Raw genomic sequence first — 72,089 nt, forward strand, 5'->3', positions numbered from 1 at the left:
ACTAAAGTTTATAAAACACTGAGTTTACGAATGAAAGTTCATATAATTATATACAGCTTCCTAAAAAAAATATGGAAATAGAGCTAAAAATAACAAAAATATAACACTCCAAATTTGACTTTTTGGCATCTTATTGTATATCAATCAAGAACATTTATTTGGGTTTCAGATAATAAAAAAATATTTCTTCTGATTTAATTTTAAAAATATATTACAAAATACAAAACAGAATAAATTACCTAATACTAGAAATAAATAGAAACAAACAACAATTACTAACATCTATATGCCACACACATTATTGCTAGTTTAAAACTTCCACAAACACAATAATTTAATATTTAATAAAAATAGTCACATTTCAATCTTAGAAAATCTTCAAGATTGTCTTTGGTATATTTACATAATACATAAAATTATTAATATCTAATCACACAAGTAAGTAACAAGTTTATATAGAAACTAAGTAAGTCTTACTTTACTACCCAACTTACTACTTAAGTCGTGTCTTACCATGTGTAATCACACAAGGTAAGACACAAGTTCATATAGAAAGATGTATCACAAAATACATATACTATAATTTAAGGGTATTGTATAGATAACTATTAGTTTTATAACAGTATGATATGTTAAAGGATGTATATTTACAATTAAAATGTTCATATATAAACTGTAACTGTAATAATTACAATCTTTAATTAATTCTGAATTCTACCAGTAATTTGTAAACTTGCAAAAATAGATTTTTCATTTATTTATTTGAATCATCATTAATCACTTTGTAATAACCAGATTCAAGCATATTTCAAGAGATTTCAGAAGGTATAAACAGTTCACAATACAACGCACAACATTTGTCATACACGTTAGAAATTATCTAATTGTAATTGGTTAGTTCTATTAACCAAAGAGATGGTTATTAGGTTATTATGATATTATATAGAATATTAAGTTCAAACTTTATCTAAATACCATGAATTTAGTTCGCAAACTAGTCAAAAACCATCGTTAATTTGCGTAATGTTCTTGAAGTTTTAACACAACAAATCTTTTTGAAAATTTTTGATATCTGAAAATATCGATACATTTTGAAAATAATTAATTTTATATGTTTATTATTAACTATAACTACGTATTATTTCATTAAATTATGGCAAAGCTGATAAAGAGTTCTAATAATGCACCTGGATATTTTTTTTTTATTTTTATAATATAAAACCTAAGATGACTTGGAGATCAGTAACTCAGTAATTAAAGTAACATTTTTATATAAATAAAAAATAAATAATATACTAAAATCTAGCAAATATAACGATAAAAAAACAAAAAATCATAATACTATTTTTCTATAAGTCAAGGTGATATACAGGGTGCAGCATAAAGTTCGCAACAAACGTAAAAAATATAACTGAGTAATTGAATCAAGTTTTATGCGGAATTACTTCACTCCAACAGTAAAAAATAGGAAACTTTCCCTATCCCAGCGAACTTTTTGTACCAACCAACACCATGTATAAAGAATATCCGTACGTCATAATATCAGTTGCTATTCTAGGAACCATTTGCACTTTAAACGGATGCTTTCGATAATAAATTACACAATCTATTTATTTAATGGGTCCAGCAGTGTCCAGACAAGCACAGGACGTGTGATTTTTTGCTCTTATTATTAATGGCTCATCCATCCATGTTTTGACTTCCAATTCTACGGTGACTGTTTTGTCTGGTCGACAACTCTGTTCTTCGCTAGGACAGCAGCCAGATTGACCACATCGATGTAGGACTACGTATGGGGGATCGTACTGAAAAGATAAGAACAATATTACAATTTTATAAGTTTACAAGTACAAGTACAATTTATTACAAGTACAAGCACAATTTTACAAGTACAATTTATTACAATCACTACGTATTATGGTCCTTTATTGAGCACCAGGGTCAGTTGTTAATAGAAAAAGAGAGAGGGAATCAGGTATCAAATGTACTGAGCCAAAAATTATATACCTTCCATTAAAAAACTCAATTTGAACTACCCTGTATATGAATAAAATGATTTTTATATAATTCATATTTATTATTAAAACTATTTTTTTTTAAATGGATTACTATACGTGCTATATTACAGTTAGCAATTAGTGATATCGCATGGGGATATACAAGGTAAGTCAAAATTAGATTTTTAATTTAATGTCTATACCTTTGTGGCAGGTTCATTTCTGCAAAAAGGCTGATTTCTACGAAGAATAAAAGAGGTTTTTTAATCCAATTAAGTATAAATGAATGTAGTGCTATTGGATTTGTAGATGTATACAGCGTGTTTCAAAAATTTTTTCGTGGTTCACGTAAAGATGGGATTTATTTTCCATATCAACGTCATTGGCGTAACTACAGTGGTGCCCGGGTGTGCCCCCCCCCCAGCTGCTGCTGGGCACCCCCCAGAGAAATATTGAATTATGACTCTTGGGTACGTATTAATTTTTAATTTTTTTAGAAAATTTTATTTGCTTGTGATGTAGTAAAAATGACGTCTTCTAGTTTTATTTAGTTAATATTATTTTGTGTTTAAAAATGTGTTAATTTTTATTTTTTTAGAAAATTTGTAGGTATATAAGTAATCTACGGGAACACGGTTTGATAACCAAGTATATAAAATTTATTGATAGAGAAATTCATGTAAACGTTTTATTCAAAAAATGTGTGTTTTTTTTAAATTATTCTTCATTTTAAAAAAACAGAAGCACTAGGCTCCCCCTGGGCGAACCCCCCCCCCCCCCAAGGATGAATTGCTAGTTACGGTAATGATCAACGTAGTTCCGATTTTGCGTCGGTTGGTGGCTACAGGGCGCTAAAGTCTTCATTTTCTTTTCGATTTATTTTTATAATTTTCTTCCAAATACTTTTAGCGATTCGATTGGGGGCGAAATTTTGATGGCAAAAGTTACTATAAGTGCAACATATTTTAATGCTGAAAAAGTGTCGCCATGTTCATCAGCGCCAGTGAATTTCTTTTCTCTTGTTAGCAAAATTGTGTATACCGTTTAATACCGATTAAATGTAAACGCAATTTTATTAATTTTATCTGTCTTAATCCAAGTCTAAGAGCAACTTTAAAAAAAAATTAATGTCATTAACTCACCTAGTTATTCCTCATCAAAAAATATGAAAAAAAGTTCCTATAAACAGGGACACGAAAATGCATATAGTTTTAAAAATTAAGATCTTTTGTAATTATCTTAAATATCATTATTTTTTTTATTAAATGAAGCATTGTGTTATAAATTGTGTAATAATAAATTAGAATAAATAAATAATTTATTATTTTTAGTTATTAATAATTGTGATTAATAAATTTGCGTTTATCTGCAAAATATCAAGACAAAATATCAAGATACAACTTTTAATCTGCATTAAACGACCTACACAATTTAACAAGAAAAAAGAAAGTCAATGGCGCATCCCTGGTGAATATGTCACTTTTCACACTTTTTTAGCATTAAAATATGTTGCACATATAGTAACTTTTGCCCTCAAAGTTTCAATCGCATCATTTGGAAGAAAATTATAATAATTCGAAAAAAAATAATAACGTAAATTATTTTTGTTTAGATACTTATGTTGCTTTTTGAATTAGTTTATTTAAGAGTGTGAAATAACAAATTGCGTGAATTATTATAAATAAATAAATAAATGCCTTTATTGTCAAAAAATTTTTCAATTTGTAGACAAAGGTAAACTAACAAACAAAGTAAAAAAAATATTGTACACAAACAAACAAACAAAAGATAATACAAAACATTATACAAATAATATTGTCAGTCTTATTGTTAAAATAAACATTTATAAATGTTTACAATGTCAAAGAACAAAAAAATAAAAATAATATTCAAAAATATTTAACTAGTTTATAGTAAAATATCAATGACCTCTAAATAAATTATATTATATATAATATATATAATATTGTTCAAAAATAAACATATAAGTACTTAATAATATATGGAATTTTGTTATAGAATTAAATTTGAAAGGATTATTTTAGAACAGGAATTTTTGCCAAACACAATGAGCAAAATAAGTATACATAGGCAGAGCTGCAACAAGTCAGTTTTAAAAAGACTTAAGTCTTGAGTCTTAAGTCAATTCTAAAATCAAAATGATTTAAGTCTTAAGTCAATTTCAATATAAAGTTCAAATAACTTAAGTTTTAAGTCTTTGACTTAAGTCATTTTCTTTCATGTCAAGTCATTTTTGTAAAAACTTAAATCTCATAAAAGATTTAATCTCTATCTTTTAAAAGATTTAAGTTTTTTTTGTAAAATGACTTAAGTCATTAAAAGAAGATTTCATTTTTATTGACTTAAATCTTTTCTAAAAATACTTAAATCTCATAAAAGAGTTAAATCTTCTAAAAGATTTAAGTCTTTTGTAAAAGACTTAAGTCATTGAAAAGAGATTTAAATTTTTTTAAAGACTTAAATCTTTTCCAAAAAACTTAAATATTTTTCTAATGACTTAAATCTTTTTTTATTTCGGAATAAAGACTTAAGTCAGAAGTCATTTTGAAAATGACTTAAACCTTAGGTCTAGAGTCAGCTTTCGAAATATGACTTAAAATGAAATGATTTAAGTCATTAAAATGATTTAAGTCAAAAAAAGACTTAAGAATTTCGTCATAAATATTTAAACGTGTTTATGTAACATTATTATCCATCCATATAATTTTTACAAATTTCTTGGTTAATTATACGTAGGTAGTACTCAGATTAAAATGTCTGAAGGTCGGACAATCAATAATTTTATTAAAAGTTCTAGGAATTTTGTGCCGCCATATTGCTTTTAACAGAAAACGGCCGAATTTCGTATGGTCGAAAACTAGGGGTATATTTTATGTAATGTCATTTAGTTATTAATCCGATATTTCCGTCCTTCATTTCACTTGTTTTCGTGTTTTACCTGTTGTTTGTGTTTTTTATTATTATATTATAAAGTTTATGTCGTTTGGGTCACTTTTCATATACCACTAAAAGTGCGAATCTTAACAATATGCACTACTGTTCCAAATCTACCCTTGATGCAAGTAGTTCAGCACCCAGACCGTTGGTCGGTAAATGTTTGGCAGGAATTCTAGCATGGCGAATGATTGGACTTCTTTAATTATCTGAGTGAAATGAACTATCCATAATTTCTAAGAAATGAATTGTTTGTTAGGGGATGAAATTGCGTTTGTTGCAATTTCATCAACATGAATGCGGTTGGTGTAGTTGATGCAGTTGGTGCAGTTGTGCCGCTTATTTTACTATGAATGTGTGGGGCTTCTTGTATACCACTTACTTGGTGGCCAGCTAGGTCATCAAATTCAATATGCCTGGGTTTTAATTTATGGGGTCGAATCAAGAACGAACATGGATAAATAACAATTAAATGGTATTAAATTGAAATTAAAATATATGTTTTGATATTTTGTCGTAACCAATTTACCTCTTTTTGTTTCCTAGCCTACTACTATAAATTTTAGACCATATAATCCTAAGCGGCAGTCTAACATGATTTTTTCACTTAATATCTCCGGTTAGAGAGAAGATATAAAGTTGCGGTTTGCGCTAAAATTTTGGAAATTTTGTGCTCTATTTAACTGTGAAAAGAGAAACATGGCCTCCTATTTAATTTTTTTATGCAAAAGCGCAATATCTGTTATGATGTTAAACAGCGCCCTCTAGCTACCACGAAAAAAAATATGGACACAAAATTTATACCCGAGATCATTAAGGACGAAAAGCTCTTTTAAACGAGCCCTAGCTTGTTTAAATCGGGTAATCCAAACCAGAGTTATTCCTATTTTAATAAAAGCATGTTTAACCTTCCCCCACCACTTTATTTTAAGAGATAGAGCAAAACACTCTATATTAAAAAAATTACAAATTTCTCGATACTTACAATAGTAATATTTAAAATACCTGTTTCACCTGCATATTTTTAAGAAAAACCATGTTTTCTGATTGGCTATCAGAGAAACGCCCCCTAGCGGACATTTTTCGAACTTGAAAATAATTTCCAGCGACTTCTCTTGGTCGATATACCTATTAGAATTTTTTTTTTCCAAAGTTATACGATAAGTAGTTTCTGATACAGCCGGCGTCCATTCTTAGTTAGCCAGTCGGTACATAGGTATGTATAAAAAATTCAACTTTTGTAATAAAATAGGTTTCAATCACCATGTATTAACAAAAAGGGTTTAAAAGATTTGTTCTAGAACGGCTGCAGATTTTGTAAAAGAAAATACTGAAGTTATAAAGTACATATAAAGTTTGAAAAACTATAGTTATAGCCTGTGTTTGAAAAACTATAGTTAAGCCTGTAGCATTGAATTTTGAAAGATAAGTCATTTTTTTATAAAGTGCCACTAAATAAAAAAGAAACATAAAAACATTTCTGCCTAACTGAATAAAAAGTTATAATAAAAAAATTCTGACAACGGGGAGCTATACCCCCTGAAACGTTAAGTGAATTCCATGCACCAAGGGTACTTCACATAAAATAACTTTTTTATTTTTTAGATTCCTATTTCAGTGATTGCGCCCAGTTTTTTTTGTTCAAAAATTGAACCCGCCATAAGTTATAGACATTATTAACTATTAAAGTGTTTTAGTGTTATACTAGTTTTATTTAATCACACTTCTAGATAAAGTGCTGAGTACTTACAATATCAGTGGTTTCTCCTGTTAAGCTGCTTACTGAGACGGCTCTTGGTTGTGGAACACTACAAACAAATAAATCGGCTTCTATCACTACCGAATCATAGTCTCTAAAGTGCATTCTCGGCAATGAAGCGCACACCGATATAGCGACCAACACGCAAAACACGTTGATCGAAGAAAACATTGTCACAGTTCTGTGATTTGATCAAAGCTTGATGAAGTATGAATGGGAAATGAACAACATGTACCGGCAAAAAGCGTGTTATATAGTGTCGCTAGTCATTTACGGCTGAGAGATATCTGGAAATCTGACTCATTTACAACGAATTGTAGATTCAAAGTCATTGCGAATTTATTTCGGATACGGGACGCCCGAGAAGATAAGTACCGCCGAGAGACATTTTTGTGAATTACAGAATAATATTATACCGGATATATCAGTACTTGTTTTGGTAGATTATCTCAAAATAGGTATTAAGTTATTAGAACTTAATTAGGTGATAGTATCGCCGTCATTTTTTAAATGTAAAATTATATGAGGATCGATCGTCATTTCCCAGCCAACTGGGCGCCGTTCATCATACGGTACTTCTCTGATACAACTCTCCACTTTTAAATGGCATTTGGATGGGTCACTCCAATATTTTTTTATGAATAATGGAGACTGTATACCGGGTGCGTCTCAAAAGTGTCACCCCTATAACTTTTTTATTTTTTCAAATAAAAAAACGAGATTTGGTATGTTAGGTGGTATGACATAAAGTAGGATTGATAGACGTATTCAATTCTTTTCGGCCACTTCCTGTTTCACCGGAAATGACTACAACTTTTGACTTAATGGCCCCTCGGTATTTTTTTACTTTATTCGATAGAAAATGATACTCTGATCATATGTCAACTTTTGACATTTTAGCTTAAAACAGAATTGTATTTTAAATTTAAATCTAGAATGCCATGGCTGTGTTAAAAACACTAATTTTTATCGAGGAGTCTTGATTTTCCAAGAGAGAAAATTATAATAAATCGAAAAATATTTAAATTTTAACACCCTGTAGCTACGAAACAAAGCAGTATCGGACCTATGTTGATATGAAAAATTAATCTTATTTTTACGTGAGAAATCTTCCAACGAGAGATGGCACATGTTTTTTGAAACACCCTCTATACTTGATATTTCGAGTCAGATTGTCGTTTTGAACACAGCCATAGCAAAGGCCATAGCACTCTAGACTGAAATTTAAAATACTATTTTTTAAGTAAAAATGTCAAAATGTATATAATATGATAAGTCTAGTTTCCGGTAAATAAGCCGTTCAAAATGTCATTTGCTATCAAATAAAGTAAAAAAATACGGATGGTACCTACCACTTAAAAATCAAAAGATGCATTTCCGCTGACACAGGAAGTCAACGAAAATAATTATTGAACTAACATAAAATCTCGTTTTTTTTATCAGAAATATAAAAAAGTTATAAGATATATCGTATACCTTGCATCCTTAATGTATGATTTTCTTGGCACGACAGATGACAGCCCTATACACTGTTCATTGTGTTTACACTTTATATGAAGTGTGTATATTATGTAAAATAATAAATTTTATAATATTTATGTAGATTTAAAAAGTACAATTTTTTAAAAAATATTTATACCACACTGTGGCGGATTCATCTCTCCAAAAAAGTCCTGTGGGTATTTCGCCACTGTAAGAAAATCTACAAAATAAATAGGTAGTTATTTTTTGTAAACACTGATGCTCCAACAATCTAGTATGATTTTTTCTAAATCCAAATATATATTTTGGATTTTTGAAAAACATTAAAAAATATTAACAAATATTATAGAATTTCTATGTGATATTTAATACCTACGTTAATACGTTCTGGCAATATTGTTCTTTACCACTTTTTAGAAGAAGTACATTTGGTGAATTACCGAATTAATTGTGATGAAAAAGTTATATTTTTTATAGAAACGGGGACTTGGCCCATTTACAGAAATTCAAAACGCACCAACTATTTATTAACCGATATACCGGGTGTGTCTCAAAAGTGGCTCACCCCTATAACTTTTTTATTTTTTCAAATGAAAAAACGAGATTTGGTATGTTAGGATCAGACATAAATTAGGATTAATTGACGTATTCAATTGTTTTCGGTCACTTCCTGTTTCACACGAAATGATTACAACTTTTGATTTTTAAATGGCATCCTCCGTATTTTTTACTTTATTTGATAGAAAGTGACACTCTGAATAGAATGACATATCATATGTCAACTTTTGACATTCTCGCTTAAAACAAAATTGTATTTTAAATTTCAATCTAGAGTACCTACCTACCACGGCTGTGTTGTTAAAAACACTAATTTGTAATCAAGGAGCCTTATATCTATAGTTTATCCAACTAGCCAGAAAACATTTCGACAGATGACATCCAAAAAATTACAGAAAATACAATTTATCTGTGAATTAAAATGACCAACACAACTGTCACTCTCAAGTATTCTCTCGTTCTGCAGACTTTAGTAAATAAAAAAAAATAATGTGTACCTACATCTTGTGTTTTACTATATACTGCATTTTAACTAAAATGAAAATACATATAATATACAGGGTGGCTCTCATACGCCGCGGAGGCTCCAAGGAGAACGACAGTTTGTATTGAAATGAAATTTTGTGAGCATATGTAGATCAATTCAGAGCACTTTATAGAAATATAAAGAGTTCTACAGGGTGACCCCAAAAAAAGTTACATATCAAAGATGTGTTTTTTCTAATGGAAAACCCTATATAATAATTGATTTTCGGATTCTAGGAGAAAAATAAAGGTGAGTTTTATAAGAGAAGTATATGACTTGTATGAAATGTAAGGTTTTTCACATATATATTTTTTCTAGAGATAAAGAACAATTTATAAATTACAATAAAAGCTACCTAAATTGGAATTACCCGGTATAGTCTAATATGTAGTTAAATTAACTATTGCAATTTAAATCAAATTAAAACTTAGTCCAAAAAGTTATACAGGGTGAGACAAAATTAATATTGAACATTGGTCACCTTTAAAAGCATGTTACTTTTTTATTTTAAATGGAACACCCAGTATATTATTCCTATATTCAATAGAGAATTCATGTCTCTTCAAAATACTATTAAGGTTGCCTACCCGCCAAACAAAGATTTTCCTAGATATTTCCATTTACATGATTTGATCTGAGTAGATCTTTATTATTAGATAAAATCTAGGTGGCTGGGTGATACGTCTGACGTTACTTTAACATAGCTGTCTAATTAGTCCAACTTTAACAACCAGTTATAATTTTGTGTCAGTTAAAACAAAAAAAATTCTCAGAAATTTGCCGAAAATGCAAACTTATTTTATATCAGAGAGAATTGATATGATTCGAGTAGTTCCAATTAATAGAATACTTAAATGCTCCTGATTTTATCTAGTCTGTTTTTTTTATGGGGATATGTTAAAGATAGTGTTTAAAAAACTCGACCAACTATCTATTGTCAACAACATGAGAGAAATTACCCATATAGCACGTCCAAATTAAATTACGTTTCTACAAGGGAGACACATGAGAAACAACATATATGTTAAAGTGAACCTAAGTGTTCATCTAGTTCTAACATATACATATGAGATACACGCAGGTTTATATTGATAGAAGTGTGTGATACAGTGTTTATAGTTGTATACCGTATGCACTCAAGATTCTAAAGAGTATTTTGTAACGTAACAAATAATTGTTAAAATGATGAAATCTGACGTCGGTATATGAGACATACAATGTATAAGTCATATGTATGTGTGATACTTCGTATCATAGTTGTGCCTATAGTACACACCTTGTAAAAATGTGAAGTATACACATAATATAAATATCTATATAGACACTTTGTAATAGTGTACTGTTGTGTCTACATTCTAGCATGAAATGAAGGTGTGCGCATGCGCGGATAGCCTCAGCGTAGATACACCGACCAAGTGTATCATAATGTGTCCCTCTCCTTTCTCCTTTCTAGGAGTGGTATGTGTTAACAGCCATTATTGTTTTATCATTCGGAAGCTCTATATAAATGTTCTGTTTGTGTGTAGTTTAAAAGAGATTTTAAGGTAAGTACTTGTTTTTAATTACCTTGTTACACCTTCCTAAGAGTATTATTAATATTATATCAGCTACTCATCCCTTACTCGATACCCAATTTACCAAACTTTGACTCCAATGAATGAAAACTCCAAATATTCTCGTATAATGATAAAGAGGTTAGCTGAGTTAGCTCTGCAATATAATTTTTTTTTATTTGGAAATAATGAAAATCTAAATGGACCAGAGAAAAAAAGATTTAAACACTTCAAAGAACTTCTTACACTGATATTCGGTAAGGTATTGATGGATCGATATACAGATATGTTTAATATTCAATAATCAGTTTCATATAAAATTTAAAGGTGAGATTGTTAATCTGGAAATAAAATACAACAAAATCCAACAGAGTGCTCGATGAATGAGTATGCTAATAAACAAATTGCTTGGAGGGAAAAGAGGAGAAAAAAATGACTAAACGAGGTCCACCAAATCGTGGCGATATACCAGTGTTTACCATTTTAGTATGTTGTTATACTAGGTATGTACTTATATTTTTAATACAAATTCTGTTCTTTTACAGTGTTTTCTTACTTCTGGTTTCTGCAGTGTAAATAATAATTATTATTGTGTTATTTGCGCTATTGCGTTCCATGATATAAAGAAATATAAGAATTTTATTTTTTAACCACTTAATCCATTTTATGGAAGAAAAATGGTACATTTAATACAAAACAAAAATGGAACAATTTTAAGGCTACTTCTCTTAAACTTACGATCGAGATACTTTTGGAAAATACAAAGTTTTGCATTCCTAATTTTCGTTCTAAAAAGATATAATTGGTAACATTGAATAAATATTTCTTAAAAAGAACGAAAAGTTAGGCATCAAAACTTGTATTATTTCCTAAATTCGTTCATAAGAAGTAGTTTTATCTAGCACAAGATGTATATACGAAGCAAAATACATACGTATACACGCGGTAGTCACAACTGCAATGTGCAAACATAGTTTAAACGTAATACACAAGCACTGTGTATCCTACGGCACACTGTGTATCGCTTACTTTGTGTATACGTAAATGCTATACTGTGGCTACATTGTGAGGCGGACGTATAACCTTTGTGCATACGTGTTGAACTACAATGTGTAAACGTTGCATATTTACATCGGGGAAATTGTGTCACCCTGTGTCTACATTTAATAATGTAAACACATCGTAAATGTGATTTGATGTGCTGTATGGGTAATGTAGTTGCTTTTCGAACTCCACATATTATGTCTTTTAAAATGAAAAGATTCTTTTGAAAAGACTAATCATTTTATGCAGTTAACAGGAAAGGAAGCATTTTGAGCCATTTGATTTCATCTTAGGGTTCCCAACCGTCCCGGTTTGGCCGGGATTAACAAGGAATCAGAAAGTTTGTCCCGGCGAAAGTTTTGCCTTGGCCGGGACCTGGAAACTAAAAAAATGTGTACTACACACATAATATATTTTATTTTCTAATATTTAATGTCTTACTTCAATTATTTAAAAGCTTAAAAATGATTGTCCCGGAATCGCCGATGCTCAAGTTGGGAACCCTATTTCATCTAGCTAATAATTTTTGTCACATAATTATAGGTTTACATCTAGTTCTAATTCTGTAATAATTAAAATATGTTTTAAACGTGTATCTTTTTATCACCGTTGAGTATTTTACTCTACAATCTTTAATTTTTGTTAAATTAACAAAAGGTATATCACACAGCCTAACCTAACCCTAGATTTTTTCAAATAATAAAGATCTACTGACGCAAAATCATAAAAATTCAAATATCTAGGAAAATCTTTGTCTGAGGGGTAGGCAACCTTAATAATATTTTGAAGATATGTAAATTCCCCATTGAACACCGCAGAAATATACTGGGTGTTCCATTTAAAATAAAGGAGTAACTCGCAAATTACTCGTAAGTGACTAATATTCCATATTAATTTTATCTCACCCTGTATAACTTTTTGGGTCAATTTTCAATTTGGTTTAACATACAATGGTTACTGTAATTAAATATCAGGCTACACAAGGTCAACTAAAATTTAGGCAGCTGTTATCGAAATTTTTACAAAATGTGAAATATGTCAAAATCCATAGACTTTAGGTATATTGCTTCTTTAATAAAACTCACCTTTATTTTTTTCCTAGAATCCGAAAATAAATTAATATATAGGGTGTTCCATTAGAAAAAAACACAACTTTGATGTGTAACTTTTTTTTGAGACACCTTGTATAATTTTATATATTTTTATAAAATGCTCTCAGTTAACCTACATATGCTGCCAAAATTTAATTTCGATATAAACTACCGTTCTCCTTGGAGCTACCGCGGCGTATGAGAGGCGCCACCCTGTGTATTTCAAGTACAAGATTTAAATGTGGCAAATTTTAACTAAACTTGCCTTGAATGTCTTGCACTAATCGTAGAAACGAAAAATTTTATAACATACAGGGGATTCATTTAAAAATAATACAACTTTGTTATTTTTTATTGGGACACTCTCTAGGTATTCTGACACTCAAAACACAATTTCTAAAAACCTAATCGTTTATCTACAACAACTCTGCAAATTTTGGTAATAAGAGAATATTAATATGCAAATATATTTTTTATGATGAATTTGATTTTAAAAAAGTTTTATATGATCAAAAGCGTGTCATATCTTTGATGACAGATAAACAATTATGGAATATTTACATTATATTTTTAACAAAAAGTTAAAGTTTGCTTGATCATATTTTAGAATTTAGAATTTATTAGCCGCCATACACCAGAAAATCAGGCCTGTGAACCCGGCCTGCGGCCCTGTTATATACCAAGATTCTCGTATATTGACAGGGCGGACTTGGCCTGCCGATTAGATATTTGCCCGATTAAATATTCTCGTTTGGGACACAATTCGACATTTTATACCACTTTTTAGATAGATAAATATTTATCGGAATAAAAACTGCCGCGTAGAAAGAAAGAGCGTTATAAGTCCGCCGGCTTTATCCTTCGTTTTTTAGACAAATCTAATCTCACAGATTAAGTCCGCGGACTTGGCCTGTGACAGGCTTGGTCCGCCAAAGGCTTGGCCTGCTACAGACTTGGTCTGGCACACTACGCAAAGGTTTCATCCGCAAGCCAAGTCCGCAGGCCAAATCTTTTGGTGTATGGGGGCTATTGATCGTACGGTATTTGTCTGTGAAAGCCCGAAATGACTTATAATAACAAATTAAAAATCGATGACTTACATTTGCGGTTTGGCAAGAATGGATAGTCATTATTTGATCATCGATACATGTCGTTCTTTTGTACTTGATATTATACTAAAAGTTGTTTTTATATTATATTCTTTTATAAATCGACTATTTAATATTAAACATTTCAGTTTAAGAACACTTGTGATTACTTTTTTAATTACCACTCTGCGGATATTTAAATTTATACGAGTTTAAGTTTGCCTGGTTGCATAGACCCTAACTTTTTATTGATTTTCCTATCGTATTCGTATGCTCCTTACAAATTACAAAGTCCTTCAAACTGGTTAAAATTACTATAATTATCGCAATAAAATATTAAGTAAATACACTATAACATCACATCACATAAAAACTGTGTAAACGAAAAAAAATCTAAATGTAATCCTTTACATAACCAGACTCAACGCCACCTGCGCATTAAATTGATTAAAATCTTCCTTAACCTAAGGCAACATCCCAATTTATCTAAACCAAATATTTTAAAAATCACGAGAAAAATATTATGTGGCATGTTCCCATTTTTCGCGCCAGTGTTCAACAAATCAGTCAAACGTTGTCCTTGATCTTTTTGTTCCGTAAACGGCATTTTTCTTGGCTTCTTGTTCTGAATCAAGCGAATTGTGCGTTTAGCAGTGAAAGTGTTCAAAAAAATACCGGCAATATCGTTCCAACTATGGTGGAGGAGTCAGTGAAGCCAAACATTAACCATGGCTTATTATTGTACCACAATCAATACTCATTTTACTCCCAAAAAGTAAGTCATTACTACTGTATTTACGTTCCGAATTGTGTAATCCTAATTTATTTACAAACTTTAGTTACCTATCTCATTCCACTATTTTTATGACCTTACACTTCGAACGCGGGTCATTCGCACTATGCTAAAAATAGCATTATTATTGTCTATTTGTTTATCACGGTATTATTAAAAAAAGTTAGATATGAACTTATTTTAGGTGGTAATGGCTCTACATGAAAAAAATTTACTATTTGAATCTCGTCTTATAGATTTAACTAAAAGTGAACAGTATGAACATTGGTTTTTGCAAATAAATTCAAGGGGCGAAGTCCCAGTTCTACAGGACAGTAGCAAGATAATACCAGATTCTGGCAGGATTATTGATTACCTTGAAGATAATTTTAGTAATGGTAATTTATTAACCATAAAAAAATTCTGTTATTCTATCATGTTAAGGAAAATCTCTTATCTAGTGTGTTGAACAAATTAAGGTCTTGCTTGTTAATAATTGTGAAGAGAACACATTTATAATACAGTATATCAATCACATTTACACTTAAAGTGGAACTATATTTCATTATTGGAACTATAATTCAGAAAATAAAGCAAGATAATGGGGTTTTCCTTTCATCTATTGAGAAAATACCTTTATATTTTTAATGACACTTGTATCTCAGTTGTAGTTAAGTTCATATGTTCATAAAGAGAAGCTAATATTGAATTTAAATATTATTTTAGGAGATACTCCAAGATTAATTCCTATGGATCAAGGGCCTCAGGTTAGGCAAAAAATTATTTATTTTAGGAATCTGATAGAAAATTTAAATGGTAATGTATTAACAGTTGGGTCATTATTACATCCTGAGGTAGTTACAGGAAGCAGAAAAATCCCTTTTATTGGTCCGGTTTGTAACCAATTACTGAGTTAGTAGAGACAACTAATTAAGAAATATTACAGTTTAATTTGAGTTTATATTTTTTTAGATGCTGAGAATAGCAGTGCAGCAAATCTCAGAAAGGTTGCTGAAGAAAATCCAGAATCAAAAGATATATTGCTGGAAAAGGCAGCTAATCAAGAGGCCAAACATGAGAAGTTACTCAACAAGGATGAATTCATGAAAATATTAATGGTAACTGATAATATGTTTGATGAAGTTGAAAAGGAACTTAGTCAACATACAGGTGGTAAGCATAACATTAAAATTTATGCAAGCCTAGATACTTATATGGAAAACTAACACTTTAAACAGTAAAAAAATTATCAGTTGACTAATACTGATGGTACCAAAATATTTGTAAAATAAATGCATAATTATAATTATAAATAAAATAATGAATATTTACTAATTTTAGATTTCATTATGGAAATTATTATTTCTTAATTATAATCATAAACAACATTACCTTGAAGGATATGGCTACTTGCGCATATTAATTACTCTTTATATTTTTACGTATATTTTACAGATTTTGTGATCATGTTTATGATTCAATTTTAAATTGTATTTATTTAAAAATTCAATTTACTAAATTTAAAAACAAATATCAAATGCCACAATAAAGAAACTATAAAGGAATTATTTTTCTCAGTGTACTTAAAATACCATTTCAATAAACTCTGAGACATTTTTTCAGTGTATATAGAAGTGAGTTTGTTACTTCAAGGTCAACAAATTTGAAACACGTACTTCAAAGAAGCCGACGTTTACTGTCGTTTTTGTAAAGGCGCGTCCACATTGCTCGCGAGCAGGCCGAACGAACACGTGAGACACGAAAAAAATTGCAAACAGTCGGAACGAGATGTTCGCGACGCTCGCGGTGTTCCACATGCTTGTGATTACATAAATTGGCTGTTTCGACTGTTCGGCTCTGTCGCGGTACATCAAAGAGACGCTTTCGGAGCAATATGCAAGCATACTATACGGCGGTTCGAAGCGCTCGAGCTGTTTGCGTTGTTTGTTTAGTTTAATAGTTTGGTTTCATTCATAGGATTCGGTATTTACTGCAGTATGATGATTCTACCATAATTTTTCTTATTTTTTTTGTTCAGAATTACAAATTTGTGTTTAGTTCTTGGATTAATAATATTAAATATACCTTTAATAAAATATAACTATATTTATATGGCCTACTTATCTTAATCTGATCTTTGAGAACTTTATTCATATATTGGCATACGCCTAGTACTATTTTCAAATTGATTTGCTTGAAAACTTTGAATAAATAACCCAAACTGGTATGCGAAGCTCCATTGGCAAGAAATCTTAATGTTATGACCAATATTTCTTTAACTCTTCCTTTAACCAGAATATACTTCCTAAAAGTTGTATTATTTCTTTCAATACGGGGGCCCACTAAATTAATAAGTCTTTCAAAAGTGGCGGACATGCGATAAAAATTATTAAAACACATTCTGTCTGTTTGTAAATCGCGTAGAAGTTTCTTTCAGGGTGCTGCGCTGGGATCTCTTTTGGAATTATTATACATCCAACACCGCCTTTTTAATGTGGACGCACCTTTAAGCTTTGTATTCTGTGACTGGGCTCCATATAAAATAAAATATTTTTCTATTTAAACATTTCTTATCATACTAAGTTGTGATTAAGGCTCATTTTGGTTACCTAATAAAAATGTACATATATAATTTATATGATTTTTTTTAGATATAAAGAATTGGTGGTTGTGCACAGACAGGTTTACAGTTGCTGATATAGCTCTAACGATCCTTTTAGAACGTCTAAATCAAATAGGACTAGAAAATAGATTTTGGGCAAACGGAGTTAGACCTCATGTAGAAGAATATTATAGGAGGGTACAGGAACGCGAATCTTATAAGAATACAATACCCACAACGTTTATGTTTATTAAGACTGTTTTTATATCTCAAGCCCCTCTAATTATTGGAGTCAGTATCGCTGCTGTTGTAGCCGTAATTGTAGGTGGATGGTTTGTTGTTAAAAAAATTATTTACAAATAAGTTTGTAGTCTATAAGTTTTAAGCATCAAAAAAATAAATTTGAATGCATTTAAGGTAGATCTACAAAGTAGGCATTCTAAGAAGGGTAATTTTATTGTTAAACATTCGATCTGTAGTTAAAAAAATTTAAATAATTTTAAGAGTTAGAGAAAAAAAAAATATAAAATTCTTATCTCTAAAGCATGAAAATTTAAAACGGTCGAAAATATAAGTCTAGTTACAAACTCCTTGATATTATTTAAGTGAAACTTGATATTTATTTATTAAATATTTTAATTGTTAAAAAAAGCTTCAATTAAATATTTTTTTATACAGGTCTGTTGTATTTATTGATCCCACTGTATTTTTTTACAACGTATGTGATTTGCACAATTAGATATGAAGTGACGATTTCTAGAATAACGCTAGATCATATCCTTGGCTAGATCATATATAATAATTCATTTCTCCTCTAGAATAACAATCATATTCAAATAAATAATTGTTCTGTGGTCCATTTTTACCACAGATCACCAGTAAACTAAGAAATATAATTTATTCTGTTGGCAACACTGAGTTTGACAAGCAAATAATGAAATAAATTCTGTGGTAAGGTTTGGTAAGGTTGTCATTAAGAGTGACATATTATAAACAAAATATTTTAAATAATATGAAAATTTAATATTTCAGTAAAATATTTACTATGTCTAGTCCTTATAGACGAGTAAATTTTTACGATTTATGCAGATTATGTGCCCAAAGTATACAGGATACTAAATTTAACATCTTTGAGCTGATAGGTCAAGAAATTCAACTTCAATCCAAAATCAAGAAATGCCTGTCGATGACCGTAATATTTTCGTTATTTATATTACTAATAAATATATATCGAAACATTTTTGTTATTTTAGATAACAGAAGATGACTTTCTTCCTAAAGTTGTTTGTTCGAGATGCATAAATCAGCTAGAAGTTTGTAATGCATTTCGAGAAGAATGTCGAAAATCAGAAAAGATGCTTTCTAGTTATTTTAAAAATTACAGACATACTGAAGATTTTAAAAAATCGGGAAAGGTAATGTCTATTAAATTTTATCTTATGCCTAATTTTATTGAAAATAATTTAAGGTGTACATTAAAGATACAGCAAAAATTGATTTATCTAATGATATAGTAAGAAACTCACCAATCAATAAGTTAGATATATTAATAAAGGAAAGTCAAAAAGTTGTTGAACAAAAGCAAAATGCAGTTGGAAAAAGCATATTACAAACTCAAGCAAATATTAAAACTGAACAAAACAATAAAAATAAATTTTGTGAACTTGCGGGCGCAATCGTTCCTAATCAAAATGTTCAGATACCATATACAGTGGATTTTTTAAATGAAACTCTAAAGAAAGCAGTTCAACAATTACCAAAAGAAATTATAAGTAAAGTGACCGTAAATTCTAATGGTGAAGTCATTAATTTACCTCACTCTGATTTAATAACATTGGATCCCATAAGTATTCCCACCAATGTGATAATTGGACTTAACAATATAAAGAATAACAAAACCAAAGCAAATACTGATAAGTTTATCAAGGAACCAATATTAATTGACCAGAATATTGTCAAAATAGATTTAACCAAAGGTATAAAAGAAACAACTGTAAATAAATTTAATTTAGATTCGATTATCAAAGAAAATGTACACAGTGCAGCGCCTGCAGTAGTTCAAAATACATCAGTGATTTTTCCACTTTCCCAATATCAGGTATAATCAAAATAGATTATTGTACCAATGTAGTATAAATTACATTAATATTTCCTTAGGGTAGTCTCATATCAACATCTACAAGTAACACTACATTCTCTCAAGTATCATCAGTTACAGTTCCTTCTTCAACTGCAAATATTATCGGAATGAATAATGATAATAACAATTCTGACCACAATTTGGAGTTGTTAAAAACTGTAAATGAACCTCCCCCTTCCAGTGTTAATTTGGAAGATCTGCGTTCACCAACCTATATGTTAAGTCCAGTACAAGAAAAAGTCATAAGTGAAGATTTATCAAGAAAACCTACAAAAGAGCCAGGCTCTATAAAAACACACATTTGTGAGGTATGTTCGAAGAGCTTTAAAAGGAGAGAACATTTGTACCAACATTTCAAACTGCACAGCAGCTTAAGGCCATATCGTTGCGTCGAATGCAAAAAATCATTTGTTAGAAAAGAACATCTTATTAGGCATATGGTTTTGCATTCAGGGGAGAGAAATTTTACCTGTGAAATTTGCAACAAAAGTTTTTCTAGACATGACAATCTTTTAAAACATATTAGAACACACAATAAAGAATCTAATTACACTATAGTCTATCCAGAGAGAGAGTATGTAATTTCGACAGAAGATCCCCTAAAATTGACTGAAAAAGTAATCTAAGTTACTGTTCAATATTCGTATTCGACTGATGGATAGTCTGCAGTTACTTGTTATCAAGTAATGTATGCCAAAGAATTTTTATGTTTCATAGTATTGAGGATATCATTTACCTCCTCAAATAAAAGTTTGTCGACCTGTTCAAGATATGTTTATGACATACTTATTTTTTTTCGAAGTATAATATTTTTGACTTTGTATGCTTTAATGTAATTTGTTTTAAACACTTTAGCTCCAGATACGTACTCAATGATTATTGTTTATAAAACTATTTATTTTTAATTTATTACTTTTGTAAGTTTGATCTCATTTATTTCTAGTGTTATATTAATAGTTTTGCTTTTCTGAAGGAAAAAGTAGTAGTTAACCACATTCCCAGTAGCTATTAACAGTTACTGTATGATATACATCAGAATTAGTTACTAATTCGCCCTGAAAAATATTCTAATTTACATTGTACAAAAATTAACATATATCTGTTTTCTAGTCTTTGTAGATTTATAAATTAGATATAAGTGTTGACGTGTTATAGTGTGTCTTTTATGATTTCCGTATGATACTTAAATAAGTAATATAATTTATTGTAAATTGCGTATTTGGTCATTTTTACCGTACCGGCGTGCCCCTTAGTTTTAAGGATTTAATTACAGAAGTTGATAATAATTTGTATGCAATATACATTTGGAATATACCTTAACACATCCCGATACATCTTAGGTTGGATCTTAGGAACTATCGGCTATTGACATCTTAGTTTTTTATGAATCTTTGCATCTGCTTTGCACACCTATGTAATCTTTGCACATGCTACATGCTTGCGCACCTTGCAGTTCTTGCACCTTGCACACGATCTGACATCTCCACCCACACAACTATGGCACACAACACACAATGATCACATAACCTCAGTTTGAGATATGTAAACAAAGTAATGTTCAATTTATAAATAATTATTTCTGTTTAATATGAGTATATATGTACATTTATTTTAGCTAAATAACGAGTCATGATTTAACATAGCGTGGAAGTTAAAGTCAAGGAATAAATATGTTCTGTAACGGAATCGTTAGATTGAATCAAAAAGGCTATGTATTCCTTTTCCTAGTTTTCCTAATAATGGTTTATTATCACTTTACTAATGGCTTTAAACGTGATGATAATAGTAGAATAAATCTCTCTTCCTTATTACAAACAGCAATACTTGCTGCTGAAGTTGGTGGTCAGTTTGTGGTACAAGTAAGAAATAATCCAGAAGTTCATTACAAAGGAAAAACAAAAGAAGGTTTAGATGACAGCGTTACAAATGCAGATTTTCTTTCGCACTGTGCCATGGTGAAAATATTGACAGGCAAATTTCCCACAGTAAAATTTATTTCAGAAGAAAAAAATATACCATGCGATATTAAGCAGAAGATACCAAATCATGATATTCCAATTAACTTATCAAATAAGTTTGCCAATAGTAATGATGTGACTATTTGGATTGATCCACTGGATGCTACACATGAATATACTGGTAATTTTATTTTCCATATTTTGTGTAAGATACTCAGGACTTATGATCGAAAAAAAAACGGTGTCCAGTTGGCTTGGAAATGTTGATCGCTGACATTCCCCATATAATTATACATATAAAAAGACAGAGATGGCTATGAAATGAAGATTGATGTCATTTTATATGTAAAATTATATGGGGAATGTAATCGATCATTTTTTGACGATTGAATGAAGAATGTACTTAATGACGTTTTTTTTATTATATAGTACTTTGGAGGATGTAATAGTTAAGTACACTCTATATTTTCAGAAAAACTATTTAAATATGTTACAACAATGGTGTGCATAGCTGTTAAGGGAGAACCTATTATAGGGATAATACATAACCCGTTCGAGAATACAACTTCTTGGGCGATGGTAGGAGGAGGAACCTCAGATGACTTAAAAAATCCAGTATGCTAAGAAGGAACGCACATATATCCAGATGGATATTTAGTAATGTATTAAGTTTTAGAAACCCGTAATGGAAGACGGTAAGGTAAAATTTATTATATCAAGATCACACCGAGGTACAGTAGAACAGGCATTGGAGAAAAACTTTAAAAACTATGAAGTGGTTATTGCAGCTGGAGCAGGTAAAATTTTTAAAAATCCACTATGTGCATCTAGGTTGAATATATAATGTCTAAAAAGTATAGGTTTGGTGTATTTTAGTTGATTTTAAAATTTCTATATCAGCGCTCGGCATGGTAGAGAAGGGCTCGGGAAGGATTGGAGAGCAGAATTTCCGTCTCTATATTTCACGCAGTCCCGGTTACCGTTCATGTTGATCTTGAAATCGTAGCTTTGTCATATTTTTAAGTATTTTGAGAACCCTGTATGTAAAATGTGTCATTTGTTGTTGTCATGTTTGGATAATGCATAGATAAATGCAACAAGTTTAGATTGGAAAGCCCGTAAAAATTTTAGGTCGCGAAATTATTTTGGGTCGCGACCGTTATACGCGATCTGGCGCTGCTATAGCGGTCGCTAAGAACAACGACAAACAAAAACAGAAATAATTTTCTCTTTTCAAAGTCAGAATCTTCTAAAATCATAATAATCTTTCAAAATCTAAACCGCTCTCATTAAAGAAATTCCGAAAAGTGTTTATAGCGTCCATTTTCAAAGTAATAATTGCTATCTTGTGAGTTTAATTCGAGTTTTATTTACTCCAACCGGTGATAATTGTGAAAAAGTGGCATTAAAAACTTAAAAAGCTGTGCTGTGAACTGTGAACTGCTAAAACCATCGTGGATCGTGGCATAACGTCGGTTTCCAATGTTTCATAGGTAATTCATACATGCGTCCTTATATAAAATAAAGTTTCTTGTATGCAACACACTGTCTTTTATTTATAAAATTAAACGAAAATAATAATAAATTTGAATAAACAATATTTGGCGATATAATTCCGGAAAAAGCCGAACCGCTCCGAAATTTTCAAAAGTTTTGGGTCGCGACCGTTGCAAGAATAGCGCCAAATAGTGTTTACATTGTCCTTATGGGCACTTTCCAATCTAAACTTGTTTCATTTATCTATGGGATAATGTATGATGGTATTGCTGTTAGATGCATGTTAAAGTTACACATGCAAAAATTATACTTAATTTATTGCACGCAAAATGTATAATTCTTTATAATAAAGTAATTATTACTTTATTATAAAAAATGCGCTTATAAAACAATTATTGTTTTATAAGATTTTTGAAATATCGTATGACAAAAAGTTGTATTATCAAAGGGACTTTGGGAATTTTGTTTTTGAAAAATTACTATGTATTAGGTTTGGATTGATATTGGGATATAATGCAAGTTTAAATCTCTGATGTAAATCATAAAGAGTGAAATTGAGAAAATGAACAAGTATTCTATAACTTTTATGCATGAAGTGTGTGTATTTAGTTATAATAACTGTTTTTAAATTTATTACATGATAATTCAGGTAAACAATTATTGTATTACATTATATTCAATTTTGTCCTCATATTCTAGAAGTAATTGTGGATAAAAGTACTGATAATGTATGGATTTTACTTTATTTTAGGATACAAAGTACTTAAAGTAGCTAAAGGAGAGGTTGATGCTTACATTCATATAACGGCCATTAAGAAATGGGATATTTGTGCTGGGAATGCTATTTTAAGGGCTCTGGGTGGTCAAATGACAACCAAAGATGGGCAATTGCTGACTTACCTGGATGATACGGATGTTGTCAATAAAGATGGGCTTATAGCTACATTAAAATATCACGATTTCTTTACTAATAAACTGTAATATTTTAAGAGAATAAAGAGTAAAGAGATGTTATCGAATTTTGTGTTTTAAAAAATCCTTTACATACTTTCTAATTCGTAAATATTTTAAATATAAGTAGTTGAAAATATAAGTAAGTATATAGTAATAAGATATACTGACTCGGGCTAATTTTCAAAATACTCATGAGCTCGAAAAAAAATTATTAAATTATTAAACCTCTTCACCTATTTTGAAATATATAAAATAACCACGTGGAAGTCACTTGAATACGAGCAACTTTACAAAACTTCAACGCAAATGCGACCGCGGGAAATGGTCGCGTACAACAGATTTGTGACTGATTACAAACTAGTTTCATTTGAATCGATTTGTGTGCGGCTTCACACTACTAGACGTTACCGAGGTTGCAAAATAGTTGCAAGCTCAACCAAAATGCAACTTTTATCACAAAACAGTCGCACCGTGGGCGCTGGGCCTTATAGAATCATTTTTTTGTCCGTCTGTCAAGACCCTTTATCTCGGGAACGCGTGGAAGAATCGAGTTGAAATTAAAACCATATAAAGTACGTCTACTGGATTTGTGTTTATGCAAAGGATGCAGACAAAGACATTTAAATATCCAGCAATCTATTTTATAAGTCGTTACCTATATAGAAGCGTCAGAAAGTCCATGTGGACCATGTGGACTTGACGAGTATGTCACCGCGTAAGTCCATGTGGACCATGTGGACTTGACGAGTATGTCACCGCGTAACAATCCGCCCACTCACTTCATTGGCTACTTGCAAATTTGTCGAATTTTTATTGATGGGACGCGTCGTCCGAACTTAAAGCTTTGCTTAAAGTATGTAGCGGATCATAGAGGATGTATTACAGGAAAATATTTTAACTTCTATAGGGTGGCTCAAAAGAGAGTGAGTGGATCGGGATGATATTTTTTAAATGGAACACCCTGTATATTATTGCATTTTTGGCTTCCCTTCAGATCACTTTACTTAATCCTAAGATATGAGTAAATATATTTTGATAGTTTCAGAGATATTCGTAAATAAATTAAAAAATATATGGTTTTCAGTAGTGGAGGGAAAAAATTAAAAAATATTATTCTCAAAAAAATATTAAAAATACAAGAACTGTGCTGAAATCAAAACTCTATTAGATATTTACTTTAGATGGTCTGTACTTACTTTGCTATAAATATGGTAATCGTAAATCATACAGGATGTTCAAAATTCTACGCCAAACTTTTTAAAATATAAAATAATTTTTCTTGGTTTTTTTAAATGGAACACTTTGTATATTATTTTTCAATCGATGGAGAATTAAAAAGTAAACATTTTTTGTATTTAAAGTATTTCAAAATTTTTAATGGTTTCGCAGATATTCCCAGTTTTATATTTCATACGGCATTTTCCACAGTAATTTTTTTTCAAAGCCACTCAATGATTTTTCTCTCGTATTTTACCGTCCAAAGAGCCATAGGAAATAATATCTACGAAACCATTAAACATTTTGAAATACTTTAAATACAAAAAAATGTTCATTTTTTATTACTCCATCTAATAAAGAATAATATACAGGGTGTTCCATTAAAAAAAGGAAGAAAAATTATTTTATATTTTAGAAAGTTTGGCGTAGAATTTTGAACATCCTGTATGATATAAGATTAAGGTATTTGTAGAAAAGTAAGTATTTTTTTGTTTTCACTCTTGGCTTTAGGTCATTGGGGTTGTAAAGATGTTTCTAGATTTTGTTCATTATTTTTTTATTTTGTGACGACGTTTCGACAGTATATGTCTTTTTCAAGTCTCTTGAACGTAGATTCTTACAGAGTTAAAATTGGTTAAACTGGACAACACAATAACACATATTAACTATTTTTTTTAATTCTTTTTGGACATTACACTTTACTACGAGCACGTACGTATTTCCTTGCAGATCGCTCTGTATAAAACACACTTATCGGTTCAATTACCCGATGTCTACTGACCAATTTTAACCAATTTTAACTCTGTAAGAATCTACGTTCAAGAGGCTTGAAAAAGACATATACTGTCGAAACGTCGTCACAAAATAAAAAAATAATGAACAAAATCTAGAAACATCTTTACAACCCCAATGACCTAAAGCCAAGAGTGAAAACAAAAAAATACTTACTTTTCTACAAATACCTTAATCTTATATCATACAGGATGTTCAAAATTCTACGCCAAACTTTCTAAAATATAAAATAATTTTTCTTCCTTTTTTTAATGGAACACCCTGTATATTATTCTTTATTAGATGGAGTAATAAAAAATGAACATTTTTTTGTATTTAAAGTATTTCAAAATGTTTAATGGTTTCGTAGATATTATTTCCTATGGCTCTTTGGACGGTAAAATACGAGAGAAAAATCATTGAGTGGCTTTGAAAAAAAATTACTGTGGAAAATGCCGTATGAAATATAAAACTGGGAATATCTGCGAAACCATTAAAAATTTTGAAATACTTTAAATACAAAAAATGTTTACTTTTTAATTCTCCATCGATTGAAAAATAATATACAAAGTGTTCCATTTAAAAAAACCAAGAAAAATTATTTTATATTTTAAAAAGTTTGGCGTAGAATTTTGAACATCCTGTATGATTTACGATTACCATATTTATAGCAAAGTAAGTACAGACCATCTAAAGTAAATATCTAATAGAGTTTTGATTTCAGCACAGTTCTTGTATTTTTAATATTTTTTTGAGAATAATATTTTTTAATTTTTTCCCTCCACTACTGAAAACCATATATTTTTTATTTATTTATTAATATCTCTGAAACTATCGAAATATATTTACTGATATCTTAGGATTATGTAAAGTAATCGGAAATGAAGCCAAAAATACAATAATATACAGGGTGTTCCATTTAAAAAATATCATCCCGATCCACTCGCACTTTTTTGAGCCACCCTATAGAAGTTAAAATATTTTCCTGAAAGATATCCTAGTACATATTTTAGGTTTACACTTATACAGAATTCCTAAGTTTGTTATTATAGAAGCTACAGATGCCCGACGCACTTTTGCCCTGTATGCAGTCAAACCAAATGAAACTAGGTCTGTTCTCAGAAGAATCCCTGACTAGTCAGCACGTTTCTCATTGGTTAAAATGCGTAGAAACCTGATTGTTAGTCTGGTTTCTACACATTTCCACCAATAAGAAACGCGCTGACTAGTCAGGGATTCTTCTGAGAACAGACCTACTAGGAAGTTGAAATAAAAAACATCTAGTATTAATAATTTTATTTGAATGTTTGAAAATACAATTTTGGATTTCCATTTAAATTTGCTATTAAAGAAACTTAAACCTATATATTATCCACCTGCATAAGCGTATTTTTATAATATGCAATTTGACAAAAGATCTTATAGTAGAGACTATTTTTTGTTTAATATATGTATTTACAAATAAATAAGACCTTTTTTTAGTTGAATTCGATATTCGGTATTCGAATAAAATTATAATACCTACTGCCAATACACGTTTTGCTTCTACTCTAACAATGAAATGCATTTGTTTTTTCGTTAAGATCTAAACACGTTAAGCCGTAGTACAAAAGGCTTTAGTTTTTCTATAGAGCCAAAATATCTGGTTTTGTAATATACTTTAAGATATTTATTATTAGAAATTGTCGATCCATAGATAATTCATCCCAAAATATTCACAGATTTTTTCTACAATTAATTCAGTAGTTTTTTTATTTCAATTTTAGGATTTTTTTTTTCAAGATAAAATCTGTTCAAATATCCGATTTTAAATGTTTTTATCCAATTTTAAGTAAAGTATTTTGAGAGAATTTATCTATCGTATACTAGAAGAACAAACGTCATTTTTTTAAATATCTAAAGTTTTTTTATTTATTTAGAATATGAACATTCTAATTTATCTACATCGATGACATTTGTTCTGTAGATATGTGTGCTTTTAAAAAATACTGAGAAATTTTGTTACAAGAGTAAATGAAAATATATGTAGCAATTTTTTGTTATATGCGTTTTTTACGATTCATTTCTAAATATACTTGATTGAGAGTCTTATTTTGTAAAAATCCATATATTTTTGGATTTTACTGAAATATTTTTCAAAAGCACCATATAGTTTAGTTATACACTTCTGTAGTAAATATTATTATAGTTTAACATACATATTTAAAGTCTTGAATTATAAAGATTTTTAGCATAAAATGTGTTCTTTTGCAATTGACAGGTGATTTGACACATTAAATAAATATGCATAAACAAATACCTGTCTGTATCATAATACCAAAATAAAAAGGCGTTAAGTTGGCGTGGAAATGACAATGGATGACATTTACCATGATATTTTACATATAAAATGACAGAGAGAGTCATTTCCATAGCCAACTCTGCTGACGTTTTTTTTTCGATAGTATAGAACTTAATTATTGTTTTTTTTTTTAATTTTCTGATATCTATTTAACTCAAGACTAATCTAAAATTCAGTTTTGTTTATCCTGGAAACTTATTTGCACAATACAAAATGTCAAAATGTATTTTTTCATAGCCTATTTACTAAAGTATTTGGATCCTTACATGGCATATTACTGGAATATTTACAGATTTTTTTTTCAATTAATTTCAGTAGATTTTTTTACTTCAATGTTAGGCCTCTGTACAAATGAAAATCTGTTCAAATCATTGGCGGCGCTAATAATTTTTTTGGTTTTTTTGTTATCCGTAATTTTATATCTAAACACTAGGACGTTGTGTATATTTGTCATGATAATTTTTGTCGCGTTTAATTAACCGTAATTGCATATAGCTATTAAATAAAAATACGAAGGAATGAGTGTAACACTGTTTTATATCCATGCATCAGAGCCTGATTCGACGTCATGAGATACCATTTTTGACAATTTTAGTTGACAGTTCAGTTGAAATAATTGAATTTAATTTGAATTGCTGTGGATTTATTAGATTTTTTGACTTTAATGTTATTTCTTGGTTATTTTTTAACCGATTTTAGGTTCTCTAGAGTGAAATTGTAATCTAGGACATCAAAAATAGATACTTTTGTGCAGCGTGCAATTTCTCCCAGACAGTAAATCATTAAAAATTCAGTTAATTTGACTTAGATGTTCCAGTAGCGTAGGTATTGCTACTGATAAATTGAAATTTAAGTCGGCCATATCTATATCTTCATCGCGGTCTGAATAATTTTTTTCATATCCTCTTTCCTTAGTATTTTTATTTATTACACTGTTAAAATTAGAGTATTTGAAAATTAAAGACCTTTTTACGCCCACATTTTGTCTAGCGCTACCAATGGTTCAAATAACCAATTTTAAATGTTTAGATCCAATTTTCAGTAAAGTATTTTGAGAGAATTTATCTATCGTATACTAGAAGAACAACTGTCATTTTTAAATATCTAATTTTTTTTATTTATTTAGAATGTGAACTTTCTAATTTATCCAAATCAATGACATTTGTTCTTTAGATAATATGTGTGCTTTTAAAAACTACTGAGAAATTTTGTTACAAGAGTAAATGAAAATATACATAGCAATTTTTTGTCATATGAATTTGTTACGATTCTTTTCTAAATATACTTGATTGAGAGTCTTTTTTTCTGTAAAAATCTATATATTTTTGTATTTTACTGAAATATTTTTCAAAAGCACCATATAGTTTAGTTATACATTTCTGTAGTAAATATTATTATAGTTTAACATACATATTTAAAGTCTAGGATTATAAAGATTTTAGCATAAAATTTGTTCTTTTGCAATTGACGCTGAAGGTGCGTTTACACCAGCTGCGCCGCACTACGCCGCGCCAATCATTCTTTTAACATATACTTTTGTGCGCGCTAAAAAAAATACACTTCAAAAGTGCATGTTAAAAAATGTTTTGCGCGGCGCGGCGCAGTGTGGCGCAGCCGGTGTGAATGCACCTTGATGACGTTTTTTTCGATCGTATAGAACTTAATTATTGTTTTTTTTTTATATTTTCAGATATCTATTTAACTCAAGACTAATCTAAAATTCAGTATTGTTTATTCTGGACACTTATTTGCACAATACAAAATGTGCATATCAAAATGTATTCATAGCCTATTTACTAAAGTATTTTGATCCTTACACGGGATATTACTGGAATATTTACAGATTTTTTCTTCAATTAATTTTAGTTTATTTTTTTTTACTTCACTGTTAGGCCTCTTACAAGTGAAAATCTGTTAAAATCATTGGCGGCGCTAATAAGTTTTTTGGATTGTTATTTATTTTTGTTATCCGTAATTTTATATTTGAACACTAAGGCGTTGGTGTAAATTTGCCATTAAACTTTTTGTCGCATTTAATTAACCGTAATTGCATATAGTCATTAAATAAAAATACGAAGGAATGAGTGTAACACTGTTTTATATCTATGCATCAGAGCCAGATTCGACGTCATAAGATACCATTTTTGACAATTTTAGTTGATATTTCACTTGAAACAATTGAACTTAATTTGAATTACTGTGGATTTGTTGGATTTTTTGACTTTAATGTTATTTCTTGGTTATTTTTTAACCGATTTTAGGTTCGCTAGAGTGAGATTGTAATATAGGACATGAAAAATAGATACTTTTGTGCATCGTGCAATCGCTCACAGACAGTGAATCATTAAAAATTCAGTCAATTTGATTTAGATGTTCCAGTAGCGTAGATATCTGTATTGCTACTGAAAAATTGAATAATTCGGCCATATATTAAATTTTCATCGCGGTCTCCTTATTATTTTTATTCAATGCATAGTACACTGTTAAAATTAGAGTAGGTACTGGAAAATTAAAGACCTTTTTACGCCCACATTTTGTCTAGCGCTACCAATGGTTCAAATAACCAATTTTAAATGTTTAGTTCCAATTTTTATTAAACTATTTTCAGAGAATTTATATATCGCATATAGAAGAACAAATGCCATTTTTAAATGTCTATAAGTTCTTATTTAGAATATGAATTTTCTTATTTCTCCAAATCAATGACATTTGTTCGTTAGATGTGTGTGCTTTTAAAAAATACTGGGAAATTTTGTTACAAGAGTAAATGAGAGGTCTTATAAGTAACATTTTTTATATGATTTGATACAAGCGTTTAATGATTCTTTTCTAAATGTAATTGATTGGGCTTCTTTTTTTGTAAAAATGTATATATTTTTTGAATTTTACTGAAATATTTTTCAAAAGCACCATATATTTTACACTTTTATAGTAAATATTATTATAGTTTAACATACATTAATTTAAGTCTTGAATTATAAAGATTTTTAGCATAAAATTTGTTCCTTCTGCAATTGACTTGAATGGATAAGTACCTGTAAATACCGTATTATTAAAAAAAACGCGTCAAGTTCGTTTGGAAATGACAATGGATGCTATTTACCACGTAATTTTACATATAAAATGACAGAGATCGCCATTTCTGAAACCAACTCTAACGACGTTTTTTTTCGGTCGCATGATACTTTATCATCAATTTTTAGTTTTTTTTTTTAATCTCCAGATATCTTTTTAGCTCAAGACCAATCTATGATAAAATTGACATACTCAGGGTTTTATATTAGAAAATCAATTTTTTTTCTCAGATATGGGATTTATTAAACTGTCCTGATTTTTATTATTTTCATTCTTTAGAATATTCGTTTCGTGTGAAGGATTTTTGGATTTTCTGAGTACATCAATGATCTGAACATACACCTTCATCGCAATTTTTTTATCTAAAAATCTGCCGATGAAGTTTTTTTAGTTCAATTTTGTACATTTACTTTTTTACGATTTTAAAAGAATCCAATTCACATGGAGTTTCGGTTTATATGGGCCAGAACGATGAAAGTTTATGTATTATATGCATTTTTAGTATATAGATATTACATATATTTTAGAATTTTCCCTCTTGGTGTTAAATACAAAATAGTTGTTGTCGAAAAATCTATTAGATATAATAATTTTAAATAATTTTCAGTGCGGATATACAGGGTGGTGACAATTTCGATGCTCAACATATCTCAAAAACTACCAGAGATACGAATTCGGTTAAATAGGACGAAAGTTGAGTAATTAGAAGTTTGACAAGCGCATATGAAAAAAACCCAGGTATGTTGCTTAGTTTCGGATTTATGTTAAAAAAATGAAAATAATACTTTTATTTTAAATGACAATATCTTCAGAACTGTTGTACCTATTGCAACATAAGTTGGTAGTTTTATATTTTTGACCTCGGCCAATTAAATGCCGTTTTCAGAAAATTTCGAAGCCTTCTAGATTTCGCGTAACAACAGTCAACTTTTTGTTCTCTTATGGCCGCCATTTTGAATTTTTATACTATTAGATAGAGCGAGAAAAAATCTATACGGTGGTATCTAATTTTTATTCATTAATATGTAAATTCACTAAAAAATTAGATTTTTTAAAAATTCGTCTAAGATCAAGTCTGCCTTGCAAATCCAATTGACACTTTATGTGACAGCAAGTTAATTTTTGTTTACTCTATTAAGTGTCAAATCTTGACACACAAAAATTTATAGTAGATAGTGTAAAGTGTATTAACAGTCAACAATATGTTCAACAGGTGAAGAAACACGAGATATGTATGATGTTTACTAAGAAATAATAGAAATTACGATATGGCATCCGCAAGTTATAGAACATTGTATCCTGCAAGGACACAGCCGCATCGTACTATTTTCGCAAGGGTTTTAAAAAATTTAGCAGTTGCTAGTAGCTTTAAAAACAAGAGGCCAATATTTTAAAAGGCTTAACGATATTAATGTGCCAGTTCAGATTGAAATAGATCCGTCCGAATCGAATAATGTGAATTTTTTTCTGTTAAATGTACCAGAATTTGTAAATAAAGATTCTCCGTCCATATAATATTTTTTTTAGAAAAAATGGGGCTTACTTAAACACTTAACACTCCCGAAACCAATTGCAAAATTCTAGTCTTCTCTTGTGATATTTATGTTTTTTTTTTAGATTTCCCTACATAAGAATCACTTATACATCACTCGCGACTTATTTTACGGCTAGAAGTTTCCGGATCTATTTCATTCTGAACTGCCACAGTAATATCAGCCCCTGGTTAAGCCTTTTAAAATATTGGCCTCTTGTTTTTAAAGCTACTAGCAACTGCTAAATTTCTTGAAATCTTTGCGAAAATAGTACGATGCGGCTGTGTCCTTGCAGCATGCAATGTTCTATAACTTGCGGATGCCATATCGTAATTTCTATTATTTCTTAGTAAACATCGTACATATCTCGTGTTTCTTCACTTGTTGAACATATTATTGACTGTTAATGCACTTTACACTATCTACTATAAATTTGTGTGTGTCAAGATTTGATACTTAATAGAGTAAACAAAAATTAACTTGCTGTCACATAAAGTGTCAATTGGATTTTCAAGGCAGACTTTTTAAAAAATCTAATTTTTTAGTGAATTTACATAATAATGAATAAAAATTAGATACCACCGTATAGATTTTTTTTCGCTCTATCTAATAATATAAAAACTAAAAATGGCGGCCATAAGAAAACAAAAAGTTGACTGTTATTACGCGAAATCTAGAAAGCTTAGAAATTTTCTGAAAACGGCATTTAATTGGCCGAGGTCAAAAATATAACTACTAACTTATGTTGCAATAGGATATTGTCATTTAAAATAAAAGTATTATTTTAATTTTTTTAACATAAATCCGAACTAATCAAGATACCCGAGTTTTTTTCATATGCGCTTGTCAAACTTCTAATTACTCAACTTTTGTCCCATTTAACCGAATTCGTATCTCTCGTAGATTCTGAGATGCCAATGTTGAGCATCGAAATTGTCACCACCCTATATATTTAATCTGTAATTTAAATTATGTTAAACATCTGTTTCAGTTTTCTGGTCTGTATTGAATAGTGTATGCTGTAATAATTATATACTAAAAATAGTTTCATGGTTGTCGTGAAGGGATGCATTATGGAAGATGATTTTTTTCTGTAAATCAGGTCATCTGTATTCGTGTTCCTGCAAAACTAGAATATTTTTACGTCTTATAGAATAGGTGCCAGAAAATGTAAAACATAAAAAGAATATTTTTTTTGTGATGGAAGACATACATACCTTAAATTGAGATCTATTTAATTTTTGAATAAAATATTCAATAAAATTATTTATTAATATACAACTAAGTTGCTTGAGTTTGCTGAGGATAAAATAATACAACTATTTTTGTTTTTAACTTTTTTTTCGTAATTTCACTAGCCTTTGTAAATCAACTTCGTCACAGCCAAAAAACAATTAAAACTTATATTTTAATATGATGGGGTTATACAAAAATGTATATAGGAGGGATGTTCAATGGTTATTCTCTATAAATTCGTATAATGATCATTTTGTCTAGTTTTGCAGTAACACTAACTGATGCCTGATTAACATTTTTTTAATGATTTCTAACTTGATAATATTACCATATTTTATTTGTCGGATTTACATATGTTGTCGAGCTACTTATGTAAAAAGTACAATACCTCTGAATAGTATTAAATTTTGCTTGCAAAAATAGGGCATACAGATTATTCTCGTTGCTGTATATTATTTCTTTTAATAGTACTATTTTAATAGCGAATTTTGTTTACCCTGTTGATAACCCCGTTCAAATCGGATATTGTCCGTGGTATTTTAAGAATTATTTGACACACGTGGTGAATTTGGTTTATACGTTATCGAATACACAGTATGTACAAAACAACAAAAACTAGAGAAGAAATAATACTGTGCGTTAATATTTCTTTTTTTAGAATTTACTATTTTACATAAATACATAATATATACAACTCGCCAAATATAGAATATCTGGTGAATTTTGAAAGATGTTAAATATGCTCTGCAATTATTGAATATGACTGATTTTGTAGTTCTCTACGAGAGGGTAACAAAATCACTAGATATCTTATATTTAATGAACTATAGCTGTATTTTAATGGCGTGTTTAACCTTGAGTAACTTTTCAATTTGTTCATATACAAGAATACTTACATAGTACAAAACACAAAAACTAGAGAATAAATAATATTGTGCGTTAACATTTTTCTTGTGGAGATTTACTATTTAAATACATAATGCAACTGGTCAAATATAGGATGATACCCAGTGATTTTGAGAGAAGATGATAAATAAGCTCTACATATGCTGTCCTCCATTCGCGAATTTCAAGTTCCAGAGCTTTACGCCCTGGGCTACTTAGAACGGTTCTGAAAGGAGCTGTGCGCGATAGCCTCGTGCCTCCATATGGCGCGGAACAGTTCCGAACTTTATGACTCAATTGAATGGAGTGAGAGTATCGCGTTCTTGAACAGTTCAGAGCTGCACAACTGCGTGAATGGAGGACAGTAATTGCGATCTATTCTGTAGTTTGTGCGAGTGACAAGATCGCTAGGGATCATTTTGTATTTGACGAACTATAGCTGTATTTAAATCTTAATTGTTCGACCTTGTACGTATTTTCAATTTTATGAATTGAAATGTGTCAAATTCTGATAATTAACAAATATTTGACACTTACCGTCGGGATTTTTTTATACGTCAAATATACAGAACATAACACAAACACCAGAGAGGAAATAATATTGTGCGTTAATATTGTTCTTTCGGGGATTTACTGTTTTACATAAATATATATGCAACTCGTCAAATATAGGATGATACCAGGTAAATTTGAAAGATGTTAAATACTAAATTACGACTCATTCTGTAACTTGTGCGGATAACAAAGTCGCATCTAAATATCATCTTATAATTGACGAACTATAGCTGTTTTTAAATCCTAGACGTTTGACCTTGAACGAATTTTCAATTTCATGAATTGAACTGTGTCAAATTCTCATACTGTCCGTAAAGCTTCATTCACAAACCTCACTAGAAGTGGAATAAATTAGTGGTTTCAATTAGCGTAGAAGTTTGTTTCTCTAATTTCAATGTAAGCATTCAAAACGTCAAAATTAGTGGTAGTCATACGGTAGTGAGTAGAAAATCAAGAGAAATTGTGGTTAGAAATCAAAAGTTGATTGTTTTATAAACTAAATATTAGGCTTTCTCTATGGATACAACTGACTACCGTAAGATGTTGCTAGGATATTCTATCAACTTTTATTGTGTTTTTTGGACATTGTGAATGATCCTAAACTAAAAAGTATAAAGTGTAATTGAAACCACTAATTTATCCCACTAATTGCGAGGTTCTGAATGAAGCTTTACATGCAAATGTTACATGTTAACAAATATTTGACACTTAACGTCATGAATACATATTGTGAATTCATTCTTATGAAAGAATACACAATACAAACCACAAAAACTAGTGAACTTGTGCTTTATTTTTTTTTTCTTAAATTTACTCTTTATTACTTTAATCTATCAATTTTTTTGCTTTTTTCAACATTATTTAAGTATATGACAATTTATTGTTTTAAATTTATTACTAAATTAATTTTTACTAAAATGAAAGGACATACGCCTAAGAGTTAACTGAAACTATTATAGTTGCTCTACTTATGCTTACTACAACTTTAAAGTATTCATTTAAATTTTACACGTTTAGTCTTGTTATCTTTATTCGTCATTTTTAGCATGCTATGTTTATTTTGGTTGGTCGGAATGTCAAATTTGACATAACGTAAATTTTTGTTAATTGGTTTATCAACGATTTTATTTTGATGACTTTTCTTACAAAAATAAATATATACATGTTACTCTACTAAGTCAACACTACTATTTACATCAAATTTTTACCAGGTATGGAAGAAATCAATGTAATTTCATTTTTTTACTCTCTATATTATGTAGACCAATAACTATGACGTATAAGGCAAACGTTCTCCAAAGTATTCTATCATCTTTAATTTTTTTATAAAAAAAAATTTCAGTTTTTTGACTTTAACATTTTTTTGTCATCCATATAGTGAAAAAATCAAAATTTGCCTTTGACGACTGAACTTTGAAATAAAGGAGCCTAATACAATTTATATTTTCTATTTTTTGATTTTTAAAAATAGTGTTAAACATGCTAATAAAATTGAATTATTCTTCGCATTTTCTAAAACTATGTTAGAAAATTTTTACTGCTTTGTTTTTTTTGTTTTGATTTTATATTTCAGATTGTCTTTATTGGTTCCGTATGGTTATGTTTTTTATCTTCTTAAAAATTGAAGATTTTTTTGGTTTATAACATGTGCCAACTAAAAAAAACTTATTTATTACCTTCAGGATTTTTTATATGTTTTTAATTTAACTATACGAAATAAATATTCGTTGTACTGCAGTGTTTTTAATTTTCTTATCTTATTTGGTTTGGTTTTGTCATTTTTGATATAGGTCATTTTTCGACATCTTTAGAAATTATCCGAGTTCTATTAAATAATATTACTTTGTTGTTTTTTCTAATGATATAAACACGATTTATTACTTTTATTTAGTTCTTATTCACGGATTTATTTGAAATAAATACAGTTCTTACTTTTTATATGTTTTTGTATATTTTTTTAAACTTTATGTCCCATATATTTTGTAATATTTTTTGAAATACTTTCTCTCAAGAATTTTTTTTTCGTATTTTATTTTTAAATTATTTTCTGCCTTGTACGTCATAAGTTATTTTCAAAATTTACCGGAACTATGGCTTCACTCAGTTAGCATATAATTTTGACTTAATAAATAATATTTATTTTTGTTATGGGAAGAGGAACGCAAATATATTTATTTTTGATAGGACCGAATCAGTGAGCGAAAAAATATATTTCCATATATTTTTCGTGAGAATAGGGAATTTGTATCTCGCTTTTTTGTTGTAATTCGGTCCTATAGTTTTTTTACATATTAATGTTCTATTCGAATTACAAAGGCACTAACTGTGCGTTCTTTGTTGTCTACATTCTACACAAATAAAACACATTTTATTATTTTTTATCTGAATTGCTTGGATGCTTCTTACATTTGAATTATTTCCGGAACGTTGGACCTTACACTTTTGCAAATATTTGACATTTTATAGGTTGTATTTTCTTACTAGAGGATATAGTCCCAATCCCAATAAATTTGCCTTGAAATTATTGTTGAAAAAGTTTATTGTGCGTTTATATGACTCATGTAACTGTTTCGGATTAGAGCATTTTTAGAGCAATCCCAGCATAATTATTGGTAACTTATAACGTTTGATGTTTTGTTCTTTGTTCTAAACAATTATGTAGCCATAATCTCATCGATTTTTCCTAGAAATATTATTGAAAAATATGTCTTTAATGTTGGTTTTTGTGCGTCAATATCAGCTGCTCAGCTCACATGTTTGGTTTGGTTTTAATTTTTTAAATATTTCTAGAGGCTAGACCGAACCTTTATTTTTTTAAAATCTGTGACATTTGACGAATTGGTTTATTTCTTACTTAAGATAGTAAATAGCCTTAATCCTAATTAATTACTGCTGATAATATTTATAAAATTCTGTAATGTTGGTTCTTGAGAGATAATATGGCTCAAGTCAGATGTTAACGGACGATTTCGAGGGAACCGATAAAACCCTTAACTTTTTGAATGTTATAACTTTTCATGATTGTTTTTTTCTCAGTTAAGTAGAGAGTAGTCTCAGTCCGAAATAGTTACTTCAAAAAATCTTTTAAAATTTCTTTAAAGTTGGTTTTTGTGCATCAATATCAGTGCAGCTCAGATGTTTTGAAGAATTTCTGGAAGCTATATCAAACCTTTAATTTTTTCTTGAGTTTTATCTCTCACTTAAGATAGTATAAATAGCCTTACTCCCAATTAATTACTTCTGATAATTTTTAAAATAATTCTATATAACGTTGGTTCTTAAGAGTTAATATGGCTCAACTCAGTCGTTAACAGTTAATTTTAAGGAATTGTTCAATCTCTTAATTTTTGGATTTTTATTTCATACGGTTTTTTTTCTTAGTTCTCAGATAGTGAGTAGCTTCTAATTATTTACTTTAGAAAAATATTCGTGTTTTTGTGTCAATATCAGCTCAGCTCAGATGTTTCGAAGAATTGGCTCAACTCAGTCGTTAACAGTCAATTTTTAGGGAATCGTTCAATCCCTTAATTTTTGATTTTTATTACTTACGATTTTTATTTCTCACTTAAGATAGTAAGTAACCTTAATCCCAATTAATTACTCCTGATAATGTTTGAAACAACTCTATAACTTCGGTTCTTGAGAGTTAAAATGGTTCAACTCAGATGTTAACAGTTCATTTCTAGGTAATTGATCAATCCCTTAATTTTTGAATTTTTATTTTTTGGAGAATTGGTCAATCCGTTACGTAATTTTTATAATTTTATGACTCTTTACGGTGTGTGTTTCCTCCGTTAAGAAGTAAATAGCCTTAAACCCAATTAATTAATGCAGAATTTTTTCAAATGCCTTTAAAGTTGGTTTTTGTGCGTCAATAATGGCTCAGCTCAGATGTTTTCAAATACTTTTTTGACGATGTTCCGCTAAACGACACTGGTTAATTATTCCTAATAATTTTTAAAAAATCTTTAATGTTGGTTCTTCAGAATTATATGGCTCATCTGAGTTGAGCCATATAATTGAGATGTTCTGAAATACTTTTTTGACGATGTTCCGCTACACCACACTGGTTAATTAATCCTAATAATATTTAAAAAATCTTTAATGTTGGTTCTTGAGAATTATATGGCCCAACTCAGATGTTAACATCCGATTTCTAGGAAATTGATCAATCCTTTGATTTTTGGAATTTTATGACATTTGACGGGGTGTTTTAAGATGACAAATAGCCTTAATCCCAATTTATTACTTCAGAAAATTTTTAAAAATGTCTTTACAGTTGATTTTTATACGTCAGTATCAGCTCAACTTAGATGTTTCTAAATACTTCTGGAGGCTAGATAGACCACACCCTTAAATTTTAGAAATCTATGACGTCACTTAAGATAGTAAATAGTAGTTCTTTCAATAATTACTCCTGATAATATTTAAAAAATTATTGTTGGTTTTTGAGACTTAATATGGCTCAACTCTGATGTTAGCAGTCGATTTCTGGAGAATTGGCCAATCCGTTACTTAATTTTTATAATTTTATGACTATTTACGGTGTGTTTTTTCTCCGTTAAGAAGTAAATAGCCTTAAACCCAATTAATTAATGCAAAATTCTTTCAAATGCCTTTAAAGTTGGTTTTTGTGCCTCAATAATGGCTCAGCTCAGGTGTTTTGAAATACTTTTTTGACGATGTTTCGCTACACCACACTGGTTAATTACTCCTAATAATATTTAAAAAATCTTTAATGTTGGTTCTTGAGAATTATATGGCCCAACTCAGATGTTAACAGCCGATTTCTAGAGAATTGACCAGTCCTTTAATTTTTGGAATTTTATGACATGTGACGGGGTGTTTTAAGATGACAAATAGCCTTAATCCCAATTTATTACTTCAGAAAATTTTAAAAATGTCTTTACAGTTGATTTTTAAGCATCAGTATCAGCTCAGCTCAGATGTTTCTAAATACTTCTGGAGGCTAAAAATGTCTACAGTTGATTTTTATACGTCTATATCAGCTCAGCTCAGGTGTTTCTAAATACTTCTGGAGGCTAGATAGACCACACCCTTAAATTTTAGAAATTTATGACGTCACTTAAGATAGTAAATAGTAGTTCTTTCAATAATTAATCCTGATAATATTTAAAAAATTATTCGATGTTGGTTTTTGAGACTTAATATGGCTCAACTCTGATGTTAGCAGTCGATTTCTGGAGAATTGGTCAATCCGTTACTTAATTTTTATAATTTTATGACTATTTATGGTGTGTTTTTTCTCAGTTGAGAAGTAAATAGCCTTAAACCCAATTAATTAATGCAGAATTTTTTTGAAATGCCTTTAAAGTTGGTTTTTGTGCGTCAATAATGGCTCAGCTCAGATGTTTTGAAATACTTTTTTGACGATGTTCCGCTACACCACACTGGTTAATTACTCCTAATAATATTTAAAAAATCTTTAATGTTGGTTCTTGAGAATTATATGGCCCAACTCAGATGTTAACAGCCGATTTCTAGGGAATTGATCAATCCTTTGATTTTTGGAATTTTATGACATTTGACGGGGTGTTTTAAGATGACAAATAGCCTTAATCCCAATTTATTACTTCAGAAAATTTTAAAAATGTCTTTACAGTTGATTTTTAAGCATCAGTATCAGCTCAGCTCAGATGTTTCTAAATACTTCTGGAGGCTATATAGACCACACCCTTAAATTTTAGAAATCTATGGCGTCACTTAAGATAGCAAATAGTAGTACCTCCAATAATTACTCCTGATAATATTTAAAAAATTATTCAATCTTGGTTTTTGACACTTAATATGGCGCAACTCTGATGTTAGCAGTCGATTTCTGGAGAATTGGTCAATCCGTTACTTAATTTTTATAATTTTATGACTATTTACGGTGTGTTTTTTCTCCGTTAAGAAGTAAATAGCCTTAAACCCAATTAATTAATGCAAAATTCTTTCAAATGCCTTTAAAGTTGGTTTTTGTGCGTCAATAATGGCTCAGCTCAGATGTTCTGAAATACTTTTTTGACGATGTTCCGCTACACCACACTGGTTAATTACTCCTAATAATATTTAAAAAATCTTTAATGTTGGTTCATGAGAATTATATGGCCCAACTCAGATGTTAACAGCCGATTTCTAGGGAATTGACCAGTCCTTTAATTTTTGGAATTTTATGACATGTGACGGGGTGTTTTAAGATGACAAATAGCCTTAATCCCAATTTATTACTTCAGAAAATTTTTAAAAATGTCTTTACAGTTGATTTTTAAGCATCAGTATCAGCTCAGCTCAGATGTTTCTAAATACTTCTGGAGGCTATATAGACCACACCCTTAAATTTTAGAAATCTATGGCGTCACTTAAGATAGCAAATAGTAGTACCTCCAATAATTACTCCTGATAATATTTAAAAAATTATTCAATCTTGGTTTTTGACACTTAATATGGCGCAACTCTGATGTTAGCAGTCGATTTCTGGAGAATTGGTCAATCCGTTATTTAATTTTTATAATTTTATGGCTATTTAGGGTGTGTTTTTTCTCCGTTAAGAAGTAAATAGCCTTAAAACCAATTAATTAATGCAGAATTTTTTCAAATGCCTTTAAAGTTGGTTTTTGTGCGTTAATAATGGCTCAGCTCAGACGTTTTGAAATACTTTTTTGACGATGTTTCGCTACACCACACTGGTTAGTTACTCCTAATAATATTTAAAAAATCTTTAATGTTGGTTCTTGAGAATTATATGGCTCAACTCAGATGTTAACAGCCGATTTCTAGGGAATTGATCAATCCTTTAATTTTTGGAATTTTATGACATGTGACGGGGTGTTTTAAGATGACAAATAGCCTTAACCAAATTAATTACTTCAGAAATATTTTAAAAATACCTTTAAATTTGGTTTTTGTGCGTCAATAACAGCTCAGCTCAGACGTTTCGAAATATTTAGGGTTTACACCACAGATTTAAATTTTCTATGATATTTGACATATTGTTTTTAGTGCGTCGATATGGCTCAGCTAAGATGATAACAAACTAAGTATTTTTGACGACTAGACTTGGTGGCTCTTTTTTGGAAATCGGTGATATTTAAGTAGGTATATTTTATAAGTTGTTTGTATGTTTTATAGGTGTTATTGTTTCGTAAGTAGACTTAATCTCACTTAGTTCAATTTGAAAATATTAAAAATTCCTTTAATTTTGGTTTTTGTCCGTCAGTGTCAGATATTAACAGTCGCAATATTCCTAGGATCTAGATCAATCCCGTAGTTTTTAGAATGCAATGAAATTTGACAAAAGATATTTGTATTATTCCCTTTTAAGATGTTTAATGTTTGATTTGAATAGTTAAGATGACTTAATGTTACAGTCAAAAGATATGTCAGGACTAGACCAGTTCATTAATTTTAGGAAACCTATGACGAGGAAATGTTTGTTCAATCAATCCCCTTAATCAATCCCTTAATTTTTAGAATGCTATGACATTTGAGGGAGTGTGTTTTTGTGTTAATATATTATTATATCCCAATTAATTAATTCAGAAAATTTAAAGAAAGTTAGCTCTAAAGTTGTTTTCTGTGCATCAATAACAGCTCAGCTTAGATGTTTCAAAATATTTCTGGGGTTTAGAATACACCTTTAAATTTTCTATGACATTTGAGAGGCTGTTTTTGTCATTAGGACAGTAAGTCAACTTAATCCCAAATAATTTCTTTATAAAATATATAGAAATAAGTTAATATTGTTTTAGCCTTAATATGGCTCAGCTTAGATGATGAGAAACCAAATGTTCTTGGTGGCAAAATATAGCAGCATATTTTTGGAAATGAGTGATATTTGACTAGGTATATTTTCTCACTTCAGATTGTAAGTAGACTAGAGAGGGGGGTATATACTAATACTAGAAGTAGGGTCTAGATCAATCCAGTAATTTCGAGAATGCTCATAGCAGTTAAGATGACTCAACTCAGATGTTAACAGTGAAAATATTTGTGAGAGCTAGACCAGTCCATTAATTTTTGATAATCTATGACATTTGAAGAGATGTTAGTTTTAAAATTTCTTTAATGCTGATATTTATATATGGCTCAGCTCAGCTGTTAACAGTCGAAATTTATCTAGGGTCTAGACCAATCTCGTAATTCTGAGAATGCTCATAGCAATTAAGATGACTGAGCTCAGATGTTAACAGTCAAAATATTTGTGAGAGCTAGACCAGTCCTTTAATTTTTTAAAATCTATGACATTTGAGAAGAGATGTTAGTTTTAAAATGTCTTTAATGATGATTTTTATATATGGCTCAGCTCAGATGTTACAGGTCGAAATCTAGATCGACCTCTTAATTTGTTGAATGCTATAATATTTTACGGCGTGTTTGTTAATAGCTAGACCAGTTCATTCATTTTTGGAAATCTATGGCTTTTGAAGAGATATTTGTTTTAAAAATTTCTTTAATGTTGCTTTTTGTGCGTCAATATGGCTCAGCTCAGATCTTGACAGTCGAAATATTTCTAGGATCTAGATAGAATTTTTAGAATGCTCCGAAATTGCACTTATTTATATTATTCCTTTTGGAGATGTATATCGTTTGATTGTGATAGTAAGGTGACTCAACTCAGCTGCTAACAGTCAAGTTAACAGTCAAAATATCTGTGAGAGCTCGAACAGTCCATTAGTTTTTAGAAATCTATGACATTTGAAAAAATATTCGATTTAAAAATGTATTTGGTTTTTGTGTGTCAACATGGCTCAGCTCAGATCTTAATAGTCAAAATATTTCTAGGGTCTAGATCAATCCCTTAATTTTATAATGCTATGACATATGACGGGGTGTTATTTTACTCATTTTTTTACTCAAGATATTTGTATTACTTTCTAATGAAATTTTAACGCACGATTTTGATAATTAAGATAAGCCTTTAATTTTAGGAATTTTTTGATATTTAACGTATTTTTTGTCACTTGAGCTAGTAAGTAAATTGAATTTATGGTTTGTACTTGGTTACAATTACCAGTCGACTGGCACGATTCCACGAATTGTTTTTCCTCACTTAGGAAAGTAAGATATAAATTTTGGTTTTTTAACTTGATTACAGTTATGAATCTTCTTAAAATTGGTAACATTCGACAAATTGTTTTTTCTCACTTATAGATATAATCTATGGATATTCAATTTAGGTATTTCGGTGCTTCATTCATAATCCCCAAAAATTCATGGATTGTTGGTGAATAACCAATTTCTGTGTTTCGATGCTTCTGATGTCTAGATATTTCAATTTTATGTTTGCACTTAATTACAATTATGAATCGACTGGAAATTGGAAACATTCGGCAATTTTTTTTTCTCACTTAGAAATGTAGCGATAATCGGAATAAATCTGGATGGATATTAAATGGATAATAATTTAGATGCTTCAGTGCTTCTGATATTTAGATATTTAAATTTTTGGTTTGGACTTGGTTACAGTTATGAATCGACTGTCATTTCCAATAAATCCATGGATACTAAATAAATGTTCAATTTAGATATTTCGAGCTTCTGATGTCTAGATATTACTTCGTTGGTTCGCACTTGATTGCAGTTGTGAGTCGACTGAAAATTTGTATTATTCCACAAGTTGTTATTTCTCACTTAGGAAAGTAGCCATAATACTAAAAAATCTATGGATATTCAATTTAGATGTTTTGGTGCTTCAGAATCCCAATAAATCCATGGATTGTTGGTGAATAATCATTTTCTGTGTTTCGATGCTTCTGATGTCTAGATATTCTCATTTGGGAAAATAGCCATAATCCGAATAAATCCATGGATTTTAAATGGACAATCAGTTTAGGTGTTTCGGCGCTTCTGATGTCTATATATTTTAATTTTTGGTTTGCACTTCATTACAATTATATTATAATATCGACTGGATAATTATTGTAGTGTTAGAAGTTGTTATTTCCAATAAATCCATAGATACTAAATAAATGTTCAATTTAGATATTTCCAGCTTCTGATGTTTAGATATTACTTCATTGGTTAGTTGTGAGTCGACTGAAAATTTGTATTGTTCCACATGTTATTTCTCACTTAGGAAAGTAGCCATAATTCCAAAAAATCTATGGATATTCAATTTAGATGTTTCGGTGCTTCAGAATTCCAATAAATCCATGGATTGTTGGTGAATAATCAATTTCTGTGTTTCGATGCTTCTAATGTCTAGATATGCTCATTTGGGAAAATAGCCATAATCCGAATAAATCCATGGATATTAAATGGACAATCAATTTAGGTGTTTCGGCGCTTCTGATGTTTAGATATTTTAATTTTTGGTTTGCACTTCATTACAATTATATTATAATATCGACTGGATAATTATTGTAGTGTTAGAAGTTGTTATTTCCAATAAATCCATAGATACTAAATAAATGTTCAATTTAGATATTTCCAGCTTCTGATGTTTAGATATTACTTCGTTGGTTAGTTGTGAGTCGACTGAAAATTTGTATTGCTCCATATGTTATTTCTCACTTAGGAAAGTAGCCATAATTCCAAAAAATCTATGGATATTTAATTTAGATGTTTCGGTGCTTCATAATCCCAATAAATCCATAAATTGTTAGTGAATAATCAATTTCTGTGTTTCAATGCTTCTGCTGTCTAGGTATTTGAATTATAGGTTTGCACTTGATTACAGTGATGAATCGACTAGAAATTCGGAATATTCGACAAATTGTTTTTTCTCACTTAGGAAAGTAGCCATAATCCGAATAAATCCATGGATATTAATTGGACAATCAATTTAGATGCTTCGGTGCTTCTGATGTCTAATTATTTTTTTTGCACTTGATTACAGTTCTGAATTTACTGAAAATTGTTAACATTCGACAACTTGTTTTTTCTTACTTAGGAAAATAGCCACAATTCTAATAAATCCATGGATATTAAATGGATAATCAATTTAGATGCTTTAGAGCTTTTGATATTTAGATATTTAAATTTTTGGTTTGCACTTGATTACAGTTTTCAATTGACTGGAAATCAGTAACATTCGACAAATTGTTTTTTCTCGCTTAGGAAAGTAGGTAGCTATAATCCGAATAAATCCAGGGATATTAAATGGACAATCAATTTAGATGCTTCGGTGCTTCTGATATCTATATATTTCATTTTTTGGTTTGCACTTGATTACAATTCTGAATCGACTGGAAATTGGTAACATTCGACAAATTGTTTTTTCTCACTTAGGAAAGTTGCTATAATCCAAATAAATCCATGGATATTAAATAGACAATCAATTTACATGCTTCGGTGCTGCTGCTGTTTAGATATTTCAATTTTTGGTTTGCACTTAATTATAGTTATGACTCTACTAGAAATTGGTAACAGTCGACAAATTGTTTGTTTTCACTTAGGAAAGTAGCTAATGTAATGCTATGTTCATAATTCCAAAAAATCTATGGATATTCAATTTAGATGAATCGGTGCTTCATAATCCCAATCATCAATGTGAATCATCAATTTTTGTATTTCCATGCCTTTGGTGTCTAGATATTTAAATGTTTGGTTTGCACTTGATTACAGTCATGAATCGATTGGAACTTGGGAACATTCGAGAAATTGTTTTTTCTCACTTAGGAAAGTAACCATAATCCGAATAAATCCATGGATATTAAATAATCAATCAATTTAGATGCTTCGGTGCTTCTGATGTCTACATATTTCAATTTTTGGTTTGTACTTGATTCAAATTATAAATCGACTGAATATTTGTATTGTTTTACAAGATGTTATTTTCATAAATCCATAGATATCAAATAAATATTCAATTTCGATATTTCGGGCTTCTGATGTCCAGATATTACTTCGTTGGTTCGCATTTGATTCCAGTTGTGAATCGACTGGAAATTTGTATTGTTTTACAATTAGGAAAGTAGCCACATAATTCCAAAAAATCTATGGATATTCAATTTACATGTTTCGGTGCTTCATAATCCCAATAAATCCATAGATTTTTGGTGAATATAATCAATCTCTGTGTTTCAATGCTTCTGATGTCTAGATATTTGAATTATAGGTTTGCACTTGATTACAGTTATGAATCGACTGGAAATTGGTAACATTCGACAAATTGTTTTTTTCTCATTTAGGAAAATATCCATAATCCGAATAAATCCATGGATATTAAATGGACAATCAATTTAGATGCTTCGGCACTTCTGATGTCTAGATATTTCAATTTTTGGTTTGCACTTGATTACAATTATGAATCGACTGGATATTTGTATTGTTTTACAAGTTGTTATTTCCAATAAATCCATAGATACTAAACAAATATTCAATTTAGATATTTTGGCCTTCTGTGTCTAGATATTACTTCGTTGGTTTGCACTTGATTACAGTTGTGAATCGACTGGAAATTTGTATTTTTCCACATGTTGTTATTTCTCACTTAGAAAAGTAGTAGCAATTATTCCTAAAAATCTATTGATATTCAATTTAGATTTTCGGTGCTTCATAAGCCCAATAAATCCATGGATTGTTGGTAAATATTCAATTTCTGTGTTTCAATGCTTCTGAAGTCTAGATATCTGAATAATAGGTTTGCACTTGATTACAGTTATGAATCGATTGGAAATTGGGAACATTGGACAAATTGTTTTTTCTCACTTAGGAAAGTAGCCATAATCGGAATAAATCCATGGATATTAATTGGACAATCAATTTAAATACTTCCGATGTATACATATTTTTATTGCTTGCACTTGATTAAAGTTCTGAATGTACTGGAAATTGTTAGCATTCGACAACTTGTTTTTCCTTACCTAGGAAAGTAGCCGTAATTCGAATAAATCCATGGATATTAAATAGACAATCAATTTACATGCTTCGGTGCTTCTGCTGTCTAGATATTTTAATTTTTGGTTTGCACATAATTTTAGTTATGAATCTACTAGAAATTGGTTCATTCAACAACATTCGACAAATTGTTTGTTTTCGCTTAGGAATGTAGCCATAATTCCAAAAAATCTATGAATATTCAATTCAGATGAATCGGTGCTTCATAATCTCAATAAATCCATGGATTCTTGGTGAATATTCTATTTTTGTGTTTCGATGTCTCTGATGTCTAAATATTTCAATTTTAGGTTTGCACTTGATTACAGTTCTGAATTGACTGGGAATTGGCAACATTCAGCAAATTGTTTTTTTTTACTTAGGAAAGTAGCCATACTCCGAATAAATCCATGAATATTAAATGGATAATTAACTTAGATGCTTTGGTGCTTTTCATATTTAGATATTTAAATTTTTGGTTTACAGTTATAAAACGACTGAATGTTTGTATTGTTTTACAAGTTGCTATTTCCAATAAATCCATAGATACTAAATAAATATTGAATTTAGATATTTCGGGCTTCTGATGTCTAGATATTACTTCGTTGGTTCGCATTTGATTAGAGTTGTGAATTGACTGGAAATTTGTATTGTTCCACATGTTGTCATTTCTCACTTAAGAAAGTAGCCATAATTAAAAAAATCTATTGATATTCAATTTAGATGTTTCGGTGCTTCATAATCCCAAAAAATTCATGGATTGTTGGGAATAATCATTTCTGTGTTTCGATGCTTCTGATGTTTAGATATTTCAATTTTAGGTTTGTACTTCATTAGAATTATGAATCGACTGGAAATTGGTTTTCATTTCATTTCATTGGAAAACATTCGAAAAATTGTTTTTTCTCACTTAGGAAAGTAGCCGTAATCCGAACAAATCCATGGATATTAAATGGACAATCAATTTAGATGTTTCGGTGCTTCTAATTTCTAGATATATGAATTTTTGGTTTGCACTTCATTACAGTTAAGAATCGACTAGAAATTGGTAACATTCGACAAATTGTTTTTTCTCGCTTAGGAAAATAGCCATAGTCCGAATAAATCGATGGATATTAAATGGGCAATCAATTTAGATGCGTCGGTGCTTCTGATGTCTAGATATTTCAATTTTTGGTTTACATTTGATTACAATTTTAAATCGACTGGATATTTGTATTGTTTTACAAGTTGTTATTTCTAATAAATGCATAGATACTAAATAAATATTCAATTTAGATATTTAGGGCTTCTGATGTCTAGGTATTACTTCGTTGGTTCGCACTTGATTACAGTTGTTAGTCGACTGCAAATTTGTATTGTTCCACATGTTGTTATTTCTCACTTGGGAAAGTAGCCATAATTCCAAAAAATCTATGGATATTCAATTTAGATGTTTCGGTGCTTCATACTCCCCAAAAATCTATGGATTGTTGGTGAATAATCAATTTCTGTGTTTCGATGCTTCTGATGTCTAGATATTTCAATTTTAGGTTTGCACTTGATTACAGTTATGAGTCGACTGGAAATTGGGAACATTCGATAAATTGTTTTTTCTCACTTAGGAATGTAGGTATAATCCGAATAAATCAGGATGGACAATCAATTTAGATGCTTCGGTTCTTCTGATGTCTAGATATTTCAATTTTTGGTTTGCACTTGATTACAATTATAAATCGACTGGATATTTGTATTGTTTTACAAGTTGCTATTCCAATAAATTCACATAGATACTAAATAAATATTCAATTTAGATATTTCGGGCTTCTGATGTCTAGGTATTACTTCGTTGGTTCGCACTTGATTACAATTATAAGTCGACTGGAAATTTGTATTGTACCACATGTTATTTCTCACTTAAGAATGTAGCCATAATTCCAAAAAATCTATGGATATTCAGTTTAGATGTTTCGGTGCTTCATAATCCCCAAAAATCTATGAATTGTTGGTGAATAATCAATTTCTGTGTTTCGATGCTTTTGATGTCTAGATATTTCAATTTTTGAATTGCAGTTGATTACAATAATTATTAACCGACTGGATATTTGTATTGTTTTACAGTTGTTATTTCCAATAAATCCATAGATACTAAATTCATTCAACTTAGATATTTCGGACTTCTGATAATTTTTGGTTTGTATTTGATTACAGTTATGAGTAGACTGGAAATTGGTAACTTTTGACAAATTATTTTTCTCGCTTAGGAAAGTAGCCATAGTAGAAAAGTCATATTCATGGATATTAAATGCATAATCAATTTAGATGTTGCGATGCTTCTGAGGTCTAGATATTTCAATTTTATGTTTATAGTTTATTAGTATTTTGTAGCAGTGAAAATTTATAACATTCAACAAGTCGTTTGTTCTTATTTAGAAAAGTAGCCCTAATATATCATTAAAACTGTGTATTATTAGTGATAGTCCATTTAGAGGTCTAGATATTTATATTTGATCTCTCAACTTGATTAGCATTTAGCAATAGCAATTTATAACACTTAAGTAATGTCTTTTGTCGCTTTGGAAAATAATCTTAATCTCAATAAATCCATGGATTATTAGTAACAATCAATTTTTGTGTTTTGATGCTCTTGGTGTCTAGATATTTCAAATTTCGTATAATTTTGATGTCTAGATATTTCATTTTAAGTTTGCAGTTGGAACGGTTGGAATCGTGTAACTTTGGACGTGTATATTGATATTTTAATTTTCGGTTTGTACTTGATTGCAATTATGAATTGGTTGGTAATTTATAACATTTGTCAATTTGTTTTTCTTTTAGGAAAGTAGCAATATGAGAAAGTGGGATTATTAATTTAGATATTTCGATGCTTTGGATATCTAGATAGTTCAATATTTGATTTGTATTTTATTACAGTTGCGAATCGACTGGGATTTTGTAAAATTGGATAAGTTATTTTTCGAACTTAGAAAAATAGCCATAATCACAATAAATCCATGGATTGTAGGTGGATAATTCAATTTTTCGTTTGTACTTGGAATCTACTGGAAATTGGTAACATACGACAAATTGTTTTTCTCACCTTATGAATCGACTGAACATTTGTAACATTCGACAAATTTATTTTCCTGGCTTAGGAGCATAAACACAATTCTAATAATTTTTTTATACCAGTTAATAACTTATTTTTTGTCAGGTCAGGATTATAGTCTTAGTTATGTAGTTTTTGCTTATCAATATGGCTCAGTTTAAGTTTACTGGGATTGTTTTAGCCACAAATATATTATTATTAACGATGTTAATGTTTCTTTTTGTGTGCAATTTTTTGCACAATGGCTGATGATTTTGTTCGATATTCTTTGATATTTTGAGATGTTTTTGGATAATTTGTGATATCCACATTCGATTTATTTCTAAGAGGTTACACTAGCCCTTTCCGTTCCAAGAGGCGAAGGCTATGGCGTTCGATAGGTTATTTCTCCAACATGTAACATGTATAACCTTATTTCCAGTAGTTCCACCATAGATATATTAATTTAATTATTTTTTTATTTTGTTTTTGTGCGTCAATCTGTCTGAGCTTATGTTCACTGGCATTGTTTGGCCTAAGAAATTTGTTAACTTATTTTGTGCGTAGTAATGGCCTATGCTATTTATTGGGATGGTTTTACGTACAGAATTTTTTACCGACTATTTGTTTTTGTGCGTACATGTGGGTTATTTTTACATACGAAACGTCTGTATTGTGTTTTTGTGCGTAATTGTGCCCTAGACTATGTTACTGGTATTGTTTTACAAGCAACTCGAATGCATATTATTGTGCGTAAAAATATGGTCCAAGTTATTTTTACTGGGCTCGTTTTATATAATGATGCCTTTATTTTTTTTGTGCGTCAATGGAGTAGGATTGAGATTATTCTGATAACTGCTATTGAGCTTGGAACTTTGATGCTACACAGCACTTTCAGAGTGGTTCAGAGTTAAAAATGTGTTTCACTATTGTAGTAAAAAGGTTATTTGTCCATTAGTGATTTTTTGTAAAGAATTAGGTATTGTTTAAGAATTTACCAGTAATTTTTCCAAATGTTTAAGTTATTTTTGTTTCTATTTATTTGGACTGTTAATAATTGCATTATTAAAGAATCTTTTTGTTGTTTTGTCATATCTCTTTAGAGGAAAGTCAGTTTGGTTTAATCTAAATCACAATTTATTATTTATGCAAAATATCAGAAATTGTAAAAAATTTGTATTCCGTTTGATTTTCAATGTTTTTCAAATTATTTCCCTTTTTACAAATAAAATATTTTCTAGATAGGACTTCGTTGTTCTTGTTTATGAATTTGACATCCGACTTTTTAAACTTGTTGATTTTTTTCCTCGGTTAACTTTATACTCATTTTTCTTTTTGTATTATGTATTATTGTTTATATGCATAAACAGAAAGCTTAAAAAATCTATTATAAGAATTTATTTCTTTTTATAGCAGTTTATATTATAGAATCAGATCAATTTACTCGTTTTAATTGAATTTTCATCAATAAAATGTGTTTTATTTGAGCCTAAAGCTATATCTAAATTATGAAATGAAATATTTCATATTATAATTTATTAAATAAGGAAAGTTACAGAATAAAATTATGAAAATTTTACAATAAATTAACAGAATATTTACCGATATTTTGAAATAAGATATTGAGCATTTGATGAATGTAATGAAAATTATAGAATTTCAATTTTCATATTTTTCATTTTCTCCTACTTTTTGCGATTCTTGATTCGAAATTGTTTGTTGAAAATTATGAATACCGATATATTTTACTAAAACCTCAGAGATATTAAAAATAAATTGAATGAGAGCTCATCATTCAATATTTTTTGACCACTTGACTCTTTGATGACCTTTTTCGAAAATCTTCACAATAAACTGAGTCTTTTATATAATTTAGATACAGCTTTACAATATATTTTATTTGTTACACGTTTTCTAATACATTTTGTTACTTAAAATGTCTACGTTGTGCGTAAAGAAGAACCACAAATCCTCTATTTGTTTATAGTACTAACTACCGACCAAGAAACACATATATCGAATTTTAAATATTGAAAAATATGATCAGTTTGAATTTTCCAAAATTATCGTAAACCTAGATAGTTTTGAAAACCTTATAACTGAGAATTTTGAAAAATTAATCTTTAAAGGTTCTTCCTTAAAATCTTAGCATACGATACTCATACTCAATTTAGATGCAGCTTCTACAATAATTTTATTTGTTACACATTTTCTAATGCATTAATTACTTAAAACGGCTACGTTGTGCGTAAAGAAGAACCATTAATTCTTCCATATGTTTATTTATGTTTATCGGTACTGTCGGCCAATATGTACCACAAATTTTTAAATATTTAACAAAACATGAACCAATTACTTTATTATAGGTCTTTTTTGTATTTGGGCTAAATAATTTATTCTATTGACCGATAGTACGAATTGTGCGTATTTAATTCAACCACTCAACTAATTGTGCGTTTTTAACAAACTGTGTTATGTAGTCTCTTTCTCACTTCACTCGGTATTGTTTGTTTTGAAAAATATTTTTTTTAAATAGTATTCCTGTTAAAATCCGATTAATTCAAAATGATTTTGTGATTTTCGAGTTTCTAATGATTCTAACATTATAATTATACTTATTGGAACTAAAAATAAAATCTCTACAGATCATAACTAATGAATTTTAAAATACACCAACTGTTTTCAAAAATTTCGAATCTTTGTGTCATTTTGACTTATAATTATGTTCCAAACACATATTTCGAAAAGTTATTGCTTTTTTCTTCAGTCTTTATCTTTTGTAAAGATTATTATCTTTCGCTTCTCCGCTGTCTCTCTTTGACCTTGTAGTATAAATTTTATACTTCAAACGGGTTGGGAGTAAAAAACTGTATAATACAGGTATAATGAGGGGCAGTGGAATAGGCTGGGATGATTACGATCAATTTTTCTTACAGGAAAATCGTTTAGTCTTTCTGAAAATAATACAGTTTTTTTGTACATGTATAAGTGCATAATATGATAGAATGAAGTAAGGAAATGACTTTTTTTATTTTTTGAAATGTGATTGAGCATTCTTATTAGTATTTTGACAATGGACGAATATTATTACTTCAAAAATTATTTTTATATGTATTTGAAACATTTTTTAAATTTTGTGATATAGGAACTTGTGAAAATGAAGTAGGAATTGTTGCTAAAAAGATTAGGTAATATTATGTTGTAATTTATGATATTTGAATATTTTTAGTTGCTGAAACTAGGATTTGTTAATTATTACTTCTTGTAAACAGTGATTTTATCAAAAGGAAAAACTATTAAATTTTTCGTAAAGTACAAGGTTTTCAGAGATATTTAGAGCAATACATTCAGGCTTATCTATTGGAGACAGTAAAAAACTTAAGACAGTAAAAAAGACAGTTAAACCTAGGAGTTGTAAGCTTTTACCTGTACTGCCTGAAAGTGAAAAAAAGATAAACAAATGACAATCAGACGGTTAAAAACCAGACAGACAAAAATATAACCTCTTTTTTTTAATGGGACACCCTGTATATTTTATTTTAAGATATTTTTCTTCCGATTTAAAATATATAGTTTGTCTACTTTCAAGTGAACGATTAGAAAAAACTATATATGTTTGAAATCGGAATAAAAAGGTCTTTTTTTAATATGTACAGGGTGTTCTATTAAAAAAAATTGGAGTTGTAATTTTTTCTTAATATGCTGGTCTTCTTGTGTTTATTTTTTTTTTCAATTACCTCCAATCGGTAAGCCTGCAAGTATTGTACTAAATATTTCTGAAACCCAATCAATTAAACCAAAAAAAATGTAGCACAGTAATTTGTGAACTTATGTTGCCTATAATAAGCCTCGACTTTCTTATTAAAAGTGAGGTAGTTTTTTTGCGATTCTAACCTAAAAGGTATACCAGTGTTGGAACCAGCTGGCCAGCTTCTTCCTATATACAGAAAAACCACATATTATATCCCTCTTAGGTTATACAATCTTACACTAGCTTATATCTAACATTTTTATGGATCCGTATGTTATTTTTTCTATCAATGTAGCGAAATCAATCACAGATAATCGGTATCACAGCATTTCAAAATGGTTTTGTTTAAATAAATAGATGAATAAATAAAGAGCTGAGATTCTTTTACGTTGACAATTCGCGAGAAATTGCGAAAATAAAAATATGGTTTATTGTTAAGTACTTCTTTGTGAAAAATTTAGTAGGTTTTCCTAATTTGTTTATTGAGATAATTTTAGGAACAAGATAGATTTGACTATTTTGAGGTAGGCTTCGGTTTCATTTTTTAAAGTGTGCCCTTGTATATCATTCATCCATCATATTCAGATTTTTTGGTAAATCTCTAAAACGTCCCCTTCTGTTTAAACAATTGGTGTATTTTAATCACATTTTTTTAAACAAATGTATGAATTTATTTAATCTTAAATTCGTACCTCTTTGTGCACATCTTATTCCAAAATGGTGGTAAAACACTTTTATTTTAACTTATTCTAATCTACTTTCTTTTTTTACATTCTTCCGCCCCAAGAAACTATCAATGATGTTTTCAAAATTGTATTAAATGAAGCAAATTTTTGTAAGATGTCATTGTATACAGTATTGTGTCAGTGGCGGATCCACCGGGAGTGGTTTCGGGGGCTCAAGCCCCTCCTTTAGTTCAGTCAAGTAATACGATGTTAATTTATTTTGTGACAAACGACTCTGGAGCATGTATTTTGAGTAAAGTCTTGACTCTAGCCCCCACCCCCCTTCCCGAATCCTGGATCCGTCCCTGATTGTATATCGTAATGTTACTTTTGACGTTTCAAAATAAATTGACAAATGACCGAATTGCAGAGAACATATTTTTTCATGAATGTTAATTAATGATAAGTAATTAATTACATTGAATTAATGAATCACTTTAATTAGAAACTTAAACTTAAATATTTTTCTTTGATAATAATTTGTTGTGATATTTTAATGTATTTGGCACAATTAATTGTGCGTTGTATTTTAACTTTTTTGTTGCTGTTTTTATTGTTGTTTTTTTTTCAAAGATGGCATATCGAAATAGAATTATTGTTTTAAAGCACTTCTTGAAACCAAAAAAATATCAGATAATTTTTTTTCTAAATGCATTGCCCTAAAATGGAGTGAATTAGTTTAGAGATGTCTTATTTTAGGGCAATTGACAAAAAGTATAAGAAGAAAGGTTAAAAATGTTTGTTATTTATTCAAAAGTGAATACGCATACTTAATTTACACTATTCTTTATAGAGAGAACGTGTCAACAAAATAAATAATGTTTGATGATGGATTATTTTATTATTTCACCGTATGTAATATTAGAGCTAGGTAAAAGTTAACATTGTAAGTGTTAACAGTTTTGTTTTTCAAAATTATGGTATGTCACAAACTGATATTGAGTGTTACAGACAAAAATGTATCAATAAATTGTGCATTATGTATAAAGACTATTTTTGTTTTATAACGTTAACCTTTGTGGCGAGGTCGTTTCTTGTAAAGAATTCTGGATTCACCAGTATAACTATTTTTAATGTATTTCCAGTGTTCTTAATTTCTAATGTAATATTGTTTGTTTGTGAAATTATTTATTTGTGATTTGATTGTTTTCAATTAAGTTTTTTTTTCTTTTCTAATCTTTCAATTTCTTTTTTTAATCTTCAATTTTTTGATTTTTTCTTGATAAACACTCTGTATCAGCTTTAGACAAAACCTTTTTACTACTTCGGCAAGTTCTTGGGCGAAATATTTCTGTTTATAGGTTCGGCAAGAAATTTACAATTTTATTACAGATGCACCATTTTGGATATCTAAATATAATCTAGAGTAGTTATTTTCGTATGACTACTTCCTTCAATGTCTTTGGAAGCTTTTTCGAATAAATTCAGACCTGCTATGTAACTATGTTTTACCTTTTTTGGAATTTTTATGCATTTTATTTCGCTTCGTATTCCAAAAAGTTTTATACATTTAGATAATTTTTTTGCTTACTTTAATTAATTCATGTGTGTCATTTATGTTTGTTTCTTATATCTTTTGTATTTTCATTTATGGGTTTTTGCATCAGAATAATTATATGTTTGTTTTTAATGGTTTATCTTGTTTTTGTTTCTTTTTAGGAAAGGTTGTAATTGATTGGCTTTATTTATCATCATTTTTGCGAATTTTTGACTGAAAGACTAAAAACACATGCGATAGCAGGACCTGATATTGAAATAACCAGAAGAATTTATAAATAGACTAAAATCGACAGTCACCAATTACATAATTTACGAGATATCTTCTGATTATTTCTCAAATATAATTCTAAATCAAAAAACCCATACAACACTAATGAGGTAATGGGCATTTTACTTGTGCGTATCGTTTATAGCTTATTTTTGTGCCTTTAGAATATCTTTATTAGCGTTTCATTCAAAAGTAACCTGAAAGTTTTAATGTACCTACGTATTTTTACATTTATTTTAAATTTAAGCCTAAAACTATATTTTTTCCTTGTACATTTTAATTTTTCAATACTCGGTCTAATTTTTAATACTCCTTTTTGCATTTTAGGATTTTGTTTTTTCTATAATTTCTTTTTTTTTATTTAATTCAACTTTTTCAGATATCTATAGTAACGTCATTTCAGAATTTTTTTATGTTGCCTTATATACGAGTATAGGCAAAACAATTCAATTTCAATTACTCTCTTTGAAAATCTGATGTTTCAAAATATTTGATTTGATGGAATTGTTTGAACATCTTCATTTAACTTTTCATAATTATAGAATGTATGATACCCAATTAGATTTCTTCATTTACTTTAATACGAACATAATTTCGTTTTTTTAGGGTTAAGTTAAAATGGAATTTTGCTTTCGTCGTTGGTGTTCATTAAAAATAATTTTTCTCTATATTTTTAGTTTATTAAAATACTAGTCTTATTTTTGACGCTTGTTTATGAAATACCGATCATATAGATACATTTATGTGTGAATAAAGGTAAGGTCTTTCTGTGTTAAATTAGTTAATTTTGATATATTAAATATAGTTTAAATTTTTTTGATCTTATCAAATATTTTCTCTATTTTTTACTTTTTTTATCGTAAATTATTCTTTTCGAGTTTGTTCTGTTATACATGCTCAGTGAGTGTACTTAGTTTAAAACAGTTTTAACTCATATAAGAAAGTTTTGAACTGAATTTTTTCAATGAGCAAGAATTTTTTCAATGAAGTTGAAATACTTTATCATTTTTAATGTATGTACCAATAATGTGTGGCTCTTTCCATGGCTCATTGTGATACTTTAGCTGATTTTTGGTAGATTACTGTATTTAATTTCTACTTTTTCTTCTTCTAATTAAATTTTGATTCTTAAAATATTTTTTGAATTTTAATTTATTTCAATGTTTCTTTTCTCTGTTATATATTTTATTTTGGTAGCTTGGTTATATATATTTTTTTTTGCTTTTGTAAACAACATATTTAACAACAATTGATACATTCAAAATATATGTAAAGCCTGACACTTACTAACACATCTAAAATTAAAAAAAAATCTTTGTTTTGTGTAAAATTGTAAATATGTATTTTCTTTCACACATTTACACATTTAAGTAGCTTTCTTTTCTATTTTTACGGTTTTATGTAGGTTTGGCTTGATTAGATTTTATTCTGTTCAGATATGGCAGTAAATCTAATAATTTAAATGTTTGACAATGTTGCAATAAAAATTTCTATTAAATGATTAATATTACAGATTTTCGACCATTTATAAAATTCAATGCTACACCCTTGAACTGAAATGTCTATTTTATCCTTAATGTGCTATATTTTTTATTTTAATATGTCAAAATCTTGGTGATACACTAACAGTGGCAAATTTCATCAGCAGAATCTCTTTTAGTAAACTTCTTTTGTACAAGTATATTCCAATATTTAACTTGTAGACTGTAATCAGAACCAAATGATGTTAGTCAGATCATCTTAAGTCTCTTAATTTTGTGTTATTAAATTCTATAGGTATATTAAAACTTTCAGGCACGATTTATCTTACCTTTCAGATCGTTTCCTCTAAATCATTCTGATCTCCACTCCAAGTACAATGTGCTATAAATGTCTAAAATTTTTATACAGCTTAAGATAACAGTAACAGTAGTTGTACATCAGATAACATGTTGCTTGTTGTATAGCTATCGAATAATAACATAAGTTTACAGATCTTTTTCATCTCCTATCATACCGAGTAATATAAAGTACTAGACTATAACAGTAAGTGTCTATGTACATTCGTTTTAAGAACATGATCTCCTTCTCGAATTTTTATCATTATAACTCACTTATTACTAAAAATATCATTCTAGCTCTCTTTCACACTTATTTAACTGTAATTAATAATGCGGGTACAATTTTAAGCATACTATGACTGTTTATTCGCCATTAGTGAAGTTGATTTAACCTAATATTTAGGTAACATAATTATACATACTTAATGCTTAGGAATTTTTCTTACACTGGCCGCTGAGTTCGTTAAAACACTACTATATAATTATTATCTAAATTTTATAATTAGTTTGTCACGTAATTTACCTTTCTTTTAACGAATTGTTGGACCTATTGGAACACAACTTATTTAACTCAGACGAAGTATTTACAGAAGTACTCTCCTGACTAACAATTAAACTTATTAGGAGAACGTAGAGTATAAATAGTTCGCTTGTAATAAGTTTGTATTTCAGTAAAGCATCGCTGAAAAAGCATATTTTTGATTATTAATCATAAAATATATTATTTTCAGTAAAAAAAAATAAAATAAAATTGAGGGGATAACAATTCACCTGAGATACAGGGTAAGGTGTATAATGGGAATAACAATTTTTCTACAACATTTAAGGCGGTAGTATCCTACGAAAACGACATCAAAGTAGGCGTTGAAATCACGTTCAGTAATAGCATTACCTATGTCTATCGTTAAGTCCTTCACTGTTACGTATGTGCCACGACTTAAAAGCTATCGGCGAATTTGCTAATGGCGTAGGCGAAAACACCGTCACTGTATGTGTCTTGCGATGCATGTCTTTGATTAGGGCTCAATTCCTGTATGGAATACGTATGGACATGTGTTGTTGACGTTCGACGCTATGAAATGACACTATTAGCGAGTTCAGCAAGGGCACTGGCGACTTCGCTGATAGCGTTCAAGTCGTGGCCCAGCATTACAGTAGCGGCTGATCCGGGTTAAGTGTGTGCGAAGCGCCACGCAGCGAAGCAAGGCGAAATCCGTGCATTGGATTAATTGTATGTGTTATAATATATATCCACAGACCAAGGCGATCCAGGGACTAATAACGAATACATTACAATTAATTACAATTAATAACAAATTGTTTATAATTAATTGCAATTAATTACAACCCTCGGCTTGACGCGATCCGCGGATTAAAACGAGTACATTACAATTAACACAATGCACCGTTTTCCGCCGTGCTTTGCTGCGTCGCAACTCAAACCAAACCAAATTAACGTTAAGCTTCAAATATCGATACTAACTCACAAGGAGCTATCACTATCAAAGTAAAAAAACAGCGATAGATAGAAATCTCAAAATAAAATGATATTCTGCGCCGACTGATCGTCAGTTTTTAAAACTTATCTTCTAGTGGAATTTTAGCCTTGGTCCTACACAAGAACATTATAAAATGGAAAACAAACTTCTTACAGTGGTAGATAATGTAATTCCTATGCCTAGAGGTCAATTGCCGGGCCTGTATAATAATTTATATCTTATTACTAGACTTTAATTATTATATATTAATTATATATTTGTTTAATTATTGTTGAAATCATGACAATCATATCATATGATTGTCATACAGAAATAAACTGTTATTATTGTTGAAATATCATAAATATAAATTTGATAAAATAAAACTTTACCAAATAAATATATGAAAATTGATCCCATTATTCAATTTAATATTTGAAAAATCAGCTGTAGTAAAAAATATGCGAAATTGAATTATTTTTGTTCAGCAGTTTGTCCCTAAAATGTTTTAGGAATAGTTAACGGACTTATGATAATAGTTAATAGTCGTTCATCTTAAATCTAATCTTAAAACTAATTTTGATTTTTTGAAAGTGAGAAGTAGATCATTTTCTTAGGAGTAAATTTTAAAATTGTGTAGGCCTTGAGCTGTAATTATGACTAATAACGGCAGTCGTTATTAGTAGTAAATTTTAACTTATAACCACATATTACCATAATTATAACATCAAATAGGGGGCATGTACATGGGACATACCGTCGCTTTCAACACAAAGTATCATAAGTGACATTTTTGAAAATTTTGCAGCAGAGCGAAAAAAACGTCTTTTAGTGTGATCTAAAAATCAAATTTTGTTAGATACGCCATTTATTTTGTCTGCCACAGCATAAAAGCCTTTGCCTGTTACAATGAAGAAGTTACATAAAAAATTAAATTAAGTTTTCTTTATTAGAAATTGTGGTGAACCGAAAAAAAATGGACACGTGTTTTTTTATTTTTTTTTCCTGGTTCAATTATTTCGAAAGTTAGAAGAGTTTTTGTTTTTAATATATAGATATACTGAGCGTGGCGTGACGTTTTTTTTTTCAAAACTTTAATATAATTTAATATATATAATAATTTCCGTCAATATTCAACGTACGAAAAAAAAAATACGTGTCTGTTTGTTTCCATTGTCTATCAAAATTAATAATAATTTTCTTTAAGTAAGTTCCCTATTACGACACTGTCAGGACTGTTAGATCACACGAAAAGACGTTTTTTCCGCTCAACCGTATAATTTTCAAAATGTTAGTAAGACAGTTTGTGTGGAAGACGAGGATACATTTAAATTGCCAAGAAATATTTTTTAACAGTTCTTTAGCAAGTTATTTTAGGGCAATTTAAAAGGTACATTAGAACATTTACTTAACAACGGTTGGCGACGATTCATAGCACTTGGTCTAAACCCTGTAAAATTATTTTTAGTTGAATTTAAGCCCTGAAAAGTTTCACCTGAATTTCTAGATGACTAAAGGGAGCTTATTACACTTATCTATTACACATATAGAAAATGGATCTAAAAAAATAACATTAAGGCATTTTTTCCACAGAATTATTTTTTGTGGTAGTAACACATTTATGAGATTTCTTGTCAACCGTCTTGTTTTTTTTTCTATCCTAAATGTTGATAATTATTCTTTAATTCAATATCACGTTGAGAATATTTGTTTTCTTAGAGTTTTTAGAATTCACAGTTTTTGATTTACTTTTCGTCATGTCGAAGTTTTATTCTAATGATATGTTTATTGTATTTGAACCTCCCTTTAGTCAACTGTACTTGTACAATAATTAACGATGTAATATGTAATCATTTGAATGACCACTATTTTAAAATGCTTCAATGTCTGGATATAAGCGTTTAACCTTGATTCCTAAATATAATGAAATGGACATTGAAAATGTTTTGCTGTTCGATTATATAGGTTAATTTGTAATATAATGAGTGCACATATACTTTTTTTGGTTATTTGAGAGCGCATAATTTAAATAATTTTTTATTTCTTTCATTTAGTTTATAAAAAATCAAAATAATAAAAAATTGTGGTTTATTGAAAACTAATTATATCAAAAGGATCATAAGCAATTATACCATAGTCGATAGCCACAGATATTAAATGTTAGAGTTATGAGATTCGCGCTAAAATTTTCTCATATCTCTATGAAAATAAAAATTTAGAGAAAAAACTTTCTATAAAATAATACAATCTGCCCTCAAATATTTTGTTATAAAATATCTTAAAATTAATTTTTAGAATTAATCAGAAGATATTCTCATGCAACGCTACTTTATATTGATATTTTTTTTATAAATTTGCGATATAGCACAAAGAAGTAATTATTGTACATTATTTTACAAGGCCTAATTAGTGTTTACATTGATATTCTCCTGATAATATTTTTAGATCCAATATTTTTCAATGTGCTCTGTGATGGTACTATCTAAAAATATTATTAGGGCCATTCAAACTTAATTTTTAACCTTTCTTACTTTATTAAAAATTATTATGGATAGATCATAACTTTAATTAAGATATACTAGTGTTTCTTATAGATTTTGTGCGTCTGAATATTAGAATATAACATTGTTTGGGTGTTTCGGACGCTTGCGTCATCAATTTTTGGGCGAGTACATAATTAATACTGTACCTCTATTTATGCAAGCAAATACTTTGTTTCTTTCCCTCCTTTTTGTATTTTAAATCATATACAATCAAACCAAATATAAAATCATGTATAGAAATTATTGTCGCATAAATTATTGTCCACTCAGTATAAAATGTTCAAATTAAAAACGAAAATAATGAAGGAAAAATAAAAATAAACCAACTAAAAAATAATCTATCCTCTTTATTTTTGAGCATATAGAAATCTAAACGTAGAACAATAACATAACTAAAAAATAAATAAATGAAATCAATCAAACATAATTTAGAAATACTAAAATATTTACATTAACCGATTAAAACTTTTAAGTACAATTTTTTTCGGAAATCTTATCAAGTTGGAACATTGCACATTAGTTCAAAGAAAACACTAAATAAAATATGACAATAAATGCAATAGGTATTTGTCAAGACAATTCTATTTCACATCCCGGTTTGAAGGAATTTTTGGCGTTAATTGATGAAGAGGTATTCTAAATATAATTTCTGTACAATAAAAATGAGGGATGTGAAATACATTTCTTTGTGTCCATAGGAAAAAGGATATGACATGAGTCGATTTTCATTGGCAGAGCTACATTTTAAGAAAAGGGCCCCCAAATATAATATCAAAAATTTTAGTTTGTAGAGAAATTCTCGAAATTGTTAAATCTAAATAATTTTGCAAAAGTTAAACTGACCGACGTGACGTCGTAATTTGAACACAGATTTAACTTGTCTCCAAAATTATAAACTGTTTACTTTAATTTTTACACTAGTATTACTGTATAATATTTAATTCTGGTAGTAGTTTGTTCTGTGCTGTTCTGAATTATTGAGACAACCATATGATTTTGAGATATATGGTCCTTAGTGTCACATACGTAAAAAAAGTTATTTAAGTTAAATATCAAAATTAATATAAAATATTGTTTTCGCTTTTCCGTGAATCTCTTTGTTAATTAAATGTAATTTTGAGATTAAATTTTAATTTTTTCAACAAACCTTAAAGAATGTTAGAGATACATCATAATTTTTAAGGTATGTCCTTACTTAAAATAGTATATTATTCACAAGGAGCATATAATGATGGCTGTTATTCACGCGGATGAAGTTTATGACACGAGCCGCAGGCGAGTGTCATAAATCATCCAAGTGAATAACAGCCATTATATGCGAGTAGAATACTATACTTTATCCAGGACTATCAAAAAATTTTAGATAATATTAATATAAGTTCTTATTTTTAATGTCAAAAAAATAATGAACGAGTATAACGAGTAAGTAAAATGGAAACAAAACAATGAAATTTCGTTTAACTAGGGAGTCGTGGATAAAATTATTTTATTTACCAAATTTCACAAAATCGACTGAAATATTCTCCAGCCTTCTATTATATTAGATATATCAGAATTTTTGTATTGTGGTTCGTAGTATCAAAGAATTATTTGACAATTACCATTTCACAAAAAATCCAAAACTTCGGCGTTTTTAAAAATATTTACGGAATCTCAAAGATATTAAGAAATATATGTGGACTTTGGTGTATCAAACAATTAGTTTGACAACTAAATTTCTCAACCTTCAGTGTTGTCGAAACTACTCAACTATCTTCAAAAAGTATTAGAGAATTAATGGCTTTTTGAGCTGTGGGCCATAGTAACAAAAAATTAATTTGAAAACTAAGTTTAACGAAATCCCCCCAGTGGTTTAGGAAACATTCAACCTCAAAAATATTAGAGATATAAATAAATATCTGTATTTTTGAGGTTGGTCAATTACCCTCAAATAACTAATGTTAAGAAAACATCTTAGACTTCCCCGTTTTCAATTTAATATTCTACTAAACACAAAAACATTAGAGATATATCTGGATTTTTTTGGTGTGGACCCGTAATATCAAATAATTAATTTGACAACTAAATTTAACAAAACATCTCAGTTCAACACCAAAAATTCAGTGTTTTCAAAAATATTCAATTAACCTCAAAAACTATTAGAAATATATCTGTATCTTTGAGGGTTAGTCAATAATCCTTTAACAAAACCCTCAAACATCAGTGTCTTCAAACATACTCAATTAACCTCAAAAACTATTAGTGATGTATCTGCATCTTTGAAGGTTGGTCACCAGCCCTCAAATAATTAATTTGACAACTAAATTTAACAAAAAAAACTCAAAATTCGTTGTTTTCAAAAATATCCCACTAATCCCACTAATATCCCAATAAAATAATAGATATATCTGGATTTTTTAATGTCAAAAAATAATTTCACAACTAAATAAGAACCCTCAAACATTAGGGCCTTCAAAAATATTCAAATCATCTCACTAGAAACTATTAGAGAGATTATTATTTATATTTTCATCTTTGGGGGTTCCCAGCCCTCAAATAATTAATTTGACAACTAGGTTTAACAATAAAAACTCCAACATCGGTGTCTTCAAAAATATTGAACTAATCTTAAATATAGAGATACAGTCTGACAAATGGATCTGTAAAAGTTAGAAACTTTATAACATTACTTTAAATTTACCTAGGGTAAACCAGCTAGTTATTGGCACTTTAAAGACGTACGATGATATTTTATCTAACGGAATCTTTAAAAATACTTTTTTTTTGTCCGGATCTTGTTAGTCTACTCTACTATAATTTACTTTAATGTAACAATATTTAGTTTTTTCTATTTTAAATCTCAAATAAAGATGCAAAATTCTCACAGTAAATAACATGATCATAGTAGATTTTGAAAATAAGGATTAGGGCCAAAATCAAAAACCGAAAACAAAAGTTCAATTTTTTATGATACAACACCTAAAAAAAATATTTAAAAATATTTCTTCGTTTTAAACAAGTAACATGGTACACTCTAATATAATTCTGACTTTTTATTAATTTTATTCGCAATTGCCTTTTTCGACATCTATTGTTTTTTGAAACGGGATTTTTATCCTCGGAATTAAAAATATTAAAGTGGTGTGACTGTATTAGTAGGCGCGACTCTTGGCGTTGGACGTGAAAAAGTTTCTTTAAGTTAGGCGTTGTCTTTATTATAAACGCGCCAAAAAAGCATGATTTTTTCTATCTTACTAAAAAATTCGATGCTTGAAATAAATATGGCGATTTGATTCAGTATGTCCAGATTTATTTTCAAAGTTTAGAGTGCCAATAACTTGCTGAGTGCCACTAACTGGGTAGTTTACCCTACGTTTTATTTAGTGATTTCCTAAATATAGTAATATTTGTTAAAAGGCGTGTACCTTACTAATTATAATATGCTCTACCCAAGTTAAAGGCATAAAATACATTGAAATAACACCGCCACTGGGTATTTCAATACTAGTCGATATTTTACTATTTCTAGAGAGCTGTGTAAAATTGGAGGTAGAACATTGGAAAATATAGGAGAATTAAATTTATACGTATATCGAGAAATTTTGCTTTTGTATAATTAAACTTGACAATGTGAATTTTTTGTTGATATTTATGATTATATTTTTTTGTGAGATATTACATCTGGGTTTTTTGATGTGGTAACTATAAAAATATTTTTTTCGATAATTTTGGAGATTTTATTTTTTGCAGGTTTTGACGTTTTCCAATATTAAATAATTTCGAACTTGAAACAATATAATAAGTTCTATTATTTCATTTTGTGATATTTATTGCTGAAAATTCTAAAATTATAATTTCAGATATATCTATATTTTTGAGTTCTAAAGTCCGCCAGTATTAGAAATTAATTCAATAAGGTAATTAATTCATTAATGAAAATAATTTTAGATTAGGGTGGTTATAGTTCTAGCTAAACTGGTAGGTTGTTTGAACTCCTGATATTGACTTTTGAAGTTTTCACAATATTAAGAAAGAATATTTACTAGGTAGGGTACTATATTCGAATAATTTGTCATTTTTGTTTATTCAATGTCATATCCTTTGTAAAAAATGAGAAAATAAATGCTTTATATAATTACAATGGAAGAGCGGCCTGTACGAGACAAACCTTAAGGTCCTTAGCCATGTGCGAAATGTCAACAATCGAATCGATCATTTCCTGGACCGCATTGACCGATGGGAATTGCTGAGCTGCCTGTTTGGTCTTGTTCACGCTGGTCGCCAGAGCATCCGAAAGAGCGTTGGCGCAACTCAGCGCCCGATCCTTGATATCCTTCCTCGAGACATTCCTGGACACCGTATCACCGATATTGACCAGCTTGTGAGCGCTGAGCACCACGAACTTGCCGTGAGCGAGGAATATTTTCGGAGGTTGATTGTGCTCAACCGTTTGCAAAAACGAGTCTATGGCGTGGGTGAGATTGGTGTGATGGGTGACGATTTGGGCGGCGAAAAAAGTGAGCAGTTTTTTGTCGTCCTGTCCTAATTCTTTGAAGTCGGCCTCGAAGGCGACATCGTCCGCGTGCTTCACGCAATGGTCGTAGCCCTTTTTCAGTTCTTTGGGCAGTTCGTTGATGATCTGGGTGTGGTTTTTCGCGATGTTATCCTTCGAATCGAAAGTGACGTAGTCGTACTCTTCGGTCGGTTGGATGGTGGGGGTGGTGGAGGAGGGTTTAAAAAGCAAAAGTCCGTTGCCCTGGATAAAGGAAGCTATTTGTCGAACGTCTTCCGTTAAGGCTCTGGCACAGGCGATCAGCTGTTCCAGTTCGTCGGGTGTGTACGACTTTTCTCCAGATTCAGGTTTGCACAGCCGATCCACCGACCAGCTGTGCTTATCCAGGCTCTCCGAAGCGGTACGTATCAGCGTGTCTGATTTTCGTAACGCCGATACTAGAGGTGCTAGTTTCACGACCAAGTTCTTATCCGACGCTTTGGCCGCGTTGCCTAACGAGCCCTCGCCAAACTCTGCCAAGTCGTGTAACGAAGTCTTCAGTCTCGTCACCGTCAGTTTTATCTCCATCACTGTGTTGTCCAGCTTCTCCCTACTGCGCCAGTTCGGACTAACGAAACCGAGCAACTTCGAAATCGCGCTCATACTTTCAGTCTGTAATCTCTCTAAATTTTCCAAAGCTGAATTTAGCTCTAGCGGCAGCTCTTTCAGCTGCTGCTGGGAGGAAGGAACATCGTACGTCTGATAGGGGGAGGGTGAGGAAATTTGCGTAGGCGTCGTGTTGACCAACTGCGGGCTTCGGATTAGGGGTCTAGGAACGTCGTAGTCGGGCATGTTGGCCATGCTGCTTCGGTTCGAGGAACTTAACGAATGAGAGTCGGCGGTCAGTGAGCTGGCCGAGCTGGAGGGCGTCAACTGGTTGATGTGGTGCGAGGGCCTGGGGATGTCGTAGGCCTCCCCCGATTCTCGACTTACGGGGGAGACGCAAGATGGCGCGGGGGAGCAGCGGGGGCAGTTCCTGAAGCTCTCATTACCGACGGGTACAGCTCTGGGAGGAACGTCGTAGCAGTCGCCGCCGGGAGGGTCACGCGGGCTGAGGCCGGGACTGAGTCCAGGGACCGGAATGGAGGAGCATCTTGAAGGAGGCATGTCGTACAGGTAGACGTCATTGAATTTTTTCGGTGTTACCACCTGAAAACAATAAACTAATATTAAAATACAGTAAATAATGTCTATACTTCTGTAATAGTTAAAAAAAGGAAAGGTTAAAATGTTTATTGGTTGGTGCAAATTTATTTACAAGTGAAGAATCAAATGACAACCTCGTTTCTCTGTGGATTTTCAAACGGTTTCAAAAGACTGCAATCTCAGCAATAAATTTTACAAATATTTAAGTAATAATTCAATAAAATACAAAAAAATAAGTAATAGCATTAAAATATGGAAATAATTCCTATTAAGAAAAAATATAAAATATGATATGGTAAAAAAATACGGTAGAGACTTACAAACTATCCTATTATTTTTGCAACAAAATCAAAATTATCCTACATTTTTAATAATTATATGTCAAAGAAGATTGATTTTTGCCAGTAATTTTAACTTTATTGAAACTTTATATTACAAATTAATAATATTATTAATTTGTGATTATTATAAAATAATATTATTAAAATATAATATAAACATTTATTAATGACTTCGAAGTCAAAGGAATTTAACTAATGCTTTGTGATTGGTAGATACGTTAATCTTTATTTATGTAATTGCCGTTCAGAATTACTTTATATGGTTATTCATTTCTATTTTAAGCCATGCGCTTATATTTTTTTCAGGTAAATTACTCTTACCGATAAGATATAACCTCGCCTACGCATTCAGATACTCGTATTTTCATGATGTAATTGAAAATATCCAATCAATGAGTATACTTAGAAATAATATTTCAGCAATACCATTAAGGAAAGAAGTTGATAATTTTGAAATTGCAATTTTTTATAAACGTATAGTATTCCAGAATGTAATATTAAGTGGTTCTAAATTAATATACAAGTTCTTATTCATCGGGACATGTAGGTACATAAAAAATGGCTACACACTTGAGTTACCGGGTGTTGTGCATCGTCGGACGGGTCATAGCAAATCCCATGTAAATTTTAATGGGGTCAATTATTGGCTTCCCTAATTATTTTAGAGATTAATTCTATTTAGGTTTACTGAAGAGCACTAAAACCCACATTCAAAAGAATAACTTTAGATATTTTTGATTACCTCGTTTACGAGTTATCGCCGATTTCTTTTTAAATATTTCTCTATTTCTATTATATGTATAATTTACCCATTTAGTGCTTTATTATTATTGAAAACTCATTCCTACATCGGAAATCTTAAAGATGTATTTATAAATACAAATTAATATGAATTAAAGTAAAATAAATTAATCAATTACAAGGTTAATTATAGTATTATTACAATATTCAATATACCAAACCAAACTTATTAATTTAGGTACTATTAAATTGTTAGAACTTCAGGATTTAAGAAGATGTTGAAATATTCCTCCATCGACTACTAGACAATAACCTAGGCGATCATAAAATTCTCTTCTTACATTCGCTAGTTGGTAAACTGAAATTCTATTGCATTCGGCAGAAATAGCATTTTTGTAACTCGTCTAGATTTGGGTACTTTTTATCCTTGTATATCCTGTTTTTTAAATGGCCCCAGAGAAAGAAATCATTTGGCGAAATATCAGGAGACCTTGCTGGCCAATTTACTGTATGATTTAGGCCAATAACGTTTCCGTTAAAACTATTGTCTAAATATTCCCGAACAGCCAGGGTACTATGTGCCGGGCAGCCATCCATTTGGTACCAAACTTCCTGATTTTCCCTAGCGGCATCATGTAAAGCAGGTAAAATTTGATTTTAATGAAGAAATAATGGCCCGATAATATTGTGTCCGAATATCCCTGCCCAAACATTTACTTTCTGTGGATATTGCTTCCTTGTTTCGACAAACCTGTGTTGGTTTTTTTTGTTATCGAAAATTTTGAACATTGGGTTCATTATTTAAGGTAAACGTGCATTCGTCAGTGAAACATATGTTTTTAAAAAATTCCCTATCCGTGTTTGCTCTTTCCATCATATCAAAACAAAACGCCTGCCGCCGTATTTCGTCCCCATCTCGTAGCCCTTGGTGCTTTTCATATTTGAAGGAATAGTATTTATGTCGTTTCAAAATTCGAAACGCTGTAGTGTGATCTATTCCTATTTCATCCTCAAGTTTCCTTGTGCTGATCTTTCCATCGTTCTCTTCCACGCACAATAAAACTTCCAAGTCGGTATCATTTCTTGCATCTTCTCTTTGTTCCTGCCTTGCTTCACATCTGCAGTTATTTATTAGGGTACCTTTGGTCTCAAATCTCTGGATATTCCTTGCGATTGTAGATTTTCCAGGTATCGGTCTATTCGGATACAGAGCAGCAAACATGTCCGACACCTTTTGATAACTATTTCCTTGATAATACCATTTAATCATCAATACTTTTTCTTCGGTAGTGTAATTCATGGCTAATATTTTCGATGTAGGTATGAGTTTTTAATAATAATAATAAAGCACTAAATAGATAAATTTCTGAAATGACAACTTCATTTGACAGTTATCTTTTACCTTGACTGGTGCTCATAAGTAAATACAGGGCCATAAGAAAGGAGAAATATTTAAAAAGAAATCGGCGATAACTCGTAAACGGGCTAATCAAAAATATCTAAAGTTATTCTTTTGAATGTGGGTTTTAGTGCTCTTCAATAAACCTAAATAGAATTATTCTCTAAAATAATTAGGGAAGTCAATAATTGAGCCCATTAAAATTTACATGGGATATCCTATGTCCCGCTCGACGATGCAACACCCGGTATAGCACTTTTCTGAATAAGAAAGGAAATATTAAAAATTTAGGTTTAGATATTATTTAAAACTTATTAAAAATAAAGTTTATTACCCAAAGCCTTAAAAATACCGGTTTTGTACAATTC

At 29.8% G+C, this 72,089-nt stretch overlaps 5 protein-coding genes across 7 annotated transcripts in view; 3 read left to right on the forward strand and 2 right to left on the reverse strand.

Moving 5' to 3' along the window:
* Positions 1–209: 209 nt before the first annotated feature.
* Positions 210–21,026, reverse strand: LOC115885681 (snake venom vascular endothelial growth factor toxin barietin-like). Of its 3 annotated transcripts, none has more exons than XR_004050777.1 (3): positions 14,897–15,024; positions 6,703–6,760; positions 210–1,805 (listed from the first exon to the last, which is right to left on the reverse strand). XR_004050777.1 is itself a non-coding variant. In XM_030904665.1 (3 exons), exons 1-3 carry the CDS (start codon positions 20,900–20,902, stop codon positions 1,611–1,613), a joined length of 273 nt encoding a protein of 90 aa, XP_030760525.1. In that variant the 5' UTR covers positions 20,903–21,026; the 3' UTR covers positions 210–1,610. The 3 variants fall into 3 exon arrangements, 2 of the variants coding, with proteins under 2 accessions (XP_030760525.1, XP_030760523.1); XM_030904665.1 differs by lacking the exon at positions 14,897–15,024 and adding an exon at positions 20,883–21,026; XM_030904663.1 differs by lacking the exon at positions 14,897–15,024 and having other exon boundaries at positions 6,703–7,047.
* Positions 14,364–17,818, forward strand: LOC115885679 (ganglioside-induced differentiation-associated protein 1). Its single transcript, XM_030904661.1, has 5 exons — positions 14,364–14,828; positions 15,031–15,223; positions 15,552–15,737; positions 15,798–15,998; positions 17,477–17,818. The coding sequence occupies exons 1-5, from the start codon at positions 14,577–14,579 to the stop codon at positions 17,788–17,790; spliced, it is 1,146 nt and encodes a 381-aa protein (XP_030760521.1). The 5' UTR covers positions 14,364–14,576; the 3' UTR covers positions 17,791–17,818.
* Positions 18,394–20,809, forward strand: LOC115885678 (zinc finger and BTB domain-containing protein 6-like). The gene is made up of 4 exons (XM_030904660.1): positions 18,394–18,619; positions 18,681–18,842; positions 18,896–19,525; positions 19,585–20,809. Exons 1-4 carry the CDS (start codon positions 18,473–18,475, stop codon positions 20,191–20,193), a joined length of 1,548 nt encoding a protein of 515 aa, XP_030760520.1. The 5' UTR covers positions 18,394–18,472; the 3' UTR covers positions 20,194–20,809.
* Positions 21,027–21,032: 6 nt separating the features above from the next.
* Positions 21,033–24,041, forward strand: LOC115885680 (putative inositol monophosphatase 3). Its single transcript, XM_030904662.1, has 5 exons — positions 21,033–21,118; positions 21,183–21,706; positions 21,998–22,140; positions 22,202–22,322; positions 23,774–24,041. The coding sequence occupies exons 2-5, from the start codon at positions 21,238–21,240 to the stop codon at positions 24,001–24,003; spliced, it is 963 nt and encodes a 320-aa protein (XP_030760522.1). The 5' UTR covers positions 21,033–21,118; positions 21,183–21,237; the 3' UTR covers positions 24,004–24,041.
* Positions 24,042–63,890: 39,849 nt separating this feature from the next.
* Positions 63,891–72,089, reverse strand: part of LOC115885804 (breast cancer anti-estrogen resistance protein 1) — a 127,346-nt gene continuing 119,147 nt past the window's right edge. Inside the window, exon 4 of the mRNA XM_030904826.1 lies at positions 63,891–69,243. Coding sequence (XP_030760686.1) covers positions 67,678–69,243 — 1,566 coding nt within the window. The 3' untranslated portion in view covers positions 63,891–67,677. The remainder of the gene's footprint in view (positions 69,244–72,089) is intronic.

This window comes from Sitophilus oryzae, unplaced genomic scaffold, assembly GCF_002938485.1.
Source record: "Sitophilus oryzae breed Bouriz unplaced genomic scaffold, Soryzae_2.0 scaffold_41_pilon_pilon, whole genome shotgun sequence".
NCBI classification, from domain to species: domain Eukaryota; kingdom Metazoa; phylum Arthropoda; class Insecta; order Coleoptera; family Curculionidae; genus Sitophilus; species Sitophilus oryzae.

Bases quoted from the DNA above. Each gene is read 5' to 3' on its own strand.
- LOC115885680 (XM_030904662.1), top strand. From the start codon at position 21,238: ATGTTCTGTAACGGAATCGTTAGATTGAATCAAAAAGGCTATGTATTC. The intron at 21,707-21,997 runs GTAATTTTATTT...CTATATTTTCAG, and splicing joins TGCTACACATGAATATACTG to AAAAACTATTTAAATATGTT. The intron at 22,323-23,773 runs GTAAAATTTTTA...ACTTTATTTTAG, and splicing joins GGTTATTGCAGCTGGAGCAG to GATACAAAGTACTTAAAGTA.
- LOC115885681 (XM_030904663.1), bottom strand. From the start codon at position 6,882: ATGTTTTCTTCGATCAACGTGTTTTGCGTGTTGGTCGCTATATCGGTG. The intron at 1,806-6,702 runs GTAAGTACTCAG...TTATCTTTTCAG, and splicing joins CAGGAGAAACCACTGATATT to TACGATCCCCCATACGTAGT.
- LOC115885679 (XM_030904661.1), top strand. From the start codon at position 14,577: ATGTGGCATGTTCCCATTTTTCGCGCCAGTGTTCAACAAATCAGTCAA. The intron at 15,738-15,797 runs GTTAGTAGAGAC...ATATTTTTTTAG, and splicing joins GGTTTGTAACCAATTACTGA to ATGCTGAGAATAGCAGTGCA. The intron at 15,999-17,476 runs GTAAGCATAACA...GATTTTTTTTAG, and splicing joins ACTTAGTCAACATACAGGTG to ATATAAAGAATTGGTGGTTG.
- LOC115885678 (XM_030904660.1), top strand. From the start codon at position 18,473: ATGTCTAGTCCTTATAGACGAGTAAATTTTTACGATTTATGCAGATTA. The intron at 18,620-18,680 runs GTAATATTTTCG...TTGTTATTTTAG, and splicing joins AGAAATGCCTGTCGATGACC to ATAACAGAAGATGACTTTCT. The intron at 18,843-18,895 runs GTAATGTCTATT...AAATAATTTAAG, and splicing joins ATTTTAAAAAATCGGGAAAG to GTGTACATTAAAGATACAGC.